The sequence below is a fragment of the Squalius cephalus genome (genome assembly GCF_949319135.1).
Source record: "Squalius cephalus genome assembly, chromosome: 1".
Classification (NCBI taxonomy): domain Eukaryota; kingdom Metazoa; phylum Chordata; class Actinopteri; order Cypriniformes; family Leuciscidae; genus Squalius; species Squalius cephalus.
Genome location: NC_137122.1, coordinates 61,118,912 through 61,191,000, shown reverse-complemented (window position 1 = coordinate 61,191,000; position 72,089 = coordinate 61,118,912). Strand labels below are relative to the sequence as shown.

General features: G+C 39.5%; 2 long non-coding RNA genes across 2 annotated transcripts; one reads left to right on the top strand and one right to left on the bottom strand.

The window, feature by feature from the left end:
- Window positions 1-20,049: 20,049 nt before the first annotated feature.
- Window positions 20,050-24,777, top strand: LOC307174316. The gene is made up of 4 exons (XR_013823983.1): window positions 20,050-20,142; window positions 22,321-22,376; window positions 23,530-23,624; window positions 23,728-24,777. It is a non-coding gene; the product is annotated as an uncharacterized lncRNA (long non-coding RNA).
- A 12,659-nt stretch (window positions 24,778-37,436) lies between these two features.
- LOC307174267 lies at window positions 37,437-42,236 on the bottom strand. The gene is made up of 4 exons (XR_013823979.1): window positions 42,144-42,236; window positions 39,847-39,902; window positions 38,590-38,684; window positions 37,437-38,486 (listed from the first exon to the last, which is right to left on the bottom strand). It is a non-coding gene; the product is annotated as an uncharacterized lncRNA (long non-coding RNA).
- Between the last annotated feature and the right edge of the window lie 29,853 nt (window positions 42,237-72,089).

Here is a 72,089-nt window from a genome sequence, read left to right as displayed (position 1 = left end):
TATATATTAATCATATATTTACTCGTTTATTTAATCTGACTCCATAAATGAAAAGGTTTTAGTGATATCTGTGGATCATTAATCATGAGTGAATGTTTGACTATTCCGTTTAACTCTTCAATGGAAATAATATCAAAGTCAGTTAGAATAATCAAATGTAACAATTTATTATGTCAGGTAAATGTATCATGCCAATTTCATAATCAATTCAAAGATAATCGATACAAAACATCAAATGCTCTGGAATAGAGAGAAGATGCAAACCCAACATTAAGAAATACGTGAGGCTGAGAGATCTATATCTCTCAGCCTCACGGACCGATCTGAAATACAGAAAAGGCCCCGATCTCCCTGCTGTACTCCATTAAATAGCCAGACCTCTTTCACATGTAAACATGTGCTAACAATAGTCAATTTGCATTCGGAGGTACACTGTCAAGTCAAGTCAAGTCATCTTCATTTATATAGCGCTTTTAACAATGTAGATTGTTCCAAAGCAGCTTTACAGAGATAAGCGTATAATTTAAGGTAACAGAGATTGTTTCGGCTTTACAGCAGAGTTAAGTTATTTCCATCTAAAGTTAGTTTTGATTGATTTGCTTCCGTCGCAAAGATCATTTGTTATTAAATTAGGGGCCGCTAAGACGACACCATTCTCTCTACACAGACTTTAAACGCGAACCTGTGAGAAACGCTGATGGCGTTCACATGCGCATTTAGAATGGGTTCTATAGTTATGTGCGTTTGAATATACGCAGGTTTGGAATTCCCTACAAGCCAAGCCTAAACAAAGTACTTGTCTTTCCTTATAAATTTTGATAAAGAATTTTATTTTATTTGTTGCTTTGGGGTAGGAACGCGAAACGGATTTTCCCGACAACGCCTTATCTGTAGAGTGGTAGTGGGATCCTCCATAGGGAGAGACTAGTTGGCACTTCAGCACTGCGTTGTCATCGGGTCCAGGCGAAGGTCCTTCATCAGATCTGGATACGGCCTGGATCCGGCAGGCTGCAGGAAAACCTCGGGATAAACACAGACACTAAAATTAGCGTAGATGCCATTCTTCTCATGATGTAACGAGTACATCAGGATTTTTGGGAAGTGTTCCTGGTTCCGGCTGACCTAATATATGCAGCCTAACATTAAATTATAGAAGTCTATAATGTATTATGTGAAAGCTAGGTCAAAGAGATGTGTCTTTAATCTGGCTTTGAACTGACAGAGTGTGTCTGCTTCCCGGACAATGGTAGGAAGACTGTTCCAGAGTTTTGGTGCTAAATAGGAAAAGGATCGACCGCCAGCAGTCGATTTTGATATTCTAGGTATTATCAACTGGCCGGAATTTTGAGATCGCAATAGACGTGACGGACTATAATGCGTTAAGAGCTCGCTCAAGTACTGCGGAGCTAAACCATTTAGTGCTTTGTAAGTGATCAGCAATATTTTAAAATTGATGCGATGTTTAATAGGGAGCCAGTGCAGTGTTGACAGAACTGGGCTAATATGGTCATACTTCCTGGTTCTGGTAAGAACTCGAGCTGCTGTGTTTTGAACCAGCTGTAGTTTGTTTATTAAGCGTGCAGGGCAACCACCCAGTAGAGCATTACAATAATCTAGCCTTGAGGTCATGAACGCATGAACTAATTGTTCCGCATTTGTCAATGAGAGCATATGGCGTAATTTAGATATATTTTTAAGATGGAAAAATGCAGTTTTACAGATACTAGACACGTGACTTTCAAATGAAAGATTGGTATCAAAGAGCACACCCAGGTTCCTAACCGACGATGAAGACTTAACAGAGCAGCCATCAAGTGTTAGACAGTATTCTAGATTATTACGTGAGGAAGTTTTTTGTCCAATAATTAGAAACTCTGTTTTTTCAGAATTTAGAAGTAGGAAATTACAAGTCATCCAATTTTTTATATCCGCTATGCATTCCGTTAATTTTGTGAATTGATAAGTTTCGTTAGGTTTTGAAGAAATATAGAGCTGAGTATCATCGGCATAACAGTGAAAGCTGTAGCACCTCTTGGGGGGGTGTGACCATTTGCTTGAGAGACCAACCCCTCCTTGTATGCTAGTTATCCATAAACCTTCAAAAACCTTATTACCTTGTGTTTTACTTATTCTGAGATGAGAGAATTGTACCAGTCGCACTGTGACATTTTAAACGATACCAAACATGAATATACTCTGTGATAATCATTCACATTAAACTATACATTTTCTTGGGTGAAATCAGGTAGTCACCTGAGCATGAGAGTGAGGGGGTGAAGGGGAGAGGGAAGGAGATGTAGATTAGATGACTCGGGGGTGAGACTTTCGTCTCGATGGTGCATGAGAGCCAGTTCAAATGCTAATCTCCAGAGAGGTCCTTTTGTTCTCTCAGGGCCTGGTCACCCCCAAAACAGACTGTCTGGAATTTCCTAATTTATCAATTCTTACAGTTTTCCCTCCTTGACTCCGTGGGTCAAATTCAAATGAGCTCCTATGGAGTCACTGATAAACGTCTGTTGTCATTCTTGAGATGTTCACCCGAAAATTGTCTTTTCAATGTTAGCATCTGTAGAAGCTTGCAGAGGGCTGTGTTCACCTGCAGAACACCTGGTCTCACCAGGTGTATGTTGCTTGAGTCCAGCAGGTGGATGAATGCATTCAGGTTCTCTTCCTGTAATCCTGGGACGTGAGCAGAGTCAATCTGGACCTTTGTGACTTGTTCAGTTGATGTGTCACTCCTCCATGGAGAAACTTCTGCTTCTCTGGCACCTTCTCCACGATGATGATCTGACCCTTCTTGACTAATCCTGTCACCTCCAGCGGTACGGTTGTCTGGGCAGACCTCAGTGGATGAAGGGCTTCTCCTTGGTTCACACTGCTTTGTGTGAAAAGCCTGAGACACCTGAAAAGCATCTTAAATGTCCACTTCACGATTGAGCACTTATGAACTTGAAGTCGTATGGAAATGCATGGGAACACATAATGCAACAAAACAAAATCATATCATGTCTAATATAAAATATCATGTTCATGTCAGCGAGTGCGAATGGTACATCTAGTCTCAAGTGTTTCTCAAGGTCATGTAGGATGGTCTTGTTTTAAATATCCAATTCTTCACTACCACTGTGATGTTAAATGGTAGTGGAATTTTAATATTCTTGATCTGAATTATTCAAAGGAAATGCAGCAAGAGGTCGGTGTAACCTAAATAATAAAATCAACGGTATGCATCAATTAATCTTGTAATACCAGCAATAATAATCAATCACATTCAATTCCTAATATCATTAGGAATAATCACTTTGTTTGTTCAGCAATCTTCCAGTGCAAGCCACCAATGCAGATCTAAGAAGTGACTTGGAACATGTTTAGGCATACAAGAATGGAGATTGTTCATTCCTTGCAACAGTGTTGTGTGTGTGTGTGTGTGTGTGTGTGTGTGTGTGTGTGTGTGTGTGTGTGTGTGTGTGTGTGAGAGAGATTGGCTAAGTCACAGTCGATGACAGGGTTAAATTGTAAATTTTGTAATTGATTGAAGTGCTCACAGTGAGATTTCTGTTATTAGTGGTAAGTTGAGAAATCAGGGGCCCTCTGATTTTCCAACCACCTCAATAACAATCAGAAAGTTTGAACATTTTGAAATTTTATAGCAGGTCTGTCTCTGCTTTATAATTTGCATCATTGACTTGTGACTGTAGTCATTCATACGTATATTTCAGTGTTTTCCAATGAGTTGGCAGTGTGTTGTGAATAGCGTATGCTATTCTCTGTGTCTCTGTTAGACCATGATCATGAGATCATCTCCACCCTGTGTGTGTGAAGCTATCTGGATCTGTTAGTGTGAAGATGACACATCTTCGTCTGATGTGCAGTGTTCAGCCTGGATAGACTATCTACCCCAGGTGATGATGCTGTGAGGGTATAGTGATGGAGGTGTGTGTTCAGTGTTCACTTCTAGGAGATGGGTGTAATCTAATCTATAACAATTGTGTTGCAAATTTTGATCCAGTTCTAAACTGGGAGGCCATATTTATTCAGTGATGTACTATTGTGAGTGTGAATGGCCTCTTGAAGTGTCTTTTCACCCATCTCCCGAGGTTATGTTCTAACAATTCCACTGTCCTGGCCTTGATCCAGGTGGGGTCCGGCCCATCCTGGCGTCCGTCCTTCGAGGAATTTGCAGAAGTAAACCTGAGACATAAAACAGAGGAGAGCGAACCACAGACAATTCCAATATTTCACAAACATTAAATTCAGACGTGTGGAATTCTTTTACTTGTTCCATTATCATGTCAGTTGCCATTTTAATTCCAGATGTCACATGAAACCGAGTTTCATTGACCACGTCTGAATTGTTGCTGTTGTCTCAGTGTGTTGTGACACCTGAAGCTGCTTTTTCAGTTCAGCCTTCAGTCTGCTGCATGTGCAATGCTCATTGCTTTCTCTCATTACAGCCAGATCTCTGGGTTGTCTGGTTAGCATTTTGCTGTTTATGGTGTCGTTCACACATTTTAGTTAGTGCAGATATTTTTTGACCTGCAAAAAACTGTGGTACTTCTGTCTGCTGTTTAGCATTTCACACCCTCCTTGTAAATTTACTTCTCTGATTAGATTACATTTTAGTTGTTGCACAATTTGTTTTGCTATGACCTGTGCCACAATTCTAGCCGTGTTTTCTAACGGTGAAAAATAAAGGTATACCCCGCCCCTTTTGGCACTGGGTAGCACACAAATGAAATTCTGTTTCAGAAATTCAGTTTTAATGACGAAAGTCACACTTCTCCAATTATTATCCTACTCTGTGAGTGTAATATAATGTTTATTATAATTCAAGTTATAATATAATTATATTCTTTAACAATACAAGTCAAATTATATTGTTTTCAGTCTCTGAAGAGTCTCTGGAACAACTTAACGCATGGTCAAATCTCTACTTGTTCTCTTGTCAATACATTTGAATATGAAAAGGCTTTTGGCTCAGGACTGATAAGATGTACGTTGGCTGTTTCTCTTATCTCTTTGCTAGGTTTCAAATACCTTTTCTTCTCATTTAGTCTTTTTAAATGGCCATTTTAATGTTTGATTATTCTATTTGCTCTTACTTTATATTTTCTTTTTGTAGATTAGGAAACTATATCGCTTTGCAGTCCTTCTCCTAAGGATGCACGACACAATCTCGCCAGTCTGACTTACCAAAACAGAGGTAATTGGCTAAATATCTGGAATCTGCCGTATTCACACGTACAAAATAACAGACACTTAAATAGCCCCCTTGAATGCCACCTCAGGAACTTAATTCAATCGTTTCAATTAGTAGAGGTCAAGACCACCATTAAAAGACGTTAGCCGATCAACTTACTTTTCTTAAAATGGCTTTGGTTTAGTCAAGCCCGTGGGATATCCACGTACACTTATCTAAAAGAACATTAAATTAGAACAGAGGTTATGGAACGCACCCGAATCCAGGTTGATCAAACAGCATTAGCTGATTCTGGACGGAAATTAACTCGTCCCCCTCATTCAAGTACACTTGAATCTGATATCCAGTATTAGTCGTCACTAATGTCTGGCGCAAACTTGTGGAAATATACGAATCCGGTAATCTATTTGGGAAAAATAATTGCAGAGCAATCCAGAATGAGTTCAAACGTGACAATATTTCGTTCTCTGAGGCCTTAAATATGAAAAGTTTCAGGATTAATGAGATGCGTTCGCTGTTTCTGATTTTCAAATTCATTGTGAATCACATTATAGCCACCAAATTTAGCATAGACACACGTGTTTAATGCAGTTTACACAGGACACATGGCCTAGAATACAACATCTACAACCTTTTACCTAAGTGTTCCAAATACACTCACAGCAAAGCAATAGAATACAACATCTATATCACCTTTGCCTAAGTGTTTCAACTACACTTACAGTAAAGTAATCCTGTGTTTAAAGAATAAACTTTAAATTAGCCTATGTGCATGTTGTAGCACAAACAAATTTGAAAATTAACAGAATTATTCATCGCTCAGAATAGTATCCTCAAATATTTGAACAGCTTGACGGTCAAAATCAGGATGCGCGCGATCATAGCTAGTTATAACGGCGCCTTTTTATACTTGTATTACCCCAGCGTGTTACAATGTTTTAGAGTTTATTCTGCCATCGTTTTTACAGACTCGCCACATTTAACAGCTCCTGTCAGTTGTGTTGGATATATTTTAGAGATTACTCTGCCATCGTTTTTACAGTCTCGCCATATCCCCAACCACCTAACAGTGATAACCAAGCAAAATTTTCTAATTTTCGTGAATTTTTGACTAGATAGCATATCAAATACTTTAGAGGTTTACTTTTCAGAGGAACTGAAATAAGCCAAATTAAATTGAATATCTTAATTTAATTCCATCAATGTTAAAGTTCTAGCATTTAGCATTAGCCTTGAATGCAGCATGGCTTTAGCATTTAGCGTAGCCTTGAGCGTTTTGAAAGCAACATGGACAATAGCATTTAGCATTAGCCTTGAGTGCAGCATGGCTTTAGCATTTAGCATAGCCTTGAGCGTTTTGAAAACAACATGGGCAATAGCATTTAGCATTAGCCTTGATATTTGAGTTTTTTTTAGGCTGTAAATCATATCATCCTGTTTTCCCAAAATGTTCCTTTCATAAACAATGCATTGATCTGCCTTTTTATTTATAAAATCACGTGTTTTCCGATTGTTTACAAACTTAGATTTCTCTTTCTGTTGTTTGCTCGTTCTCATCACGTGTTGCTAGTGTTTAAACAAAGCCAATACAACAATGGGCGGAAAACATGCGGCTGTTTTTAAAACTTTTAGGCTTTACATTTTCAGCTCTTCATCGAGTTACTAATTATTTGGGAGATGTTATTCTCACTTTAGATTTTGTTTCTTGTTGCTTAGGCAAAACAAGGAGATCTTTAAAATCGAATCATTCTTCATCTGGCTGCCGCATCAAACATTTCTTCAACACTTGATGCAGAGTGCAAAGAAAATTGACTTACCACAACCACGGAAGAAAGAGAAGTTGTTCAAACCTCTTGTTGATTTTAAAATCCCAATACTTGCTGGAAAGGACGTTTCTCGTCTCTGTTGTGAGATCACGTCGCCAAGGTCACCATTTTGTAAGGCCCGTGAAATTGGTCCAATGGAGGTTTTCCAATAACACAGGGAAGGTCTCACGTGCTCTGTCCTCACTCATGCGAAGTATTGGTTGGTTAAATGCAATATATATTAATCATATATTTACTTGTTTATTTAATCTGACTCCGTAAATGAAAAGGTTTTAATGATATCTGTGGATCATTAATCATGAGTGAATGTTTGACTATTCCGTTTAACTCTTCAATGGAAATAATATCAAAGTCAGTTAGAATAATCAAATGTAACAATTTATTATGTCAGGTAAATGTATCATGCCAATTTCATAATCAATTCAAAGATAATCGATACAAAACATCAAATGCTCTGGAATAGAGAGAAGATGCAAACCCAACATTAAGAAATACGTGAGGCTGAGAGATCTATATCTCTCAGCCTCACGGACCGATCTGAAATACAGAAAAGGCCCCGATCTCCCTGCTGTACTCCATTAAATAGCCAGACCTCTTTCACATGTAAACATGTGCTAACAATAGTCAATTTGCATTCGGAGGTACACTGTAGCACCTCTTGGGGGGGGTGTGACCATTTGCTTGAGAGACCAACCCCTCCTTGTATGCTAGTTATCCATAAACCTTCAAAAACCTTATTACCTTGTGTTTTACTTATTCTGAGATGAGAGAATTGTACCAGTCGCACTGTGACATTTTAAACGATACCAAACATGAATATACTCTGTGATAATCATTCACATTAAACTATACATTTTCTTGGGTGAAATCAGGTAGTCACCTGAGCATGAGAGAGAGGGGGTGAAGGGGAGAGGGAAGGAGATGTAGATTAGATGACTCGGGGGTGAGACTTTCGTCTCGATGGTGCATGAGAGCCAGTTCAAATGCTAATCTCCAGAGAGGTCCTTTTGTTCTCTCAGGGCCTGGTCACCCCCAAAACAGACTGTCTGGAATTTCCTAATTTATCAATTCTTACAAGAGAATGGGATGACCCTGGACTGCCCACAGACCTCAGAAATGCATGGCTCACGTGGGAAGATGAGCTTCCACAACTTTCCAGTGTCACAGTGTCCAGATGCTACACTACATAGGTAGATCCCTTGACCAGCTCAAGAAGTGTGCACACGTTCTGTGATGCCTCAGAGCGAGCGTACGGCGCTGTAGCCTATCTCCGCACTGAAGATAAAAAGGGACAAATAGAGGTGTCATTCTTGGCAGCTAGATCACGAGTAGCTCCAAAGAAGCAGCAAACAATTCCCCGACTTGAGCTATGCGCTGCACTTACTGGAGCACAACTGGCAGCAGTTCTGAAAAGAGAGCTCACACTAGACATCAGCAGTTTCAAATACTGGACTGATTCTACAACCGTTCTCAACTGGCTTCAATCAGACTCGTGCCACTTCATAGTGTTTGTAGGAACTAGAGTTGCGGAGATTCAAGAGCTAACTGAGTCACAATCATGGTCCTATGTGCACTCTCAAGACAACTCTGCTGACGATATTACTCGTGGCATGTCACTGGCTCAGCTAGCCAAACCTACCCGCTGGAAGAATGGCCCAGAATTTCTGCAGAAACCTCCATCATCATGGCCTAAAATGCCCAACCTAGAGCTAGCCGACACCTCAAAAGAACTGCGCAAACCAATATGCTTCCATCTTCTAATAATTCAAGATGACCAGCATTCAGTTAATACATTTGAATACAACAGTTTTCAAGAGCTTGTAGACGCATCAGCCAGAACCCTTCACGGGGCGGCCAGTCCCACAGACACCGTCACGGCTGAAACATACAAGAAAGCTGAGCTCAGACTCATCCAACGGTCTCAAATGGAGAGTTTTCCTGATGAATATGCTCAGCTTCAAGCAGGGAAACTCATCTCCTCAAACAGTCGTCTAAAGACTTTAGCTCCTGAATTTGATTCTGACATGCAGTTGATTAGAGTGGGTGGACGACTCCGAAGATGTCACCTGCTGAGCCCTGACATTCTTCACCCAATTGTCCTAGACCCAGTCCATCCAGTAACTAAGCTACTAATTCAGCAGTATGATGCACAGCTCCATCACCCTGGTACTGAAAGGGTCTTTGCTGAAATCAGAAGACGCTTCTGGATCTTGAGAGGTCGTCAAGCTGTTCGTTCAATTCAGCATCATTGTACTGAATGTCAAAGATGGCGTGGCAAGCCCAATATCCCTAAAATGGCTGACTTACCCCTTTCTAGTTTAAGACTCTTCCAGCCAGCCTTTTACTCCACAGGCATGGACTGTTTCGGTCCATTTACCATCAAAATCGGGCGTCGAAATGAAAAACGCTGGGGTATCATTTATAAATGTTTGACCACAAGGGCAGTGTACATTGATCTTCTCTCTCAAGCCGACACAGACTCTTTTCTCATGTCTCTACGTCGATTCATCGCCCGTAGGGGAAAACCTCATGAGTTGCGCTCTGATCAGGGTACAAATTTCAAAGGTGGAGATCATGAGCTTAAAGAAGCCTTCAACAATATTCACCCTCAATTGCAAAAGGAACTTGCCAAGCAACAGATCAACTTTCAGTACAATCCACCAAACTCCCCACATTTTGGAGGATCATGGGAAAGAGAAATCAGATCTGTTAAAGCTGCACTGTACACCACCATTGGTGCTCAAACTGTCACAGAGGAAGTGCTGAGGACTGTCTTAATTGAAATTGAGGGAATTTTAAATTCAAAGCCATTGGGATATGTATCTTCGGATGTAGCTGATCCAGACCCAATAACCCCTAACTCATTCTTAATGGGCCGGCTAGACTCTGCCTTGCCTCAGGTCATTTACCCTGCATCTGAACTGCTCAGCCGCAGACGCTGGAGACACAGCCAGATACTGGCAGACCAGTTCTGGAGCTGTTATCTGCGTAACTACCTGCCCGGACTCCAGTCTCGCCAGAAGTGGCAACAAGAGAAAGACAACCTGATCGTAGGGAAAGTATGATTGCTGATCCACAATTCCCCAGAGCACTCTGGCCTATCGGGACTGTGAAAGCTGTCATTGCTGGAGCCGATAATAAAGTAAGAGCCGCAGAAATTCAGGTCAAAGACAGAACCTACATCAGACCTGTTGTCAGACTGATTAAGCTCCCTCCACTCCCTGAATGACTGGGAGTACTGGCCCGAGATGCAAATCTGCAAACACATTTGGGGGCGGCTGTACTAAATGAGGGCCAGTCATTAATCTGTTTTAAAGTCATATGTTTACAGTCATTAATATATTTATATAGTTCTATGCATATGTGATATTTAATTCCTTGTTGCTTTGTAGTCAGGCAGTAAGTTACTCGCCTATTGTTAGGACCCGACGGTGCTAAGGACCCTGATGCTGACGCAGTTTAGTTTGAGGTACGAGCGCTATTATTACTATATGCGCAAGACGGACCTAACGCGATGGGAACGCCAGTTCATCCGCGATCGATAAAGAGTAATCATGTGCGTGCATCAAAGAGTAAGTTAATCTTTCATTATACTGTGTTATTTACACTGTGAATGTGCGTAAATATGTCGTTAAAGACGTGATTAACACATACGCAGTAGCACACGTGTCTGTAAGATAATCCTATTATACAATCGCTGTATAGACATATTTCCAGTGTTAATGTCATACGAAATACAGATTGTATTCATTTGCATATTGATGTTTTATCAGTGTGTATATTTATACTGTTTTATTCTTGTTTCTCTTTTTTAGAACCACACTTAATTAAATACTGTTCAAGTTTGAAATGAGTGGTCTATGAGTGGTGTGTGCATCTGGCTCCTCCTAAACGGACATCACTTATTTGTTCTGATCGGACAATCTTTGGTGGTTGCCACCGGTTATTAATTAGCCCTAAGAGCTTAACAATTCTTTACACACCCTGATAGTCTTCTTGATACTCAGCAACATGGTGGTCTGCCACTGGTCGAGACGGGAGATCGAATCAAACTTCTTCACCTGGAGGAGGTCAGCATCAAGTAATGGTCAGCATCAAGAAATTAATTAATAACAGCTGACTGGGAACAGAAATTTTATACAATGGCATTGGTGACTGAAAATGTTTGCTGCATGAATGCCACTAGGTGTCAGTGTAAGACAACTGCAATATCAACCGGCTTAAAGGGATAGTTGACCCAAAAATGAAAATTTTGTCATCATTTACTCACCCTTGAGTTATCCCAAATCTGTATGAATTTCTTTCTTCTGCTGAACACAAAAGAAGAGCTTTTAAAGAATGTCAGTAACCAAACAGTTGGGGCGCATCAACTGTTTGGTTACTGACATTCTTTAAAAGCTCTTCTTTTGACTTCCTAATAAAATAAAAAATTATATAATGAAGAGTTCAGATGCAAAAACCTCTAAGTGCCATCTGAAATTTTCTTCTAGAATGATCATTTTTATGAAGCTTGTATATTTAGGCTCAGTAATTTCACTTAAATGGCAATGAAAATTACCTATTAATTGCCATTTAAGTGAAATTACTGAACCTAAATATACAAGCTTCATAAAAATGATTTCAGATGGCAGGTTTTTGCATCTGAACTATATATATATATATATATATATATATATATATATATATATATATATATATATATATATATATATATATATACATATATACATACATACATACATACATACTATGGAAGTCCTAGAAAATTATGACAGAATTTTCATTTATGGGTGAACCCCATTACTACTGACTTGAGCTAAATAATAATACTATTGCTGAATTGAACTTGTTTCATAATTGATGAACTCTGTAACATCGACAGTTATTGAACTGAATGACACTGCACTAAATTGAGCTGAATGACACTGATGCCGTCTGTAGAGCTGCTTTACAACTGAAATTGTTTCATAAATGATTCATTTTACAACATTAAAGTCCAAAACAATTTTGTTTGAGTTCAGTGTACTTAATTATGTAAGTTAACTTAACTATATACTCAACTTGTAAAATTGTAACCTCTAGTTACCTCTAGTACTAAGAGGTACTAAGTTTTATCAACTCAAAAACCATGAGCTAATTTACTTGCTAAATTTAAGGCAACTGATTTCATCAAGTTTTCTAAGTAAACTCAACTAACTATATTTTACAGCGAATCTGGCTAGTGTCATCTTCATTATATCTAGTAACGAAGAAAACTACTGATGGCTCAGCTTAACCCGGAGGTCCGAGCCATCATCACTATGGGACCGCTGAGACTTGGACAATGGAGATGACGTGTCTTCCTTGTTCAGGCTCATCCAAGTAATCTGAAGCAGCCAGTGAGACATATAGATCCTCCAGAGAAAAGCTAACTGATTGTTCATAGCGAGGTAACAGAGAGGTAGGCATACATGTCTCCCTACCATCATCAACTTCTTTAGTGAAGATCATGGTAATCCACTAGTAATTACTCAAGTATTACCAAAATCCATCGGAAGGAGTTACTATCCAAAACCTTATAAAAACCTCCAAAGTTTACAATGACTTCAGACATTACTAGAGAGTTATCATGTTTTTCACTTTAGAAAACTGATCCAAATAATTAGTCATTTCTTCTGAAGGATTTTGTAATACTTGAGTCATTACTAGTGGGCTATGGCAAGCCGTTTTAGCTTAAATTGTACCAAGCGTTACTCGTCGTAATTGCATTTTTACTAGTAAGAATTCAATTAGAGAGCTCTACAATTCAATTCTTACTAGTAGCAATTACAATTGGAGAGCTCTCTAATTCAGTTGTTACTAGTAAGAATTACAATTACATAGCTCTCTAATTCAATTATTACTAGTAAGAATAACAATTACAGAGCTCTCTAATTCAGTTCTTACTAGTAACAATTCCAATTAGAGAGCTCTACAAATGAATTTTTGCTAGTCATATGTCTTCATTGACTTCCATTCATTTTTAATTACGGAGCTCTACAATTCAGTTGTTACTAGTAAGAATGCAATTGCAGAGCTCTCTAATTCAATTCTTACTAGTAACAATTTAAATAGAGAGCTCTCTAATCCTATTATTACTAGTAACAATTCCAATTGTAGAGCTCTCTAATTCAGTTGTTACTAGTAAGAATGCAAATGCAGAGCTCTTTAATTCAATTACAGAGCTCTGCAATTATACATATCTTTAATTCGTATTTTTACTAGTAAAAATTCAATTAGAGAGCTCTGTAATTGCATTCTTACTAGTAAGAATTTAATTAGAGAGCTCTCTAATTGTAATTATTACTAGTAACAATTTAATTGTAGAGCTCTGTAATTAAAAATGAATGGAAGTCAATGGAGATATATGACCAGTAAAAATTCATTTGTAGAGCTCTCTAATTGGAATTGTTACTAGTAAGAATTGAATTAGAGAGCTCTGTAATTGGTATTCTTACTAGTAATAATTGAATTAGAGAGCTATGTAATTGTAATTCTTACTAGTAATAATTGAATTAGAGAGCTCTCTAATTGTAATTGCTACTAGTAAGAATTGAATTGTAGAGCTCTCTAATTGAATTCTTACTAGTAAAAATGCAATTACGACGAGTAACGCTGGGTACAATTTAAGCTAAAACGGCTTGCCATAAGTGGGCTACCATGACCTTCACTTTAGAATTTATTCACAATAATTATGAACCTGTATAGTTCTTTGTAGCTCTCCAGGAGGTATGAAAAAATAGTAGTTATTGATTAGCTAATAGTGATCTACCACATCCGACTGAGCACTATTTAGTTTATCAGAGTTTCTTGTTAATATTTATTTTCATTCTTAGGTTTCACATTTGACTATCCTTTTGTAAGACTGCGATTGTGTAACTTCTTTCCATTATGTGCACATCATGGTCACCTAGACGAACCAGAACTAGGCCTTGGACAAACTTATATTTGCACGTAAATGGGAACTCAAGACATGCACATCTGACCTCTCTTACTTGTTATCAGGTTTTTTTTAAATATGCCATTTATAGTAGGGATTGACTGTGGCGAGGGGGGCGTGGTTTCGCGAGGTCTGTAGCGTGCCTATTACACGCCATAAAGTGCGTATCATATGCATGCGAAAACTGCCTATCATAAGCACTACAAATACAATTCGCAATTGTATTCGCACTTTCATGAGATCGGGCTGAGCAAACACATTTACGTTGCCAACAACTGAGAGACGACATTCTGACTATGCTAGATATCCTCCATTTAGCATATTATGTTTTGAGGTTAATTTTTAATTAGTCAGATGTTAGATAATTATAGCCTATACTTTTTAAACATTGTTTATCCTTATTATTATTTAATGGGCCTAACAGTAAATTAGAAACAAAACACAGGTCTGCAAGTGTACACTTAGAAGAGTAAAAATGACAGAAGGTTACGTTAATTCAACTTTATTAAAACTGCATATGGCAATCCATTTTCTTTTCCAAAAGTCATACATTTGTGGAAAAAATAAAAAAAAATAAACGAATATACAAATTTATTTTAATAATAATACAATAAAACATAAAAAGCAAAGGCAGATCAGAACATTTAATGAACAAAACCGGGTTCTGTACATGGCAGACAGGGGAGCGTAGTTGAAAGCCAGGCGATAAAGGTCGGTAAACGGAATCAGTCAGGATACATCCACAAATCCAGAGGAGGAAAGAAGACAAATCAAAGGAAAAACTAAACAGGTGTGCGAGCGTTTACCAAACTTTTTTTTTTTTTTTCTGTGAGTTTCCAAAAAAGGAAAAAACATTAACGCGCAACAAGTCTATGCGCTTAAGTCGCTGTCTGTTTGGTTTCCATGGTGATGCGTCATTGCTTGTTACGTGACACACCGTAGCCACAACAGCGCTGAATGAATGATGATCTGCTTTTATGTCATTTTTCCTTTTTTACATTTGTTAGCTATGGCATGAAATATCTGATATTCCGATTGTCAAATATATGCAACGCAATATATATATATATATATATATATATATATATATATATATATATATATATATACATATACATATACATATATAACGCAAAGTATTGCAAGAAAAAGGCAAAATGAATGCGATCTTGAGACAATTTTTTTAAATACTCGACGGGCCGCATTAAACAGCCTAACGGGCCGTATGTGGCCCGGGCCGTAGTTTGCCCACCCCTGGCATAGACAGACAGACATGGACATTTAAACAGTGAACAGACACACATGGAAGACGACACACAGCATAGACAGACAGACAGACAGAAGACGTTTCTCAATGTCAAGGAAGGATCCTCGGAAGCCAGAATTTCGAGGATGCTACGTCATCGACATCCGTCGAAGGACTGTTCCAATGTCGAGGATCCTCGGAATTTCAACCAAGGACTGAGTCCTCCGTTCGAAAAATATCCCATATACAGGAAAGGATGCATATGTGTAGCCTTCGCGCTCTTCACGCTCTCAAATCACCCACAATCCTATGCGCGCAGCTTTGCTATCTTGTTCAAAAAATTCAAAACGGAGTCGGATCGTTAACGGCGCAATATGCTTTCAAATATAAGTATTTACGTTACCAAACATTTGTTTCAAAAAAATAATTACATCCATTATGTTATGAGTAAAATTGACCCGCACTGTTTATAAACACACTTGACAGTCAAAGAATCAATATGATTAAAAAGGAGTTTATTGATTTAAAAACGATTATATTGCCTGAGTGAACGGAACTGCGTCCATAGCAACGCTCTGTTTTTCATTTTCACTGACGTAATGACGCACTGACGTGCACTTGCTAGCCTGTTCCAGAGCTGTTGAAAAACCATAGACAGTAGAATGCTAAAGAGGAGCCTCGTCTAGCCTTTGAAGGAAGTGACTTGGAAGGACCAGTCCTGCCAAGGAAGTATCCTTGACATTGAGAAACACCTATGGACATAAACAGTGTGAACAGACACATAGACATGGAAGACGACAGCAGGGGAGCGCATGTCGACATAATTTTGGAACAAATGGAACCCCATAGGCTGTACACTCATCAGTCACCATCATTAACACCTGTATATGTCCAGTTGTGTTTCAGTTCAGTGTCTGGTATCGTCTATGTTAAGTGTGTGTGTGTGTGTGTGTGTGTGTGTGTGTGTGTGTGTGTGTGTGTGTTGCTCTCCGTTCGCCACTCTGTTGGAACTATTGTAAATAAACCTTTGTACTTAATCGTATCCGTGTTCCTCATTAGAGTGCGGATCGGGCCGAATTTTTCTGTCCGAGCCCGGCCCGCGTCCGACAGAGCAGTAACCGAACCCGACCCGAGCCCGACAGGCATAAAGATATTTATGTCCGAGCCCGACCCGAGACCGACAGTTAAAATCCCATTTTTTTTCTCATACTAATGACACATGTACGTTTGTTTGTGTGGAAAGCCCGCTTTTATTAAGCAACTGTAGGAAGGCATTCGGAAATGTCAACAGGATGAGTGCATCAGCGTGCACGGAGAAACAAGCGCACTTAGGCGCGCATGCACGTGTTTGGTTGTCACGGCTACATAAACAAATTTGAAATTTGCGCACACAGGAAGACAGATGTTATGGTAAAATTTTACATGCATTTTAATCACAAAAACAAACGTTTGCATCAAATGAAAGCATCAGGCACATTGGCTAACGTTACCTACATAATAAGCTGTTTTAAATTTAAAATGTTCAATGCCTTATCGCGCTGATGTGACCGAGCCCGACCCGAACCCGAACATAATTTTTAAATATCTGTCCGAACCCGGCCCGGCCCGTCGGGTACCGACGGGTCCCGTCGGGCTCGGGTCGGGTATCCATCCTCTATTCCTCATCTGTCTGCCAGCAACCACCCGTGACAGATAAATTACTTAATTGGGGAAACTGAGAGAGAAAGCATGCTGATGACCTGGGTCTGTGGTGGAGTAGCCTCCTCCTCTCCGATTTTAGGGGAAAATCGTGTCTATTGGAGACGCCCAATAGATTTCTTAGGCGTGTCGCAGACACCAGACACAGTGCAATCACCATGGGAAAATCTCACAGTAAAACTGGGAGTTGTGAAAAATATGATACACTGGTGTTTTGCTAGATGAGAAGTTTATCTATGGCATTTTTTTACTCTAATTTTCCTTGCTTTTATTTTGTGATTATTTTAATTCCTTTCTGTGTAAAGCACTTTAATTGCGATAGTGTAGAAATGTGCTATATAAATAAACTTGTCTTGCCTTGTCTTTTTGATATAGGCTATGTCTGTGTATATAGCAGTTGAGGCGCGCAACCATATGCTTATCAGCGCTTATCATGTTCAACTCAGATCGCGTGCACAGATAGCATTCTGTCAGTTTGTTTCGAAATAGTTGGCTAACGATACTTTTCGGAAACACCCCAGATGTACAGAATTTCATGAGATTGGCCAATTTCAGGTGGATTTCTGTAGAATAGCCTACACCTACCTGAATACATCATGTGAACACGCGTGGGGAGAGAGACAGCCTGGAATGTGAACTAGCAACTGGCTGTAAAACTGGCTTAAAACCGTAAAAATAAAGTAAAGAAAATAAAGAAAATACAATTTTCGTTAAATGTTTTACAGAAAAAAACACTGTTATATTTGCAGATATTTCCTGAATTATTACGATCAAACACATTCACTGAAAAAAAAAAAAAAAAAAAAAACTGTCAGCAATGGCTGCCATACATAAAACCATAAAATGAATGTAAAATATCCTAATTTAAATAAAGAGCAAAAGACTTTTACAGAAATCTTCATAATTTTTTTTAAAGAGAAATGCAGTTATTTCAAATATATTTCCTGAATTTTAACTAACAAACACATTCACTGTAAAAAGTGAATCTCGTTAAAGTGAAGTCGTTAATTAGGCCTATAAGTTTCTAATTGTGCATGCCAATCTTTTGCCAAAAATTGTGCTGTGATACTCTGAAAGATTTTATAAAGTTGTTATACAGAAAATGTTTTGATATGATCATACTCACACAGACATCAAGAATCAGCGTATGAATCGCAACAATGGTTTAAAAAAAAAAAAAAAAAAAATCAGATCAACTCTGAACTCTGAATTCGTCACAAATAGGATACTTCATGATGTCACCATCAATAAACAGATTATCCACAATATTTCTGATCAGGGGCGCCTGCAGGATTTTATCTTAGGGTACGCACACAATAGCAGCCTCCAATATAGATCGGACCAAACTTTTATATATAGGTTAATTGATTATATGTGACCCTGGATCACAAAACCAGTCTTATGTTGCACGGGTATATTTGTGGCAATAGCCAACAAAACATTGTATGGGTCAAAATGATAGATTTTTCTTTTATGCCGAAAATCATTAGGATATTAAGTAAAGATCATGTTTCATGAAGATATTTAGTAAATTTCCCACCTTAAATATTTAAAACATTTATTTTTGTGAATGGATGCAGCACTATCGCCAATAGAAATGGACAACTTTAAAGGCGATTTTCTCAATGTTTAAATTTTTCTGCACCCTCAGATTCCAGATTTTTAAATAGTTGTATCTCGGACAAATATTGTCCTATCCTAACAAACCATACATCAATGGAAAGAGTATGTATTCAGCTTTCAGATGATGTATAAATCTAAATTTTAAAAAAGTTACCCATAAGACTGGTTTTGTGGTCCAGGGTCACATATATGTTTGTGCACATGATATCATACATATATTCAATCGTACATTGTTTTATCATTCAATCAATCAATCATAGTCATTATTTCAAATATATTATCCCTTACACACACAAAAAAAATGTCTAGTCCAGGGGTTGGGAACCTTTTTTGACCAAAGAGACATTTTTTTTAATATATACACTACCGGTCAAAAGATTTAGATCGGTAAGATTTTTAATGTTTTTAAAAGAAGTCTCTTCTGCTCACAAAGGCTGCATTTATTTGATTAAAAATACAAACAAAAACAGTCATATTGTGAAATATTATTACAATTTAAAACAGCTGTTTTCTATGTGAATATACAGTTAAGTGTAATTTATTCCTGTGATCAAAGCTGAATTTTCTGCATCATTACTCCAGTCTTCAGTGTCACATGATCCTTCAGAAATCATTCTAATATGATGATTTGATGCTCAAGAAACATTTATGATTATTATCAATGTTGAAAACAGTTTTTTACATTTTTATTTCATGACGCTATGATGAATAGAAATTTCAAAAGAACAGCATTTATCTGAAATGGAAAGCTTTTGTAACATTAAACACTACCCTTCAAAAGTTTGGGGTCAGTAAGAATTTTAATTTTATTTTTGGGGAAAATAAATAAATTAAATCAATACTTTCATTCATCATGGATGAGTTAAACTCATCAAAAGTTACAGTAAAGACATTTATAATGTTAGAAAAAATTATATTTTAAATAAATGCTGTTCTTTTGAACTTTCTATTCATCAAAGAATTTAGAAAAAAAATTGTACACAACTGTTTTCAACATTGATATTAATAATGAATGTTTTTTGAGCATAAAATATTAGAATGATTTATGAAGGATCATGTGACACTGAAGACTGGAGTAATAATGTTGAAAATTCAGCTTTCATCTGATGAATAAATTACATTTTAAAATATATTAAAATAGAAAACAGTCATTTTAAATTGTCATAATATTTCACAATATTACTGTTTTTTTTTATTGCTTTTAATCAAATAAATGCAGCCTTGGTGAGCAGAATTTGGTTAATGCGTTTTTCCAAAAGAGCCACAGTAAAATAATAATAATAATAATAATATTTAACAAGCAATTATGCAACAAACAATAAAGTTGCAATATTGAATTAATTTGTTGGGCTTTCACTGTGAGGTTGAGTCATCAACTGAGGCATCAGTTGAACCTCTGTGTGTGTGTGTGTGTGTGTGTGTGTGTGTGTGTGTGTGTGTGTGTGTGTGTGTGTGTGTGTATACATATTTCTGGTGAATTTCTGTAGAATTTTTTTCCACATAAGTAATGGGAGTATAAATATCACTAGAGAAACGCAGTGGGCTTCAGAAGACAACATCTCTTTACATACCAAAGACACAGAAACTCCAGGTGAGTCAAGACTTTATGAACATGTAAATAGTAACCAAAAAATTATGAGCGGTTTAGACCTCAACTACAACATTTCAGTGCAGATTCAAACATCATTATAATAATCAAATGCAAATTGAAAAAATAGAAAATAGAAGAGAAAATAGAATTTTATATAGATTCATTTAAAATTAAATAAAAACAAAGAAATATCAATGGATTGACTGAAGGAAATATGTCTTTATTGGATTTAGTAACACTGTTTTAGAAAACTGTTCTGCGTCATTAATGAATAACACACATGCTACACATAACAACAAAATAGTACCTAATGCACTATTAACACTCTATTAACTACTATTAACTAACAAGAAATTATGATTAACGAATTAGTAAATAATAGTGCTCAGTTGAATGTGGTAATTCACTATTAGCTAATCAATAAGTAGCCTACTATTTTTTGACACTGTCCCTCCCAGAGGACTACTAAGAACTACTACAGGTTCATAATTAATGTGAATAATGCATAATTAAATGTATACTAATGTATAATTAATTCTAAATGGAAGGTCATGGTAACCCACTGGTAATTATTCAAGTATTACCAAATCCTTCAGAAGGCATTACTAATTATTTGGAACATTATTCTCAATTGAAAAACATGATAACTCTCTAGTATTGACTGATGTCATTGAGCTTTTGGGGTTTTTGTAAAGTTTTGGATAGTATTGACTCAAGTGTTCCTACATCCTTCCAAAGGAATTACTAATTATTTGAAAAACAGTATAAGTGAATATCCTGGTAACCCACTAATGACTCAAATCCATTGCAAGAAATTACTATCTAAAACCTTACAAAAACCTCCAAAGCTTACAATGACTTTGGTCTTTAGAGATATCATGCTTTTTACTTTAGAATACTGTTCTGGAAAATGTGTAATTCCTTGCAACATGATCTCAAGAGAATATGAGTGTATTTTTACGTAAAGTGTAGTTCTACCACACGTAGGCTACATTTACTTACGTATTCATACACTCTAAAACGTGTAAAATTGACGTATTGACAGCACAAAAACGTAAAATATTGACGTATTGACAGCACTAAAACGTATAATATTGACGTATTGACAGCACTAAAACGTAAATAATTTATGTATGAACTACTAGGAATATAATAACTAGGATAATTAGGATCCCTATATCTAGGAATGAACTTTACCGACATACAAATTTGTACATATTCCTATTTATGAATATAAAAATCGTGGCATTAATGTTTTGAGTCTATTGTATTCAATTTTCATATTAATGACATATTCAGTCGCATTTATTAAATTTACTCACCTACTCAGTAAGAAATAATAAAATTTCGCTCCGTTCGTGACTTCTGCTGCAAACTCGTCTCGGATGATAATGTTAAACAAGTGAATGAATAACATTTCTTTAATTGTTTAAAATTCGAAGCCGGATTAACATTAACTTTCATGGATTAATAACTTCAATTCTTCTCTGTACCTCATACAAAATACAAAAATGTTTTGTGTCTTTGAAAGTTACTATTAATTCCTGCGTTTTAACAACGAGACCAGGCTGTTCCTTCTGAAGGATTTGGTAATACTTTATTCATTACTAGTGGGTTACCATTGCCTTGACTTTAGAATTAAACATACATTATTCACATAAATTATGAACCTGTAAATAGACGTTCTTGGTTGCTCTCTGGTAGGTATGAAAAAATGGTTATTGGTTAGCTAATACTTCCACATTACTACCACATTCGACTGAGCACTATTACTTACTAATTTGTTTATCAGAGTTTCTTGTTGTTAATATTAGTTAATAGCGTATTAATATTGCGTTACTCATTTGTTCCCATGTAGTTATTCATTAATGAAGGAACAGTATTCCAGAGTGTTACCTTGGATATTTTTAAAAACAAGATCACATATAAATATTCTTAAGGGTGTTTTTTTTTTTTTTTTTTTTTTTTTGAGAACTAATAAAATGAACACAGTTAAATGGTATCTAAAAGAAAAAAATGAATGAAAGTAAATTAATAAAATGTCAACGTTTTATTTGTACCTGCTAACCTGATACCTGAATTAAATTTAAATGAAAAACTTGCCATAATAATTTTAGAATAATAAAGATGACAATTTATCAATTTAATCTTTTTTCCCCCATTTATTTTATTTATTAGAGCCATGGAATCCAAGTCAATCAAAGTTGCAGCCCTAGGAGGATCTCGGTGTCCTGGTATGTGCCGCAAGGATTCCCTCATTGCTGTATACTTTTGTATTTAATGGTTTTTAGTCCCCTTTTCACCCAATTGCAAATTTACAGTATTTGAGTGGTAGGATTAGAGGTGCATGATGTGGTAGCAATAGCCTTGTGGGCAGTGCTCTGACATACAGTATAGCACAGCTGTGCCTCCTGCAACATGAGGTCAAGGTTTTTTTTTTTTTTTCTCGCTTGACAAAATGGCACTTAAACCAGTGAACTAATCTTAATTTGGGTCTACAATAAATAAACTGTGAACTTTTTTTGTAAACTCTGAAACTAAAAAAACTCCATGATCACTATTACCCTTAAAATATTGCTTCTGATGGTTTGAAATACCTTGGGGTCTTTTATCAATGTAAAAAAAAAAAGGTATACAAATCCTTACAATACTTTATTTGCAAGCTTTTTTCAATCGCTTGTGGATAAATCCAAGTTGTGTAAGTTGGCCTCTCTGCCTTTATCACTTGTGTCACATTAGCTCGGTTGGTTATTCTGCCTAAATGTCTTTACCTCTTTCAACACATACCGACTTTCATTATTAAATATTTCTTTATTGGCTGTGACAGTCTTTTGCGCTCTTTTCTATGAGGGAATATAGAAACTTCCCAACTACCATCCATATTAATGCGATATTAATAGACTTCTCTTTTGGAACAGGGATAACAATTGTCCACCGTGTGTGCGTACAGAAACTTTGTCAAAAAGTACTTTTTATTCTATTGTTTGTTCTCAACATTTGTAAGTGTAGAGTTTAGCAAAAATGATGGGAGAGTGTCCAGTGGGAGACAGTGACTGGATCTAAAACTTTCGGATGACAAACAGCTTAGGCTATATCTCAGTTTCTGTGAGTTACTGGACCCCTAAATGAAAACATACAACACAGAGAGACATGCATGTGTGCAGTGTGGCTGACCTGTTGTTTGACTGACAGACAACTAGTTGTCCAGTGCGGTTCTGTTCAAACAATTACTAAAAATGCAGTTGTGAGTCAGTTCAGTTATTAAATTCCTTTCTCATCATATTTAAACCCCTTTAAAGCAGGACTGACCACCATATTCAAGTTGTAGCAATTTGTAGCAAAAATGTGTTTTTTTTTTCTCTCTCTCTCTATTAATTCCTTTCTCAGAACAAGATGTGATTGTGGGTGGGATCGGAGGTGATGAATTCTACTTTACATGCATTTCCAGCCTCATTTCAGAGATCAGCATAACTTACGGCAAGGTGTGTAAAGATTGTTTTTATTCTAATTTATCTTCTTTGATTCCTATTTGAATCAAATTGTTTTTATTTAGCTAGTTGATTCACATACATTTGTGCTTTCCAGGGGACACTGAACACAATCCAGGTGATTTTTAACACTGGCCAAATGGCGAAACTTGGTAATGAAGCAGGAAGGAATCAACAAAAATTTGAATTTTGCGGAAGTGATAAAATTGTTGATTTAACACTGTGGCCAAATATTGATCATACCAGATGTGCGGGTCTAGAATTTGTGGTTCTCAAAATCAGTGGTGAAAAAAAGACGTTATCTGTTATGTGTGATGGCATTGGTGCGCCTGTAAATGTTGATGTGAAGTCTGGAAGGTGTTGCGGCATTTTGGGAAGATGCGGATCTCAAATTGATGCTCTGGGTTTCCACTTCATTTAGCCTCCAGCTATACACATCTGTTGCTGACAGTATCAAATATCTGGTCATCTAAAATAATGACATCTGAACAGCAATCATATACTCATATACATCAGGGGTATTATTGGTTATGATTGAAGTATCAAATTTGAATCAGTCAGTTTAATATTTTCAAGTGTCAATCAGACAATTACAATATTCTTTTTTTAGGTAAATTAACCATAATAAACAAATAAATGATAAGTTAAAAGTATCAAATTTATGAGTCAGTAAATAAATAGTGATGGTAGATTAATCTTATTCTATCATTTATGTCCATCTATATATGTCTGTTCTGTATCATCTGTACCTTGTGGTTGTGGGAGTTCAAAATATCTTGATGTAGCCTACTTGTTTAATTACAACAAAGAGTTTAACTTGATTTGGTCTGAAAAGCCTTTCATGCTGTTTATTGTGTATGCTTTTTTATTTTAGCTGCAAGATGTTGCTCACAAATGTTCATTTTTATGGTCAGATGGGGAAATTAGTTTTTGCAGGGTCTGGAATGGTGAGGGAGAACGGTGCTGGGTTCACAGTTTTAATTTTGTTAATGAACAGTATGACAAAAAAATGTTCGTCAACAAGCTTTTTCCCATGACTGAAGCCTTGTTCCCACCACCAGCGACATGATCCCATTCGTTTTATATGATTGATTTAACTGTACCCACATACAGGGATATAATAAAATGATGCATGGAAAAGAAACTGACGGCAGTCTTAGTGAGTTTGATTCATACATTGATTGTTTGTGTGTTGTTAATTATGATGCAGTGAGCAGTTTAGCACTGCTGCAGTTCAAATTACAGTTTTCCCTGCATTATGTTTATGACTATTAGGGACAAGAAAATGTATTACTGTATTTGTCGAATTCGGATGGCATTTTAGTCATTTTTTGGCAATAGTTTAATTAATTGATTGATTGTTAATCTGGTTAATGATTTAATGCACTGAGCACTGCTGTAGTTTATAATACAACACTCTCCAACAGCAGAATGCTACTTTAAAGAATGATCATTAATTATTTTAAGTCAAATTAAAATGAGACCTTAGTTTTACTGGCAATAAATATATTTTGTGATTGGGTCAAAGACCCAAAAGGGGGTTTCAAAAGGGGGAAAGACGAAAAGGGGGTTTCAAGGATCATCAAAATTACATTTTAATACAGATTTTTTAAATATTCCCCCTTACATTAGAATGTGTCCTGTTTAATTTTATATTTTGCTGAGCAAAAAATAATGATTATCATACATTTTAAACATGATTTACAGAAGACACCAACTAAAATATCATTCAGTGTAAAGACATATTTTAATCAGACCACATTTTAATCAGAAGACATATTTTAATCAGACCCCATTTAAGGATCACAGTGCAGCCCCCAAATACAAATTAAGGATCATTTTTAAATCTTTGCCACTATCCTTCAAACGGGTTTTACCCATTTGTCAGCAATACGTTTTAGTTAGGAAGTGAAAATCATTTCAAATTTAATAAAATGAAAACAAATTAATAATACAATTTTAATAATATATATATTTTTTATAATATATTTTTAACGTTTAACAATTCTTCAATAATTATTTTAAATGTGACTTGTTTTTCCATGCATTGGAACTCTAATATTAATAGGAATTCTAATTCGTATTTTCAGCATAGAGTCTACGATCAGCTTTAAACGGTCTAAATCCTGACTGGAATTCCTTGCTGATACCATTTCTTTCTGAAAAGAAACATACAGTAGTTGTGAGGATGCTGCCTTTTCTAGTATCTTTGACAGAAAAGGTAGATTCGAGATCAGCCTGTAATTGACTAATTCAAGTTGCGATGTTTTAACAAGCGGTTTGATAATAGCCAGCTTAAAAGTTTTTGGTATCCTCCTAATGACAAAGATGAATTAATGATTTTAAGAAGAGGATATTACCTCTGGAAGGGTCTCTTTCAATAGCTTAGTCAGTATGGGGTCTACTCTAACATATATGATGTCCATTTAGATTTAACGAGTTTAGAAAATTCTTCCTCTCCTATAGTGTAGAGTGTCGAGTAATACACATGTAACTCGCGTGAGTGTAGACACTAGACTGACTTTATTTACGTTACCCGCTTCATCCAAACAGGGGTTGCCATAGTGACGTTAACATCAACACTGATATTTAAAGTGATAGTGCCACAACTCTACATCCCCTTTCTTCCAGATGGGATGTAAATAAACTTAACAGCCCACACAACAAAACTGGAACAAAACACGTACTGAAATTATCTTATTATCAGGCCACCCACCACGGAACAAAAGGTGACACAGAACATAAAAAGTATGGTAGAGTATGGGCAAACAAAGTTAGTTCAGTTAACGAAGGGACACCTGGTTATCATTTCCATATCTTGATTTTAGTTTAGTTTTTTAGCCAAGTACTGACATAGTCCTGATAACGCTGATTAGGTTGGCTAACTCTGCCTGCTCGAGTCACCACCAACTGTCTCTCAGATGAGTCAGCAGTATTGACCACTGGTGTGATACTAGGAGGTGTAGGTGGTGGGTTGGCATTTTGGGCAGTCTCTCTATCAGGTACTGGTGAGGTGGACCTCAGTGGCATGTCCTCCTCAGAGCTTGCCGTTGGGTTTTCATCAACCCGGAGGAGATGTCGCCTGTTCCTGATATATTTCTTTCCCTGTGATGCTATTACATAGCTATTAGGCTGCTGAGCTGGGCCTTCCACTCTTGCCACTTGATCAAAACCACGTTCATTGTGCACTCTGACTGTTTGACCTGGTCTTAGTGCAGAGAGGCGGTGAGCACTGCGGTCATGATACACTTTCCCCCTCATTCTGTGTTTGGAGATGGCAGCAGTCACATTGACTTGGATAGCAGGCCTGAGCATGTCTGTGGTTGCTGGCAGGAAGGTCCTGGTTTGCCTGGACATGAGTCGCTGAGCAGCGGAAGGGAGCCCATCACGGGGAATGTTGCGAGTGTGGAGAATGGCTGCTTGGATGTCTGTGCCATCACAGTGGCACTTCTCCAGCAGGTGCTTAGCAGATCTCACTGCACGCTCAGCCAGACCGTTAGATTGTGGGTAATAAGGACTGCTGCGGATGTGTTTAAAGTCCCATGCTTGTGAAAAGTCTGCAAAGTCCCTTCCAGTGAACTGGGTCCCATTATCAGTCATGAGGGAGTGGGGCACACCATGTGTTGCAAAGTGTCGCTTAAGCTTCGCAATGACCGTGTTGCTGGTCATGTTGGGGAGGTAATCCAGCTCGAACCACCCTGAGTAGGAGTCCACCAGGACTAGATGCATTTTGGCACGCCACTCAAATATATCAGCTGCAGTAAATGACCATGGCAGTTCAGGGATGTCATGGAGGTGCATTGGTTCCTTTGTGTGGTGTGCTGTCAAAGCGTTGCATGCAGCACACCGAGACACCTCTCTTTCGATATCTGTGTACATTGAGGTCCAGTACATAGTCTCTCGAGCTCTGCGTTTGGTGGCTTCAATCCCGGGATGGCCCTGGTGTAGCTGGCCGACATAAAACGTTTGCAGTGCTGCAGGTATTACTAACCTTTGCCCACGCAGGAGCAGTCCATCCTCTAACGTCAACTCTTCCTTCATGGAGAAGAACGGTCGCAACTGTTGCGGCAGCTCCTTGGAGGTGCTGGGCCAGCCATGCACGATGACTTCAGATAGCTGTTGGCAGGTGACGTCACTCTTTACTGCATTTCGTAATTCATCTGTACGACGTGAGGAGAGCACCTGGACAGTCATCACTTCTAGTAAGTCATCAGTAAGTGGGGGCTCAGACTCAGGTAAGTGTGCACGTGACAACGCGTCTGCCACAAACAGTTCCTTGCCACGCTTATACATCACATCCAAGTCGTAACGTTGCAATTTTAACATCATACCCTGCAGGCGTGGTGATGCGGTGTGCAGTGGTTTCCTCAGGATAGTTATAAGGGGCTGATGATCCGTTTCAGCAGTAACGGGGCGGCCATAGATGAAATCATGAAATTTTTTAGCTGCAAACACCAGTGCTAACATTTCTTTTTCAATCTGAGCATACCTGGACTCAGTTGGTGTGAGGGCACGTGATGCGAATGCCACCGGCCTCCCGTCTTGGAGGCACACCGCCCCAAGACCGTGTTGGGAGGCGTCTGCTGATATAACCACTGGCTTTGATGTGTCAAAAAATTGCAGCACAGGGGGATTAGTCAGTGCCTGCTTCAGTTTGCTGAAAGCCGCATCATGGGCGTCATGCCAGTGCCACTCCACGTCGTGGTGTATCAGCTGTCTCAGAGGGCCAGTCATGTCACTGTACTGGGAAATGAATTTGGATAGATAGTTTGTCATGCCCAGAAACTGCTGTAAAGCCTGTTTGTCCTGTGGCTTCTCCATCTCGCAGACGGCTTTGATCTTTTCCGGGTCTGGCTTAACACCATCAGCGGTTAACAGGTGTCCTACATAGTGTACACAGTTGACTCTGAATTTGCACTTGTCAGGATTGAGCTTTAGGTTGATGGCACGGATCCTGTTCAAAACCTGTGTTAGGCGTTCATCATGTTCTAGTAATGTACGTCCCCAGATGAGGATGTCATCGACCACGATCTCGCAAGGTTGTCCAGCAAATAACTGTTCCATCACATTTTGGAAGACCTCACTGCCTGTGCATATGCCGTATGGCATTCTCAGGAACCTATATCGGCCATGAGGTGACATGAATGTTGTGAGCTTGGAGGATGCGCGGTCAAGGGGTATTTGCCAAAACCCACACTTGGCATCTAAGGTGCTAAATATTTTTGCACCGGGCATGTCCGCAATGATTTGGTCAATTGATTTGAGCGGATGATGGGGTCTGAGGAGGGCCCGGTTTAGATGCACTGGGTCGATGCAAAGTCGCACTGTTCCATCTTTTTTTTCCGCTGCAACCATGGCAGACACCCATTCTGTTGCGTCGTTTTCTGGTATAATTACACCAAGGGCCGCCATTCGGTCCAGCTCCGCCTTGACCTTATCTTTCATGGCAATGGGGATCCTGCGGGGAGCACATATTGTGGGGGCAACAGTGTCATCTAGTCTCATATGATATATCACAGGTAATTTACCTATGACATTAGTGTCAAAAAGGTCTTTGTACTCCAGTATTTCTGGAGCTTCTTGTTGCAGCATGTGGACGTCAGGTCCGAGGTGTATGAGACCAATAGCAATACTGTCTTGTAGTCCCAGTATGGGTTTTACACCCCTATTGACCACATGAAACTTGAACTGTCCCTGTGTACAATGCAGTGTTACAGTGCCATCAGTTTTGATTGACTCACCTCCATAAGCCACTAGATTGACCTTTTCATTTGGATCCACATGCACTGTGTGGTCAACTGCATGTAGCAGTTTTCTGGGCAGCACATTACATTTGGCACCAGTGTCCACTTTTACCTTCAGTTGTCCATTTCCGTTCTTCATTGCGAGCGTGGCGAAGATTTCCCCCTTCTGTGCGGGTGTGAGTATTGTGTCACAGTAGAAAGTATCAACCATTTGATTGTCTGGTTCAGTGGTCAATTCATTTACTCTACCCATTTCTCTTCTTCTGTATGGAGTGGGGGCTTTGGGGCGAACTGTGGCCTGCGCTGGTGCAGAGCGACAACACCTAGCAAAGTGATTAAGTTTTCCACAGTTATTGCATGTCTTGTTGAGTGCAAAGCATTTGCTGCGGTCAGGTGAGTGTTGGCCATTACAATTGCCACAGCGAGCCTTCTGAATTGAGCACACTTCAGCTTCCTTATGAAGTTCCTTAGAGCTTTTCTCCGACTGTTCATGGAGCATGCTAATGCTAACTGCCAGTTCAAGGGTGAGATTCTTTTCACGTAATAGTTGTTTGCGGAGGGTGTCGCTCTGTATCCCACAGACGATACGATCCCTGATCAATTCATCACGGAGCGCGCCAAAATCGCATTTCTTCGCCAGTATTTTCAGAGTGGAGACATACGCCTGAATAGACTCACCGGTTCCCTGACTAGCGGTGTTAAAAACATGCCTGTCCATAATGACGTTTTTCGCTGCCAAACATAATTCAGCAAACTTTACCAGTAGAGTCTCTGGTTCTTCGTGACTTTCCCCCTCTCCATAAACAAAGGATTCCGACTTTTCAACAGCCTCCGGGCCGGCTAGGTTCAGTAGCGTGTAGGCTTGAACTTTCTTAGATTTATCCGACAGTCCTGCGTTGCAGTAGATTATCCATTCTTTCTCAAATTTCCGCCAGTTGTCGGCAATGTTGTCGTCAAAAACTAGTGGATCGATACGACGGAGTCCTTGAGCCATTATCAGACACTTCTGACACCATGTAGAGTGTCGAGTAATACACATGTAACTCGCGTGAGTGTAGACACTAGACTGACTTTATTTACGTTACCCGCTTCATCCAAACAGGGGTTGCCATAGTGACGTTAACATCAACACTGATATTTAATAAGAGGTTTATTGGGCAACACGGGAGCCTTCAGGGATGAAGGAAAGGAAAGGGTCAAGACGCCCGACTCTTTTAGTGCAATGGGAGTGTGTGTTGCGGCGGCGAACACACACACACACACACACACACACACACACACACACACACACACACACACACAAAAACACAGTAGCAGAGAAAAGGATATAACGCCGGATAGCGCAGCAGGAACGGCGACTGAAGGTGGCGCGGCCAGCGGCTTCAGGTGCAGAGGCTCGTCCCGCTGAAGAGCTTTCTCAGACGGCGCGGCTTCTTCCTCTCGGGATCCAGCGATGCGTGAGCTTCGCTGAAGAGATGAAAAATAAGATTTTATCAGCCTTTGAGCCATATTTATAGGCCCAAGCCACGCCCGTTTTGGCGGGACGTGACGTAATGGGCGCAAAGCGCCCTCATTGGATCTGACGTCACGAAGGGCCTCTCTCAATAGGCTGCTGCAGTTGCCGCAGAGCAGCCAATGGGCGCGCGAGCCGTCTCGCCTATGTCTGCATGCTGCCGCAACGTGTTTTACAATATTACAAAATTAAGGATAATTTCTGGCTTCAATATCTTGTGGAAAAGAGTTTTTCCCCTAGCGTATGCTATTGCGCAGTACGAGAGACCTCTCGTAAGAGAACAACAATAAATATACAGACAGTTTTGACACAGAGCGCTGAGGCACAAAAGCTAACGCGAGTTTTTATCTCTTCTGTCACCCGCCCGTCACGGGCTCATACTTTCCATTGGACTAGTTGACATACGTGCTTCAGACGTAATCACGCGGAGGCGTTCCCAAAGCGTCATCGACGCATCGCGAGTTCTCTCGAAAGGGAACTAGAGTTTGTTCGCATTACATGGAGAGAGAGCACGATTGCATACAGAAAGGCCTTAAAAACTGCTAGATCTGCTTATTTTTCAAACCTCTTAGAAGAAAACAATCAAAACCCTAGGTATTTATTTGAAACAGTGGCTAAATTAACGAGAAATAAAGCTTAACCCCAGACGTTTCCAAGCAGCACAGCAGTAATGACTTTATGAACTTCTTTACTTATAAAGATTGATAATAAATTATATGCAGTATCTGCATCAGACAGTGCATTGTCTAGTCTCCTTGAGGACAAATTCGATTCATTCATTGCTATATGTAGAGTTGTGGCACTATCACTTTAAATATCAGTGTTGATGTTAACGTCACTATGGCAACCCCTGTTTGGATGAAGCCGGTAACGTAAATAAAGTCAGTCTAGTGTCTACACTCACGCGAGTTACATGTGTATTACTCGACACTCTACATGGTGTCAGAAGTGTCTGATAATGGCTCAAGGACTCCGTCGTATCGATCCACTAGTTTTTGACGACAACATTGCCGACAACTGGCGGAAATTTGAGAAAGAATGGATAATCTACTGCAACGCAGGACTGTCGGATAAATCTAAGAAAGTTCAAGCCTACACGCTACTGAACCTAGCCGGCCCGGAGGCTGTTGAAAAGTCGGAATCCTTTGTTTATGGAGAGGGGGAAAGTCACGAAGAACCAGAGACTCTACTGGTAAAGTTTGCTGAATTATGTTTGGCAGCGAAAAACGTCATTATGGACAGGCATGTTTTTAACACCGCTAGTCAGGGACCCGGTGAGTCTATTCAGGCGTATGTCTCCACTCTGAAAATACTGGCGGAGAAATGCGATTTTGGCGCGCTCCGTGATGAATTGATCAGGGATCGTATCGTCTGTGGGATACAGAGCGACACCCTCCGCAAACAACTATTACGTGAAAAGAATCTCACCCTTGAACTGGCAGTTAGCATTAGCATGCTCCATGAACAGTCGGAGAAAAGCTCTAAGGAACTTCATAAGGAAGCTGAAGTGTGCTCAATTCAGAAGGCTTGCTGTGGCAATTGTAATGGCCAACACTCACCTGACCGCAGCAAATGCTTTGCACTCAACAAGACATGCAATAACTGTGGAAAACTTAATCACTTTGCTAGGTGTTGTCGCTCTGCACCAGCGCAGGCCACAGTTCGCCCCAAAGCCCCCACTCCATACAGAAGAAGAGAAATGGGTAGAGTAAATGAATTGACCACTGAACCAGACAATCAAATGGTTGATACTTTCTACTGTGACACAATACTCACACCCGCACAGAAGGGGGAAATCTTCGCCACGCTCGCAATGAAGAACGGAAATGGACAACTGAAGGTAAAAGTGGACACTGGTGCCAAATGTAATGTGCTGCCCAGAAAACTGCTACATGCAGTTGACCACACAGTGCATGTGGATCCAAATGAAAAGGTCAATCTAGTGGCTTATGGAGGTGAGTCAATCAAAACTGATGGCACTGTAACACTGCATTGTACACAGGGACAGTTCAAGTTTCATGTGGTCAATAGGGGTGTAAAACCCATACTGGGACTACAAGACAGTATTGCTATTGGTCTCATACACCTCGGACCTGACGTCCACATGCTGCAACAAGAAGCTCCAGAAATACTGGAGTACAAAGACCTTTTTGACACTAATGTCATAGGTAAATTACCTGTGATATATCATATGAGACTAGATGACACTGTTGCCCCCACAATATGTGCTCCCCGCAGGATCCCCATTGCCATGAAAGATAAGGTCAAGGCGGAGCTGGACCGAATGACGGCCCTTGGTGTAATTATACCAGAAAACGACGCAACAGAATGGGTGTCTGCCATGGTTGCAGCGGAAAAAAAAGATGGAACAGTGCGACTTTGCATCGACCCAGTGCATCTAAACCGGGCCCTCCTCAGACCCCGTCATCCGCTCAAATCAATTGACCAAATCATTGCGGACATGCCCGGTGCAAAAATATTTAGCACCTTAGATGCCAAGTGTGGGTTTTGGCAAATACCCCTTGACCGCGCATCCTCCAAGCTCACAACATTCATGTCACCTCATGGCCGATATAGGTTCCTGAGAATGCCATACGGCATATGCACAGGCAGTGAGGTCTTCCAAAATGTGATGGAACAGTTATTTGCTGGACAACCTTGCGAGATCGTGGTCGATGACATCCTCATCTGGGGACGTACATTACTAGAACATGATGAACGCCTAACACAGGTTTTGAACAGGATCCGTGCCATCAACCTAAAGCTCAATCCTGACAAGTGCAAATTCAGAGTCAACTGTGTACACTATGTAGGACACCTGTTAACCGCTGATGGTGTTAAGCCAGACCCGGAAAAGATCAAAGCCGTCTGCGAGATGGAGAAGCCACAGGACAAACAGGCTTTACAGCAGTTTCTGGGCATGACAAACTATCTATCCAAATTCATTTCCCAGTACAGTGACATGACTGGCCCTCTGAGACAGCTGATACACCACGACGTGGAGTGGCACTGGCATGACGCCCATGATGCGGCTTTCAGCAAACTGAAGCAGGCACTGACTAATCCCCCTGTGCTGCAATTTTTTGACACATCAAAGCCAGTGGTTATATCAGCAGACGCCTCCCAACACGGTCTTGGGGCGGTGTGCCTCCAAGACGGGAGGCCGGTGGCATTCGCATCACGTGCCCTCACACCAACTGAGTCCAGGTATGCTCAGATTGAAAAAGAAATGTTAGCACTGGTGTTTGCAGCTAAAAAATTTCATGATTTCATCTATGGCCGCCCCGTTACTGCTGAAACGGATCATCAGCCCCTTATAACTATCCTGAGGAAACCACTGCACACCGCATCACCACGCCTGCAGGGTATGATGTTAAAATTGCAACGTTACGACTTGGATGTGATGTATAAGCGTGGCAAGGAACTGTTTGTGGCAGACGCGTTGTCACGTGCACACTTACCTGAGTCTGAGCCCCCACTTACTGATGACTTACTAGAAGTGATGACTGTCCAGGTGCTCTCCTCACGTCGTACAGATGAATTACGAAATGCAGTAAAGAGTGACGTCACCTGCCAACAGCTATCTGAAGTCATCGTGCATGGCTGGCCCAGCACCTCCAAGGAGCTGCCGCAACAGTTGCGACCGTTCTTCTCCATGAAGGAAGAGTTGACGTTAGAGGATGGACTGCTCCTGCGTGGGCAAAGGTTAGTAATACCTGCAGCACTGCAAACGTTTTATGTCGGCCAGCTACACCAGGGCCATCCCGGGATTGAAGCCACCAAACGCAGAGCTCGAGAGACTATGTACTGGACCTCAATGTACACAGATATCGAAAGAGAGGTGTCTCGGTGTGCTGCATGCAACGCTTTGACAGCACACCACACAAAGGAACCAATGCACCTCCATGACATCCCTGAACTGCCATGGTCATTTACTGCAGCTGATATATTTGAGTGGCATGCCAAAATGCATCTAGTCCTGGTGGACTCCTACTCAGGGTGGTTCGAGCTGGATTACCTCCCCAACATGACCAGCAACACGGTCATTGCGAAGCTTAAGCGACACTTTGCAACACATGGTGTGCCCCACTCCCTCATGACTGATAATGGGACCCAGTTCACTGGAAGGGACTTTGCAGACTTTTCACAAGCATGGGACTTTAAACACATCCGCAGCAGTCCTTATTACCCACAATCTAACGGTCTGGCTGAGCGTGCAGTGAGATCTGCTAAGCACCTGCTGGAGAAGTGCCACCGTGATGGCACAGACATCCAAGCAGCCATTCTCCACACTCGCAACATTCCCCGTGATGGGCTCCCTTCCGCTGCTCAGCGACTCATGTCCAGGCAAACCAGGACCTTCCTGCCAGCAACCACAGACATGCTCAGGCCTGCTATCCAAGTCAATGTGACTGCTGCCATCTCCAAACACAGAATGAGGGGGAAAGTGTATCATGACCGCAGTGCTCACCGCCTCTCTGCACTAAGACCAGGTCAAACAGTCAGAGTGCACAATGAACGTGGTTTTGATCAAGTGGCAAGAGTGGAAGGCCCAGCTCAGCAGCCTAATAGCTATGTAATAGCATCACAGGGAAAGAAATATATCAGGAACAGGCGACATCTCCTCCGGGTTGATGAAAACCCAACGGCAAGCTCTGAGGAGGACATGCCACTGAGGTCCACCTCACCAGTACCTGATAGAGAGACTGCCCAAAATGCCAACCCACCACCTACACCTCCTAGTATCACACCAGTGGTCAATACTGCTGACTCATCTGAGAGACAGTTGGTGGTGACTCGAGCAGGCAGAGTTAGCCAACCTAATCAGCGTTATCAGGACTATGTCAGTACTTGGCTAAAAAACTAAACTAAAATCAAGATATGGAAATGATAACCAGGTGTCCCTTCGTTAACTGAACTAACTTTGTTTGCCCATACTCTACCATACTTTTTATGTTCTGTGTCACCTTTTGTTCCGTGGTGGATGGCCTGATAATAAGATAATTTCAGTACGTGTTTTGTTCCAGTTTTGTTGTGTGGGCTGTTAAGTTTATTTACATCCCATCTGGAAGAAAGGGGATGTAGAGTTGTGGCACTATCACTTTAAATATCAGTGTTGATGTTAACGTCACTATGGCAACCCCTGTTTGGATGAAGCGGGTAACGTAAATAAAGTCAGTCTAGTGTCTACACTCACGCGAGTTACATGTGTATTACTCGACACTCTACACTATAGGAGAGGAAGAATTTTCTAAACTCGTTAAATCTAAATGGACATCATATATGTTAGAGTAGACCCCATACTGACTAAGCTATTGAAAGAGACCCTTCCAGAGGTAATATCCTCTTCTTAAAATCATTAATTCATCTTTGTCATTAGGAGGATACCAAAAACTTTTAAGCTGGCTATTATCAAACCGCTTGTTAAAACATCGCAACTTGAATTAGTCAATTACAGGCTGATCTCGAATCTACCTTTTCTGTCAAAGATACTAGAAAAGGCAGCATCCTCACAACTACTGTATGTTTCTTTTCAGAAAGAAATGGTATCAGCAAGGAATTCCAGTCAGGATTTAGACCGTTTAAAGCTGATCGTAGACTCTATGCTGAAAATACGAATTAGAATTCCTATTAATATTAGAGTTCCAATGCATGGAAAAACAAGTCACATTTAAAATAATTATTGAAGAATTGTTAAACGTTAAAAATATATTATAAAAAATATATATATTATTAAAATTGTATTATTAATTTGTTTTCATTTTATTAAATTTGAAATGATTTTCACTTCCTAACTAAAACGTATTGCTGACAAATGGGTAAAACCCGTTTGAAGGATAGTGGCAAAGATTTAAAAATGATCCTTAATTTGTATTTGGGGGCTGCACTGTGATCCTTAAATGGGGTCTGATTAAAATATGTCTTCTGATTAAAATGTGGTCTGATTAAAATATGTCTTTACACTGAATGATATTTTAGTTGGTGTCTTCTGTAAATCATGTTTAAAATGTATGATAATCATTATTTTTTGCTCAGCAAAATATAAAATTAAACAGGACACATTCTAATGTAAGGGGGAATATTTAAAAAATCTGTATTAAAATGTAATTTTGATGATCCTTGAAACCCCCTTTTCGTCTTTCCCCCTTTTGAAACCCCCTTTTGGGTCTTTGACCCAATCACAAAATATATTTATTGCCAGTAAAACTAAGGTCTCATTTTAATTTGACTTAAAATAATTAATGATCATTCTTTAAAGTAGCATTCTGCTGTTGGAGAGTATTGTATTATAAACTACAGCAGTGCTCAGTGCATTAAATCATTAACCAGATTAACAATCAATCAATTAATTAAACTATTGCCAAAAAATGACTAAAATGCCATCCGAATTCGACAAATACAGTAATACATTTTCTTGTCCCTAATAGTCATAAACATAATGCAGGGAAAACTGTAATTTGAACTGCAGCAGTGCTAAACTGCTCACTGCATCATAATTAACAACACACAAACAATCAATGTATGAATCAAACTCACTAAGACTGCCGTCAGTTTCTTTTCCATGCATCATTTTATTATATCCCTGTATGTGGGTACAGTTAAATCAATCATATAAAACGAATGGGATCATGTCGCTGGTGGTGGGAACAAGGCTTCAGTCATGGGAAAAAGCTTGTTGACGAACATTTTTTTGTCATACTGTTCATTAACAAAATTAAAACTGTGAACCCAGCACCGTTCTCCCTCACCATTCCAGACCCTGCAAAAACTAATTTCCCCATCTGACCATAAAAATGAACATTTGTGAGCAACATCTTGCAGCTAAAATAAAAAAGCATACACAATAAACAGCATGAAAGGCTTTTCAGACCAAATCAAGTTAAACTCTTTGTTGTAATTAAACAAGTAGGCTACATCAAGATATTTTGAACTCCCACAACCACAAGGTACAGATGATACAGAACAGACATATATAGATGGACATAAATGATAGAATAAGATTAATCTACCATCACTATTTATTTACTGACTCATAAATTTGATACTTTTAACTTATCATTTATTTGTTTATTATGGTTAATTTACCTAAAAAAAGAATATTGTAATTGTCTGATTGACACTTGAAAATATTAAACTGACTGATTCAAATTTGATACTTCAATCATAACCAATAATACCCCTGATGTATATGAGTATATGATTGCTGTTCAGATGTCATTATTTTAGATGACCAGATATTTGATACTGTCAGCAACAGATGTGTATAGCTGGAGGCTAAATGAAGTGGAAACCCAGAGCATCAATTTGAGATCCGCATCTTCCCAAAATGCCGCAACACCTTCCAGACTTCACATCAACATTTACAGGCGCACCAATGCCATCACACATAACAGATAACGTCTTTTTTTCACCACTGATTTTGAGAACCACAAATTCTAGACCCGCACATCTGGTATGATCAATATTTGGCCACAGTGTTAAATCAACAATTTTATCACTTCCGCAAAATTCAAATTTTTGTTGATTCCTTCCTGCTTCATTACCAAGTTTCGCCATTTGGCCAGTGTTAAAAATCACCTGGATTGTGTTCAGTGTCCCCTGGAAAGCACAAATGTATGTGAATCAACTAGCTAAATAAAAACAATTTGATTCAAATAGGAATCAAAGAAGATAAATTAGAATAAAAACAATCTTTACACACCTTGCCGTAAGTTATGCTGATCTCTGAAATGAGGCTGGAAATGCATGTAAAGTAGAATTCATCACCTCCGATCCCACCCACAATCACATCTTGTTCTGAGAAAGGAATTAATAGAGAGAGAGAGAAAAAAAAAACACATTTTTGCTACAAATTGCTACAACTTGAATATGGTGGTCAGTCCTGCTTTAAAGGGGTTTAAATATGATGAGAAAGGAATTTAATAACTGAACTGACTCACAACTGCATTTTTAGTAATTGTTTGAACAGAACCGCACTGGACAACTAGTTGTCTGTCAGTCAAACAACAGGTCAGCCACACTGCACACATGCATGTCTCTCTGTGTTGTATGTTTTCATTTAGGGGTCCAGTAACTCACAGAAACTGAGATATAGCCTAAGCTGTTTGTCATCCGAAAGTTTTAGATCCAGTCACTGTCTCCCACTGGACACTCTCCCATCATTTTTGCTAAACTCTACACTTACAAATGTTGAGAACAAACAATAGAATAAAAAGTACTTTTTGACAAAGTTTCTGTACGCACACACGGTGGACAATTGTTATCCCTGTTCCAAAAGAGAAGTCTATTAATATCGCATTAATATGGATGGTAGTTGGGAAGTTTCTATATTCCCTCATAGAAAAGAGCGCAAAAGACTGTCACAGCCAGTAAAGAAATATTTAATAATCAAAGTCGGTATGTGTTGAAAGAGGTAAAGACATTTAGGCAGAATAACCAACCGAGCTAATGTGACACAAGTGATAAAGGCAGAGAGGCCAACTTACACAACTTGGATTTATCCACAAGCGATTGAAAAAAGCTTGCAAATAAAGTATTGTAAGGATTTGTATACCTTTTTTTTTTTACATTGATAAAAGACCCCAAGGTATTTCAAACCATCAGAAGCAATATTTTAAGGGTAATAGTGATCATGGAGTTTTTTTAGTTTCAGAGTTTACAAAAAAAGTTCAGTTTATTTATTGTAGACCCAAATTAAGATTAGTTCACTGGTTTAAGTGCCATTTTGTCAAGCGAAAAAAAAACAAAAAAACAAAAAAAAAACCTTGACCTCATGTTGCAGGAGGCACAGCTGTGCTATACTGTATGTCAGAGCACTGCCCACAAGGCTATTGCTACCACATCATGCACCTCTAATCCTACCACTCAAATACTGTAAATTTGCAATTGGGTGAAAAGGGGACTAAAAACCATTAAATACAAAAGTATACAGCAATGAGGGAATCCTTGCGGCACATACCAGGACACCGAGATCCTCCTAGGGCTGCAACTTTGATTGACTTGGATTCCATGGCTCTAATAAATAAAATAAATGGGGGAAAAAAGATTAAATTGATAAATTGTCATCTTTATTATTCTAAAATTATTATGGCAAGTTTTTCATTTAAATTTAATTCAGGTATCAGGTTAGCAGGTACAAATAAAACGTTGACATTTTATTAATTTACTTTCATTCATTTTTTTCTTTTAGATACCATTTAACTGTGTTCATTTTATTAGTTCTCAAAAAAAAAAAAAAAAAAAAAAAACACCCTTAAGAATATTTATATGTGATCTTGTTTTTAAAAATATCCAAGGTAACACTCTGGAATACTGTTCCTTCATTAATGAATAACTACATGGGAACAAATGAGTAACGCAATATTAATACGCTATTAACTAATATTAACAACAAGAAACTCTGATAAACAAATTAGTAAGTAATAGTGCTCAGTCGAATGTGGTAGTAATGTGGAAGTATTAGCTAACCAATAACCATTTTTTCATACCTACCAGAGAGCAACCAAGAACGTCTATTTACAGGTTCATAATTTATGTGAATAATGTATGTTTAATTCTAAAGTCAAGGCAATGGTAACCCACTAGTAATGAATAAAGTATTACCAAATCCTTCAGAAGGAACAGCCTGGTCTCGTTGTTAAAACGCAGGAATTAATAGTAACTTTCAAAGACACAAAACATTTTTGTATTTTGTATGAGGTACAGAGAAGAATTGAAGTTATTAATCCATGAAAGTTAATGTTAATCCGGCTTCGAATTTTAAACAATTAAAGAAATGTTATTCATTCACTTGTTTAACATTATCATCCGAGACGAGTTTGCAGCAGAAGTCACGAACGGAGCGAAATTTTATTATTTCTTACTGAGTAGGTGAGTAAATTTAATAAATGCGACTGAATATGTCATTAATATGAAAATTGAATACAATAGACTCAAAACATTAATGCCACGATTTTTATATTCATAAATAGGAATATGTACAAATTTGTATGTCGGTAAAGTTCATTCCTAGATATAGGGATCCTAATTATCCTAGTTATTATATTCCTAGTAGTTCATACATAAATTATTTACGTTTTAGTGCTGTCAATACGTCAATATTATACGTTTTAGTGCTGTCAATACGTCAATATTTTACGTTTTTGTGCTGTCAATACGTCAATATTATACGTTTTTGTGCTGTCAATACGTAAATATTTTACGTTTTTGTGCTGTCAATACGTCAATTTTACACGTTTTAGAGTGTATGAATACGTAAGTAAATGTAGCCTACGTGTGGTAGAACTACACTTTACGTAAAAATACACTCATATTCTCTTGAGATCATGTTGCAAGGAATTACACATTTTCCAGAACAGTATTCTAAAGTAAAAAGCATGATATCTCTAAAGACCAAAGTCATTGTAAGCTTTGGAGGTTTTTGTAAGGTTTTAGATAGTAATTTCTTGCAATGGATTTGAGTCATTAGTGGGTTACCAGGATATTCACTTATACTGTTTTTCAAATAATTAGTAATTCCTTTGGAAGGATGTAGGAACACTTGAGTCAATACTATCCAAAACTTTACAAAAACCCCAAAAGCTCAATGACATCAGTCAATACTAGAGAGTTATCATGTTTTTCAATTGAGAATAATGTTCCAAATAATTAGTAATGCCTTCTGAAGGATTTGGTAATACTTGAATAATTACCAGTGGGTTACCATGACCTTCCATTTAGAATTAATTATACATTAGTATACATTTAATTATGCATTATTCACATTAATTATGAACCTGTAGTAGTTCTTAGTAGTCCTCTGGGAGGGACAGTGTCAAAAAATAGTAGGCTACTTATTGATTAGCTAATAGTGAATTACCACATTCAACTGAGCACTATTATTTACTAATTCGTTAATCATAATTTCTTGTTAGTTAATAGTAGTTAATAGAGTGTTAATAGTGCATTAGGTACTATTTTGTTGTTATGTGTAGCACGTGTGTTATTCATTAATGACGCAGAACAGTTTTTTAAAACAGTGTTACTAAATCCAATAAAGACATATTTCCTTCAGTCAATCCATTGATATTTCTTTGTTTTTATTTAATTTTAAATGAATCTATATAAAATTCTATTTTCTCTTCTATTTTCTATTTTTTCAATTTGCATTTGATTATTATAATGATGTTTGAATCTGCACTGAAATGTTGTAGTTGAGGTCTAAACCGCTCATAATTTTTTGGTTACTATTTACATGTTCATAAAGTCTTGACTCACCTGGAGTTTCTGTGTCTTTGGTATGTAAAGAGATGTTGTCTTCTGAAGCCCACTGCGTTTCTCTAGTGATATTTATACTCCCATTACTTATGTGGAAAAAAATTCTACAGAAATTCACCAGAAATATGTATACACACACACACACACACACACACACACACACACACACACACACAGAGGTTCAACTGATGCCTCAGTTGATGACTCAACCTCACAGTGAAAGCCCAACAAATTAATTCAATATTGCAACTTTATTGTTTGTTGCATAATTGCTTGTTAAATATTATTATTATTATTATTATTATTTTACTGTGGCTCTTTTGGAAAAACGCATTAACCAAATTCTGCTCACCAAGGCTGCATTTATTTGATTAAAAGCAATAAAAAAAAACAGTATTATTGTGAAATATTATGACAATTTAAAATGACTGTTTTCTATTTTAATATATTTTAAAATGTAATTTATTCATCAGATGAAAGCTGAATTTTCAACATTATTACTCCAGTCTTCAGTGTCACATGATCCTTCATAAATCATTCTAATATTTTATGCTCAAAAAACATTCATTATTAATATCAATGTTGAAAACAGTTGTGTACAATTTTTTTTCTAAATTCTTTGATGAATAGAAAGTTCAAAAGAACAGCATTTATTTAAAATATAATATTTTCTAACATTATAAATGTCTTTACTGTAACTTTTGATGAGTTTAACTCATCCTTGATGAATGAAAGTATTGATTTATTTTATTTATTTTCCCCAAAAATAAAATTAAAATTCTTACTGACCACAAACTTTTGAAGGGTAGTGTTTAATGTTACAAAAGCTTTCCATTTCAGATAAATGCTGTTCTTTTGAAATTTCTATTCATCATAGCGTCATGAAATAAAAATGTAAAAAACTGTTTTCAACATTGATATTAATAATGAATGTTTCTTGAGCATCAAATCATCATATTAGAATGATTTCTGAAGGATCATGTGACACTGAAGACTGGAGTAATGATGCAGAAAATTCAGCTTTGATCACAGGAATAAATTACACTTAACTGTATATTCACATAGAAAACAGCTGTTTTAAATTGTAATAATATTTCACAATATGACTGTTTTTGTTTGTATTTTTAATCAAATAAATGCAGCCTTTGTGAGCAGAAGAGACTTCTTTTAAAAACATTAAAAATCTTACCGATCTAAATCTTTTGACCGGTAGTGTATATATTAAAAAAATGTCTCTTTGGTCAAAAAAGGTTCCCAACCCCTGGACTAGACATTTTTTTTGTGTGTGTAAGGCATAATATATTTGAAATAATGACTATGATTGATTGATTGAATGATAAAACAATGTACGATTAAATATATGTATGATATCATGTGCACAAACATATATAATCAATTAACCTATATATAAAAGTTTGGTCCGATCGATATTGGAGGCTGCTATTGTGTGCGTACCCTAAAATAAAATCCTGCAGGCGCCCCTGATCAGAAATATTGTGGATAATCTGTTTATTGATGGTGACATCATGAAGTATCCTATTTGTGACGAATTCAGAGTTCAGAGTTGATCTGATTTTTTTTTTTTTTTTTTTTTTTTTAACCATTGTTGCGATTCATACGCTGATTCTTGATGTCTGTGTGAGTATGATCATATCAAAACATTTTCTGTATAACAACTTTATAAAATCTTTCAGAGTATCACAGCACAATTTTTGGCAAAAGATTGGCATGCACAATTAGAAACTTATAGGCCTAATTAACGACTTCACTTTAACGAGATTCACTTTTTACAGTGAATGTGTTTGTTAGTTAAAATTCAGGAAATATATTTGAAATAACTGCATTTCTCTTTAAAAAAAAATTATGAAGATTTCTGTAAAAGTCTTTTGCTCTTTATTTAAATTAGGATATTTTACATTCATTTTATGGTTTTATGTATGGCAGCCATTGCTGACAGTTTTTTTTTTTTTTTTTTTTTTTCAGTGAATGTGTTTGATCGTAATAATTCAGGAAATATCTGCAAATATAACAGTGTTTTTTTCTGTAAAACATTTAACGAAAATTGTATTTTCTTTATTTTCTTTACTTTATTTTTACGGTTTTAAGCCAGTTTTACAGCCAGTTGCTAGTTCACATTCCAGGCTGTCTCTCTCCCCACGCGTGTTCACATGATGTATTCAGGTAGGTGTAGGCTATTCTACAGAAATCCACCTGAAATTGTCCAATCTCATGAAATTCTGTACATCTGGGGTGTTTCCGAAAAGTATCGTTAGCCAACTATTTCGAAACAAACTGACAGAATGCTATCTGTGCACGCGATCTGAGTTGAACATGATAAGCGCTGATAAGCATATGGTTGCGCGCCTCAACTGCTATATACACAGACATAGCCTATATCAAAAAGACAAGGCAAGACAAGTTTATTTATATAGCACATTTCTACACTATCGCAATTAAAGTGCTTTACACAGAAAGGAATTAAAATAATCACAAAATAAAAGCAAGGAAAATTAGAGTAAAAAAATGCCATAGATAAACTTCTCATCTAGCAAAACACCAGTGTATCATATTTTTCACAACTCCCAGTTTTACTGTGAGATTTTCCCATGGTGATTGCACTGTGTCTGGTGTCTGCGACACGCCTAAGAAATCTATTGGGCGTCTCCAATAGACACGATTTTCCCCTAAAATCGGAGAGGAGGAGGCTACTCCACCACAGACCCAGGTCATCAGCATGCTTTCTCTCTCAGTTTCCCCAATTAAGTAATTTATCTGTCACGGGTGGTTGCTGGCAGACAGATGAGGAATAGAGGATGGATACCCGACCCGAGCCCGACGGGACCCGTCGGTACCCGACGGGCCGGGCCGGGTTCGGACAGATATTTAAAAATTATGTTCGGGTTCGGGTCGGGCTCGGTCACATCAGCGCGATAAGGCATTGAACATTTTAAATTTAAAACAGCTTATTATGTAGGTAACGTTAGCCAATGTGCCTGATGCTTTCATTTGATGCAAACGTTTGTTTTTGTGATTAAAATGCATGTAAAATTTTACCATAACATCTGTCTTCCTGTGTGCGCAAATTTCAAATTTGTTTATGTAGCCGTGACAACCAAACACGTGCATGCGCGCCTAAGTGCGCTTGTTTCTCCGTGCACGCTGATGCACTCATCCTGTTGACATTTCCGAATGCCTTCCTACAGTTGCTTAATAAAAGCGGGCTTTCCACACAAACAAACGTACATGTGTCATTAGTATGAGAAAAAAAATGGGATTTTAACTGTCGGTCTCGGGTCGGGCTCGGACATAAATATCTTTATGCCTGTCGGGCTCGGGTCGGGTTCGGTTACTGCTCTGTCGGACGCGGGCCGGGCTCGGACAGAAAAATTCGGCCCGATCCGCACTCTAATGAGGAACACGGATACGATTAAGTACAAAGGTTTATTTACAATAGTTCCAACAGAGTGGCGAACGGAGAGCAACACACACACACACACACACACACACACACACACACACACACACACACTTAACATAGACGATACCAGACACTGAACTGAAACACAACTGGACATATACAGGTGTTAATGATGGTGACTGATGAGTGTACAGCCTATGGGGTTCCATTTGTTCCAAAATTATGTCGACATGCGCTCCCCTGCTGTCGTCTTCCATGTCTATGTGTCTGTTCACACTGTTTATGTCCATAGGTGTTTCTCAATGTCAAGGATACTTCCTTGGCAGGACTGGTCCTTCCAAGTCACTTCCTTCAAAGGCTAGACGAGGCTCCTCTTTAGCATTCTACTGTCTATGGTTTTTCAACAGCTCTGGAACAGGCTAGCAAGTGCACGTCAGTGCGTCATTACGTCAGTGAAAATGAAAAACAGAGCGTTGCTATGGACGCAGTTCCGTTCACTCAGGCAATATAATCGTTTTTAAATCAATAAACTCCTTTTTAATCATATTGATTCTTTGACTGTCAAGTGTGTTTATAAACAGTGCGGGTCAATTTTACTCATAACATAATGGATGTAATTATTTTTTTGAAACAAATGTTTGGTAACGTAAATACTTATATTTGAAAGCATATTGCGCCGTTAACGATCCGACTCCGTTTTGAATTTTTTGAACAAGATAGCAAAGCTGCGCGCATAGGATTGTGGGTGATTTGAGAGCGTGAAGAGCGCGAAGGCTACACATATGCATCCTTTCCTGTATATGGGATATTTTTCGAACGGAGGACTCAGTCCTTGGTTGAAATTCCGAGGATCCTCGACATTGGAACAGTCCTTCGACGGATGTCGATGACGTAGCATCCTCGAAATTCTGGCTTCCGAGGATCCTTCCTTGACATTGAGAAACGTCTTCTGTCTGTCTGTCTGTCTATGCTGTGTGTCGTCTTCCATGTGTGTCTGTTCACTGTTTAAATGTCCATGTCTGTCTGTCTATGCCAGGGGTGGGCAAACTACGGCCCGGGCCACATACGGCCCGTTAGGCTGTTTAATGCGGCCCGTCGAGTATTTAAAAAAATTGTCTCAAGATCGCATTCATTTTGCCTTTTTCTTGCAATACTTTGCGTTATATATGTATATGTATATGTATATATATATATATATATATATATATATATATATATATATATATATATATATATATTGCGTTGCATATATTTGACAATCGGAATATCAGATATTTCATGCCATAGCTAACAAATGTAAAAAAGGAAAAATGACATAAAAGCAGATCATCATTCATTCAGCGCTGTTGTGGCTACGGTGTGTCACGTAACAAGCAATGACGCATCACCATGGAAACCAAACAGACAGCGACTTAAGCGCATAGACTTGTTGCGCGTTAATGTTTTTTCCTTTTTTGGAAACTCACAGAAAAAAAAAAAAAAAAGTTTGGTAAACGCTCGCACACCTGTTTAGTTTTTCCTTTGATTTGTCTTCTTTCCTCCTCTGGATTTGTGGATGTATCCTGACTGATTCCGTTTACCGACCTTTATCGCCTGGCTTTCAACTACGCTCCCCTGTCTGCCATGTACAGAACCCGGTTTTGTTCATTAAATGTTCTGATCTGCCTTTGCTTTTTATGTTTTATTGTATTATTATTAAAATAAATTTGTATATTCGTTTATTTTTTTTTATTTTTTCCACAAATGTATGACTTTTGGAAAAGAAAATGGATTGCCATATGCAGTTTTAATAAAGTTGAATTAACGTAACCTTCTGTCATTTTTACTCTTCTAAGTGTACACTTGCAGACCTGTGTTTTGTTTCTAATTTACTGTTAGGCCCATTAAATAATAATAAGGATAAACAATGTTTAAAAAGTATAGGCTATAATTATCTAACATCTGACTAATTAAAAATTAACCTCAAAACATAATATGCTAAATGGAGGATATCTAGCATAGTCAGAATGTCGTCTCTCAGTTGTTGGCAACGTAAATGTGTTTGCTCAGCCCGATCTCATGAAAGTGCGAATACAATTGCGAATTGTATTTGTAGTGCTTATGATAGGCAGTTTTCGCATGCATATGATACGCACTTTATGGCGTGTAATAGGCACGCTACAGACCTCGCGAAACCACGCCCCCCTCGCCACAGTCAATCCCTACTATAAATGGCATATTTAAAAAAAACCTGATAACAAGTAAGAGAGGTCAGATGTGCATGTCTTGAGTTCCCATTTACGTGCAAATATAAGTTTGTCCAAGGCCTAGTTCTGGTTCGTCTAGGTGACCATGATGTGCACATAATGGAAAGAAGTTACACAATCGCAGTCTTACAAAAGGATAGTCAAATGTGAAACCTAAGAATGAAAATAAATATTAACAAGAAACTCTGATAAACTAAATAGTGCTCAGTCGGATGTGGTAGATCACTATTAGCTAATCAATAACTACTATTTTTTCATACCTCCTGGAGAGCTACAAAGAACTATACAGGTTCATAATTATTGTGAATAAATTCTAAAGTGAAGGTCATGGTAGCCCACTTATGGCAAGCCGTTTTAGCTTAAATTGTACCCAGCGTTACTCGTCGTAATTGCATTTTTACTAGTAAGAATTCAATTAGAGAGCTCTACAATTCAATTCTTACTAGTAGCAATTACAATTAGAGAGCTCTCTAATTCAATTATTACTAGTAAGAATTACAATTACATAGCTCTCTAATTCAATTATTACTAGTAAGAATACCAATTACAGAGCTCTCTAATTCAATTCTTACTAGTAACAATTCCAATTAGAGAGCTCTACAAATGAATTTTTACTGGTCATATATCTCCATTGACTTCCATTCATTTTTAATTACAGAGCTCTACAATTAAATTGTTACTAGTAATAATTACAATTAGAGAGCTCTCTAATTAAATTCTTACTAGTAAGAATGCAATTACAGAGCTCTCTAATTGAATTTTTACTAGTAAAAATACGAATTAAAGATATGTATAATTGCAGAGCTCTGTAATTGAATTAAAGAGCTCTGCATTTGCATTCTTACTAGTAACAACTGAATTAGAGAGCTCTACAATTGGAATTGTTACTAGTAATAATAGGATTAGAGAGCTCTCTATTTAAATTGTTACTAGTAAGAATTGAATTAGAGAGCTCTGCAATTGCATTCTTACTAGTAACAACTGAATTGTAGAGCTCCGTAATTAAAAATGAATGGAAGTCAATGAAGACATATGACTAGCAAAAATTCATTTGTAGAGCTCTCTAATTGGAATTGTTACTAGTAAGAACTGAATTAGAGAGCTCTGTAATTGTTATTCTTACTAGTAATAATTGAATTAGAGAGCTATGTAATTGTAATTCTTACTAGTAACAACTGAATTAGAGAGCTCTCCAATTGTAATTGCTACTAGTAAGAATTGAATTGTAGAGCTCTCTAATTGAATTCTTACTAGTAAAAATGCAATTACGACGAGTAACGCTTGGTACAATTTAAGCTAAAACGGCTTGCCATAGCCCACTAGTAATGACTCAAGTATTACAAAATCCTTCAGAAGAAATGACTAATTATTTGGATCAGTTTTCTAAAGTGAAAAACATGATAACTCTCTAGTAATGTCTGAAGTCATTGTAAACTTTGGAGGTTTTTATAAGGTTTTGGATAGTAACTCCTTCCGATGGATTTTGGTAATACTTGAGTAATTACTAGTGGATTACCATGATCTTCACTAAAGAAGTTGATGATGGTAGGGAGACATGTATGCCTACCTCTCTGTTACCTCGCTATGAACAATCAGTTAGCTTTTCTCTGGAGGATCTATATGTCTCACTGGCTGCTTCAGATTACTTGGATGAGCCTGAACAAGGAAGACACGTCATCTCCATTGTCCAAGTCTCAGCGGTCCCATAGTGATGATGGCTCGGACCTCCGGGTTAAGCTGAGCCATCAGTAGTTTTCTTCGTTACTAGATATAATGAAGATGACACTAGCCAGATTCGCTGTAAAATATAGTTAGTTGAGTTTACTTAGAAAACTTGATGAAATCAGTTGCCTTAAATTTAGCAAGTAAATTAGCTCATGGTTTTTGAGTTGATAAAACTTAGTACCTCTTAGTACTAGAGGTAACTAGAGGTTACAATTTTACAAGTTGAGTATATAGTTAAGTTAACTTACATAATTAAGTACACTGAACTCAAACAAAATTGTTTTGGACTTTAATGTTGTAAAATGAATCATTTATGAAACAATTTCAGTTGTAAAGCAGCTCTACAGACGGCATCAGTGTCATTCAGCTCAATTTAGTGCAGTGTCATTCAGTTCAATAACTGTCGATGTTACAGAGTTCATCAATTATGAAACAAGTTCAATTCAGCAATAGTATTATTATTTAGCTCAAGTCAGTAGTAATGGGGTTCACCCATAAATGAAAATTCTGTCATAATTTTCTAGGACTTCCATAGTATGTATGTATGTATGTATGTATATATGTATATATATATATATATATATATATATATATATATATATATATATATATATATATATATATAGTTCAGATGCAAAAACCTGCCATCTGAAATCATTTTTATGAAGCTTGTATATTTAGGTTCAGTAATTTCACTTAAATGGCAATTAATAGGTAATTTTCATTGCCATTTAAGTGAAATTACTGAGCCTAAATATACAAGCTTCATAAAAATGATCATTCTAGAAGAAAATTTCAGATGGCACTTAGAGGTTTTTGCATCTGAACTCTTCATTATATAATTTTTTATTTTATTAGGAAGTCAAAAGAAGAGCTTTTAAAGAATGTCAGTAACCAAACAGTTGATGCGCCCCAACTGTTTGGTTACTGACATTCTTTAAAAGCTCTTCTTTTGTGTTCAGCAGAAGAAAGAAATTCATACAGATTTGGGATAACTCAAGGGTGAGTAAATGATGACAAAATTTTCATTTTTGGGTCAACTATCCCTTTAAGCCGGTTGATATTGCAGTTGTCTTACACTGACACCTAGTGGCATTCATGCAGCAAACATTTTCAGTCACCAATGCCATTGTATAAAATTTCTGTTCCCAGTCAGCTGTTATTAATTAATTTCTTGATGCTGACCATTACTTGATGCTGACCTCCTCCAGGTGAAGAAGTTTGATTCGATCTCCCGTCTCGACCAGTGGCAGACCACCATGTTGCTGAGTATCAAGAAGACTATCAGGGTGTGTAAAGAATTGTTAAGCTCTTAGGGCTAATTAATAACCGGTGGCAACCACCAAAGATTGTCCGATCAGAACAAATAAGTGATGTCCGTTTAGGAGGAGCCAGATGCACACACCACTCATAGACCACTCATTTCAAACTTGAACAGTATTTAATTAAGTGTGGTTCTAAAAAAGAGAAACAAGAATAAAACAGTATAAATATACACACTGATAAAACATCAATATGCAAATGAATACAATCTGTATTTCGTATGACATTAACACTGGAAATATGTCTATACAGCGATTGTATAATAGGATTATCTTACAGACACGTGTGCTACTGCGTATGTGTTAATCACGTCTTTAACGACATATTTACGCACATTCACAGTGTAAATAACACAGTATAATGAAAGATTAACTTACTCTTTGATGCACGCACATGATTACTCTTTATCGATCGCGGATGAACTGGCGTTCCCATCGCGTTAGGTCCGTCTTGCGCATATAGTAATAATAGCGCTCGTACCTCAAACTAAACTGCGTCAGCATCAGGGTCCTTAGCACCGTCGGGTCCTAACAATAGGCGAGTAACTTACTGCCTGACTACAAAGCAACAAGGAATTAAATATCACATATGCATAGAACTATATAAATATATTAATGACTGTAAACATATGACTTTAAAACAGATTAATGACTGGCCCTCATTTAGTACAGCCGCCCCCAAATGTGTTTGCAGATTTGCATCTCGGGCCAGTACTCCCAGTCATTCAGGGAGTGGAGGGAGCTTAATCAGTCTGACAACAGGTCTGATGTAGGTTCTGTCTTTGACCTGAATTTCTGCGGCTCTTACTTTATTATCGGCTCCAGCAATGACAGCTTTCACAGTCCCGATAGGCCAGAGTGCTCTGGGGAATTGTGGATCAGCAATCATACTTTCCCTACGATCAGGTTGTCTTTCTCTTGTTGCCACTTCTGGCGAGACTGGAGTCCGGGCAGGTAGTTACGCAGATAACAGCTCCAGAACTGGTCTGCCAGTATCTGGCTGTGTCTCCAGCGTCTGCGGCTGAGCAGTTCAGATGCAGGGTAAATGACCTGAGGCAAGGCAGAGTCTAGCCGGCCCATTAAGAATGAGTTAGGGGTTATTGGGTCTGGATCAGCTACATCCGAAGATACATATCCCAATGGCTTTGAATTTAAAATTCCCTCAATTTCAATTAAGACAGTCCTCAGCACTTCCTCTGTGACAGTTTGAGCACCAATGGTGGTGTACAGTGCAGCTTTAACAGATCTGATTTCTCTTTCCCATGATCCTCCAAAATGTGGGGAGTTTGGTGGATTGTACTGAAAGTTGATCTGTTGCTTGGCAAGTTCCTTTTGCAATTGAGGGTGAATATTGTTGAAGGCTTCTTTAAGCTCATGATCTCCACCTTTGAAATTTGTACCCTGATCAGAGCGCAACTCATGAGGTTTTCCCCTACGGGCGATGAATCGACGTAGAGACATGAGAAAAGAGTCTGTGTCGGCTTGAGAGAGAAGATCAATGTACACTGCCCTTGTGGTCAAACATTTATAAATGATACCCCAGCGTTTTTCATTTCGACGCCCGATTTTGATGGTAAATGGACCGAAACAGTCCATGCCTGTGGAGTAAAAGGCTGGCTGGAAGAGTCTTAAACTAGAAAGGGGTAAGTCAGCCATTTTAGGGATATTGGGCTTGCCACGCCATCTTTGACATTCAGTACAATGATGCTGAATTGAACGAACAGCTTGACGACCTCTCAAGATCCAGAAGCGTCTTCTGATTTCAGCAAAGACCCTTTCAGTACCAGGGTGATGGAGCTGTGCATCATACTGCTGAATTAGTAGCTTAGTTACTGGATGGACTGGGTCTAGGACAATTGGGTGAAGAATGTCAGGGCTCAGCAGGTGACATCTTCGGAGTCGTCCACCCACTCTAATCAACTGCATGTCAGAATCAAATTCAGGAGCTAAAGTCTTTAGACGACTGTTTGAGGAGATGAGTTTCCCTGCTTGAAGCTGAGCATATTCATCAGGAAAACTCTCCATTTGAGACCGTTGGATGAGTCTGAGCTCAGCTTTCTTGTATGTTTCAGCCGTGACGGTGTCTGTGGGACTGGCCGCCCCGTGAAGGGTTCTGGCTGATGCGTCTACAAGCTCTTGAAAACTGTTGTATTCAAATGTATTAACTGAATGCTGGTCATCTTGAATTATTAGAAGATGGAAGCATATTGGTTTGCGCAGTTCTTTTGAGGTGTCGGCTAGCTCTAGGTTGGGCATTTTAGGCCATGATGATGGAGGTTTCTGCAGAAATTCTGGGCCATTCTTCCAGCGGGTAGGTTTGGCTAGCTGAGCCAGTGACATGCCACGAGTAATATCGTCAGCAGAGTTGTCTTGAGAGTGCACATAGGACCATGATTGTGACTCAGTTAGCTCTTGAATCTCCGCAACTCTAGTTCCTACAAACACTATGAAGTGGCACGAGTCTGATTGAAGCCAGTTGAGAACGGTTGTAGAATCAGTCCAGTATTTGAAACTGCTGATGTCTAGTGTGAGCTCTCTTTTCAGAACTGCTGCCAGTTGTGCTCCAGTAAGTGCAGCGCATAGCTCAAGTCGGGGAATTGTTTGCTGCTTCTTTGGAGCTACTCGTGATCTAGCTGCCAAGAATGACACCTCTATTTGTCCCTTTTTATCTTCAGTGCGGAGATAGGCTACAGCGCCGTACGCTCGCTCTGAGGCATCACAGAACGTGTGCACACTTCTTGAGCTGGTCAAGGGATCTACCTATGTAGTGTAGCATCTGGACACTGTGACACTGGAAAGTTGTGGAAGCTCATCTTCCCACGTGAGCCATGCATTTCTGAGGTCTGTGGGCAGTCCAGGGTCATCCCATTCTCTTGTAAGAATTGATAAATTAGGAAATTCCAGACAGTCTGTTTTGGGGGTGACCAGGCCCTGAGAGAACAAAAGGACCTCTCTGGAGATTAGCATTTGAACTGGCTCTCATGCACCATCGAGACGAAAGTCTCACCCCCGAGTCATCTAATCTACATCTCCTTCCCTCTCCCCTTCACCCCCTCTCTCTCATGCTCAGGTGACTACCTGATTTCACCCAAGAAAATGTATAGTTTAATGTGAATGATTATCACAGAGTATATTCATGTTTGGTATCGTTTAAAATGTCACAGTGCGACTGGTACAATTCTCTCATCTCAGAATAAGTAAAACACAAGGTAATAAGGTTTTTGAAGGTTTATGGATAACTAGCATACAAGGAGGGGTTGGTCTCTCAAGCAAATGGTCACACCCCCCCCAAGAGGTGCTACAGTGTACCTCCGAATGCAAATTGACTATTGTTAGCACATGTTTACATGTGAAAGAGGTCTGGCTATTTAATGGAGTACAGCAGGGAGATCGGGGCCTTTTCTGTATTTCAGATCGGTCCGTGAGGCTGAGAGATATAGATCTCTCAGCCTCACGTATTTCTTAATGTTGGGTTTGCATCTTCTCTCTATTCCAGAGCATTTGATGTTTTGTATCGATTATCTTTGAATTGATTATGAAATTGGCATGATACATTTACCTGACATAATAAATTGTTACATTTGATTATTCTAACTGACTTTGATATTATTTCCATTGAAGAGTTAAACGGAATAGTCAAACATTCACTCATGATTAATGATCCACAGATATCATTAAAACCTTTTCATTTACGGAGTCAGATTAAATAAACAAGTAAATATATGATTAATATATATTGCATTTAACCAACCAATACTTCGCATGAGTGAGGACAGAGCACGTGAGACCTTCCCTGTGTTATTGGAAAACCTCCATTGGACCAATTTCACGGGCCTTACAAAATGGTGACCTTGGCGACGTGATCTCACAACAGAGACGAGAAACGTCCTTTCCAGCAAGTATTGGGATTTTAAAATCAACAAGAGGTTTGAACAACTTCTCTTTCTTCCGTGGTTGTGGTAAGTCAATTTTCTTTGCACTCTGCATCAAGTGTTGAAGAAATGTTTGATGCGGCAGCCAGATGAAGAATGATTCGATTTTAAAGATCTCCTTGTTTTGCCTAAGCAACAAGAAACAAAATCTAAAGTGAGAATAACATCTCCCAAATAATTAGTAACTCGATGAAGAGCTGAAAATGTAAAGCCTAAAAGTTTTAAAAACAGCCGCATGTTTTCCGCCCATTGTTGTATTGGCTTTGTTTAAACACTAGCAACACGTGATGAGAACGAGCAAACAACAGAAAGAGAAATCTAAGTTTGTAAACAATCGGAAAACACGTGATTTTATAAATAAAAAGGCAGATCAATGCATTGTTTATGAAAGGAACATTTTGGGAAAACAGGATGATATGATTTACAGCCTAAAAAAAACTCAAATATCAAGGCTAATGCTAAATGCTATTGCCCATGTTGTTTTCAAAACGCTCAAGGCTATGCTAAATGCTAAAGCCATGCTGCACTCAAGGCTAATGCTAAATGCTATTGTCCATGTTGCTTTCAAAACGCTCAAGGCTACGCTAAATGCTAAAGCCATGCTGCATTCAAGGCTAATGCTAAATGCTAGAACTTTAACATTGATGGAATTAAATTAAGATATTCAATTTAATTTGGCTTATTTCAGTTCCTCTGAAAAGTAAACCTCTAAAGTATTTGATATGCTATCTAGTCAAAAATTCACGAAAATTAGAAAATTTTGCTTGGTTATCACTGTTAGGTGGTTGGGGATATGGCGAGACTGTAAAAACGATGGCAGAGTAATCTCTAAAATATATCCAACACAACTGACAGGAGCTGTTAAATGTGGCGAGTCTGTAAAAACGATGGCAGAATAAACTCTAAAACATTGTAACACGCTGGGGTAATACAAGTATAAAAAGGCGCCGTTATAACTAGCTATGATCGCGCGCATCCTGATTTTGACCGTCAAGCTGTTCAAATATTTGAGGATACTATTCTGAGCGATGAATAATTCTGTTAATTTTCAAATTTGTTTGTGCTACAACATGCACATAGGCTAATTTAAAGTTTATTCTTTAAACACAGGATTACTTTACTGTAAGTGTAGTTGAAACACTTAGGCAAAGGTGATATAGATGTTGTATTCTATTGCTTTGCTGTGAGTGTATTTGGAACACTTAGGTAAAAGGTTGTAGATGTTGTATTCTAGGCCATGTGTCCTGTGTAAACTGCATTAAACACGTGTGTCTATGCTAAATTTGGTGGCTATAATGTGATTCACAATGAATTTGAAAATCAGAAACAGCGAACGCATCTCATTAATCCTGAAACTTTTCATATTTAAGGCCTCAGAGAACGAAATATTGTCACGTTTGAACTCATTCTGGATTGCTCTGCAATTATTTTTCCCAAATAGATTACCGGATTCGTATATTTCCACAAGTTTGCGCCAGACATTAGTGACGACTAATACTGGATATCAGATTCAAGTGTACTTGAATGAGGGGGACGAGTTAATTTCCGTCCAGAATCAGCTAATGCTGTTTGATCAACCTGGATTCGGGTGCGTTCCATAACCTCTGTTCTAATTTAATGTTCTTTTAGATAAGTGTACGTGGATATCCCACGGGCTTGACTAAACCAAAGCCATTTTAAGAAAAGTAAGTTGATCGGCTAACGTCTTTTAATGGTGGTCTTGACCTCTACTAATTGAAACGATTGAATTAAGTTCCTGAGGTGGCATTCAAGGGGGCTATTTAAGTGTCTGTTATTTTGTACGTGTGAATACGGCAGATTCCAGATATTTAGCCAATTACCTCTGTTTTGGTAAGTCAGACTGGCGAGATTGTGTCGTGCATCCTTAGGAGAAGGACTGCAAAGCGATATAGTTTCCTAATCTACAAAAAGAAAATATAAAGTAAGAGCAAATAGAATAATCAAACATTAAAATGGCCATTTAAAAAGACTAAATGAGAAGAAAAGGTATTTGAAACCTAGCAAAGAGATAAGAGAAACAGCCAACGTACATCTTATCAGTCCTGAGCCAAAAGCCTTTTCATATTCAAATGTATTGACAAGAGAACAAGTAGAGATTTGACCATGCGTTAAGTTGTTCCAGAGACTCTTCAGAGACTGAAAACAATATAATTTGACTTGTATTGTTAAAGAATATAATTATATTATAACTTGAATTATAATAAACATTATATTACACTCACAGAGTAGGATAATAATTGGAGAAGTGTGACTTTCGTCATTAAAACTGAATTTCTGAAACAGAATTTCATTTGTGTGCTACCCAGTGCCAAAAGGGGCGGGGTATACCTTTATTTTTCACCGTTAGAAAACACGGCTAGAATTGTGGCACAGGTCATAGCAAAACAAATTGTGCAACAACTAAAATGTAATCTAATCAGAGAAGTAAATTTACAAGGAGGGTGTGAAATGCTAAACAGCAGACAGAAGTACCACAGTTTTTTGCAGGTCAAAAAATATCTGCACTAACTAAAATGTGTGAACGACACCATAAACAGCAAAATGCTAACCAGACAACCCAGAGATCTGGCTGTAATGAGAGAAAGCAATGAGCATTGCACATGCAGCAGACTGAAGGCTGAACTGAAAAAGCAGCTTCAGGTGTCACAACACACTGAGACAACAGCAACAATTCAGACGTGGTCAATGAAACTCGGTTTCATGTGACATCTGGAATTAAAATGGCAACTGACATGATAATGGAACAAGTAAAAGAATTCCACACGTCTGAATTTAATGTTTGTGAAATATTGGAATTGTCTGTGGTTCGCTCTCCTCTGTTTTATGTCTCAGGTTTACTTCTGCAAATTCCTCGAAGGACGGACGCCAGGATGGGCCGGACCCCACCTGGATCAAGGCCAGGACAGTGGAATTGTTAGAACATAACCTCGGGAGATGGGTGAAAAGACACTTCAAGAGGCCATTCACACTCACAATAGTACATCACTGAATAAATATGGCCTCCCAGTTTAGAACTGGATCAAAATTTGCAACACAATTGTTATAGATTAGATTACACCCATCTCCTAGAAGTGAACACTGAACACACACCTCCATCACTATACCCTCACAGCATCATCACCTGGGGTAGATAGTCTATCCAGGCTGAACACTGCACATCAGACGAAGATGTGTCATCTTCACACTAACAGATCCAGATAGCTTCACACACACAGGGTGGAGATGATCTCATGATCATGGTCTAACAGAGACACAGAGAATAGCATACGCTATTCACAACACACTGCCAACTCATTGGAAAACACTGAAATATACGTATGAATGACTACAGTCACAAGTCAATGATGCAAATTATAAAGCAGAGACAGACCTGCTATAAAATTTCAAAATGTTCAAACTTTCTGATTGTTATTGAGGTGGTTGGAAAATCAGAGGGCCCCTGATTTCTCAACTTACCACTAATAACAGAAATCTCACTGTGAGCACTTCAATCAATTACAAAATTTACAATTTAACCCTGTCATCGACTGTGACTTAGCCAATCTCTCTCACACACACACACACACACACACACACACACACACACACACACACACACACACACAACACTGTTGCAAGGAATGAACAATCTCCATTCTTGTATGCCTAAACATGTTCCAAGTCACTTCTTAGATCTGCATTGGTGGCTTGCACTGGAAGATTGCTGAACAAACAAAGTGATTATTCCTAATGATATTAGGAATTGAATGTGATTGATTATTATTGCTGGTATTACAAGATTAATTGATGCATACCGTTGATTTTATTATTTAGGTTACACCGACCTCTTGCTGCATTTCCTTTGAATAATTCAGATCAAGAATATTAAAATTCCACTACCATTTAACATCACAGTGGTAGTGAAGAATTGGATATTTAAAACAAGACCATCCTACATGACCTTGAGAAACACTTGAGACTAGATGTACCATTCGCACTCGCTGACATGAACATGATATTTTATATTAGACATGATATGATTTTGTTTTGTTGCATTATGTGTTCCCATGCATTTCCATACGACTTCAAGTTCATAAGTGCTCAATCGTGAAGTGGACATTTAAGATGCTTTTCAGGTGTCTCAGGCTTTTCACACAAAGCAGTGTGAACCAAGGAGAAGCCCTTCATCCACTGAGGTCTGCCCAGACAACCGTACCGCTGGAGGTGACAGGATTAGTCAAGAAGGGTCAGATCATCATCGTGGAGAAGGTGCCAGAGAAGCAGAAGTTTCTCCATGGAGGAGTGACACATCAACTGAACAAGTCACAAAGGTCCAGATTGACTCTGCTCACGTCCCAGGATTACAGGAAGAGAACCTGAATGCATTCATCCACCTGCTGGACTCAAGCAACATACACCTGGTGAGACCAGGTGTTCTGCAGGTGAACACAGCCCTCTGCAAGCTTCTACAGATGCTAACATTGAAAAGACAATTTTCGGGTGAACATCTCAAGAATGACAACAGACGTTTATCAGTGACTCCATAGGAGCTCATTTGAATTTGACCCACGGAGTCAAGGAGGGAAAACTGTAAGAATTGATAAATTAGGAAATTCCAGACAGTCTGTTTTGGGGGTGACCAGGCCCTGAGAGAACAAAAGGACCTCTCTGGAGATTAGCATTTGAACTGGCTCTCATGCACCATCGAGACGAAAGTCTCACCCCCGAGTCATCTAATCTACATCTCCTTCCCTCTCCCCTTCACCCCCTCACTCTCATGCTCAGGTGACTACCTGATTTCACCCAAGAAAATGTATAGTTTAATGTGAATGATTATCACAGAGTATATTCATGTTTGGTATCGTTTAAAATGTCACAGTGCGACTGGTACAATTCTCTCATCTCAGAATAAGTAAAACACAAGGTAATAAGGTTTTTGAAGGTTTATGGATAACTAGCATACAAGGAGGGGTTGGTCTCTCAAGCAAATGGTCACACCCCCCCAAGAGGTGCTACAGCTTTCACTGTTATGCCGATGATACTCAGCTCTATATTTCTTCAAAACCTAACGAAACTTATCAATTCACAAAATTAACGGAATGCATAGCGGATATAAAAAATTGGATGACTTGTAATTTCCTACTTCTAAATTCTGAAAAAACAGAGTTTCTAATTATTGGACAAAAAACTTCCTCACGTAATAATCTAGAATACTGTCTAACACTTGATGGCTGCTCTGTTAAGTCTTCATCGTCGGTTAGGAACCTGGGTGTGCTCTTTGATACCAATCTTTCATTTGAAAGTCACGTGTCTAGTATCTGTAAAACTGCATTTTTCCATCTTAAAAATATATCTAAATTACGCCATATGCTCTCATTGACAAATGCGGAACAATTAGTTCATGCGTTCATGACCTCAAGGCTAGATTATTGTAATGCTCTACTGGGTGGTTGCCCTGCACGCTTAATAAACAAACTACAGCTGGTTCAAAACGCAGCAGCTCGAGTTCTTACCAGAACCAGGAAGTATGACCATATTAGCCCAGTTCTGTCAACACTGCACTGGCTCCCTATTAAACATCGCATCAATTTTAAAATATTGCTGATCACTTACAAAGCACTAAATGGTTTAGCTCCGCAGTACTTGAGCGAGCTCTTAACGCATTATAGTCCGTCACGTCTATTGCGATCTCAAAATTCCGGCCAGTTGATAATACCTAGAATATCAAAATCGACTGCTGGCGGTCGATCCTTTTCCTATTTAGCACCAAAACTCTGGAACAGTCTTCCTACCATTGTCCGGGAAGCAGACACACTCTGTCAGTTCAAAGCCAGATTAAAGACACATCTCTTTGACCTAGCTTTCACATAATACATTATAGACTTCTATAATTTAATGTTAGGCTGCATATATTAGGTCAGCCGGAACCAGGAACACTTCCCAAAAATCCTGATGTACTCGTTACATCATGAGAAGAATGGCATCTACGCTAATTTTAGTGTCTGTGTTTATCCCGAGGTTTTCCTGCAGCCTGCCGGATCCAGGCCGTATCCAGATCTGATGAAGGACCTTCGCCTGGACCCGATGACAACGCAGTGCTGAAGTGCCAACTAGTCTCTCCCTATGGAGGATCCCACTACCACTCTACAGATAAGGCGTTGTCGGGAAAATCCGTTTCGCGTTCCTACCCCAAAGCAACAAATAAAATAAAATTCTTTATCAAAATTTATAAGGAAAGACAAGTACTTTGTTTAGGCTTGGCTTGTAGGGAATTCCAAACCTGCGTATATTCAAACGCACATAACTATAGAACCCATTCTAAATGCGCATGTGAACGCCATCAGCGTTTCTCACAGGTTCGCGTTTAAAGTCTGTGTAGAGAGAATGGTGTCGTCTTAGCGGCCCCTAATTTAATAACAAATGATCTTTGCGACGGAAGCAAATCAATCAAAACTAACTTTAGATGGAAATAACTTAACTCTGCTGTAAAGCCGAAACAATCTCTGTTACCTTAAATTATACGCTTATCTCTGTAAAGCTGCTTTGGAACAATCTACATTGTTAAAAGCGCTATATAAATGAAGATGACTTGACTTGACTTGACAGTGTACCTCCGAATGCAAATTGACTATTGTTAGCACATGTTTACATGTGAAAGAGGTCTGGCTATTTAATGGAGTACAGCAGGGAGATCGGGGCCTTTTCTGTATTTCAGATCGGTCCGTGAGGCTGAGAGATATAGATCTCTCAGCCTCACGTATTTCTTAATGTTGGGTTTGCATCTTCTCTCTATTCCAGAGCATTTGATGTTTTGTATCGATTATCTTTGAATTGATTATGAAATTGGCATGATACATTTACCTGACATAATAAATTGTTACATTTGATTATTCTAACTGACTTTGATATTATTTCCATTGAAGAGTTAAACGGAATAGTCAAACATTCACTCATGATTAATGATCCACAGATATCACTAAAACCTTTTCATTTATGGAGTCAGATTAAATAAACGAGTAAATATATGATTAATATATATTGCATTTAACCAACCAATACTTCGCATGAGTGAGGACAGAGCACGTGAGACCTTCCCTGTGTTATTGGAAAACCTCCATTGGACCAATTTCACGGGCCTTACACTCTCTTCTTGTCCCAGAGCCTCTGGACTATTATCTTAGCTCTAGTGGTAAATGGGGTGATGAATCCTAATGGATCGTATTGACTGGAAAGGATGTTATATATGTGTCGCACAGTGGGCTCAGTTTTTACAACATGGCCATGTTTAAAACCAAGTGTGTCGGATCTGCACTGCCACCTAAGTCCCAGTGTGCGCTCCTGAGGGTCTGCTCTGTCTGAACTAAACCAAAGCTCATGGTTTTCTGACCTGATTTGCTGCGGCAGGTGTTGCAGGAGTTGGGGAGTGTTACTAGCCCATTGGCGCAGATCAAATCCACCCTCCGCCAGAAGATGTTGCATGTCATCCACTAATTGCCTGGCAGTCTCAAGAGAGGGGACACTTTGCAACCAATTGTCAACATAGAAACAACGCTCTATTGATGCTCGTACCTCACTGTCTGGATGGCTGTGATCGGTGACATGTTTCCTAAGAGCAAAAGTTGCACAGCACGGACTGCACGTGGTGCCAAAGGGTAACACTGACCATTGGTAGACATCAGGTGGGTTAGTTGCGTTCAGGTCTCGCCACAGGAATCGCAAGAATGCTTGGTCTTCTGACAGGAGGCGCACCTGATGAAACATCCCCTTTATATCGCTACTAATGGCTACTGCATACTCTCGAAAACGGAGAAGTACTCCCAGCAAGGTCGCACCCAGAGCTGGCCCAGGAAGGAGATATTCATTCAGGCTCAGCCCTTGGAATTTGAAGGAACAATTGAATACAATTCTGTTCTTTCCGTTGTGGTGGACCATGTGGTGTGGAATGTACCACCCTTGAGACTGTACAGCTACGGATTGGGGAATTTTCTTCACATAGCCTGCTTCTAGCAGCTTGTTTATCTCAGACTTGTACACTTGGGATTTCTCAGAGCTCTTTGCCAGCTGATTTTCAGTCCTTCGCAAATGAGGCAGTACTGCTTCCTTTGGAGCATTTAGAGGTGGAGGACTGGTTTTCCACAGGAGGGGGGTAGCGTATCTTTGCACACCTTCAACTTCAACCCTCATTGTTTTATCTTCCAGCATGCGCACAGCTTCTGCATCTTGCTTTGACCTTGTCACAAGCCGTTCATTTTGGTAGGGTAAGATGTCCATCTGCCACAACCTCTCAACTTGACTGAATAGATCATTAGGTGCAAGGCTTACAGATGTGAACAAGCATTGTTGTGTGTGAGGGATGTGTTCGAGGAACTTTGATGGACCTTGGAGTGTCCACCCCAAATGAGTTTTCACAGCTGCTGGTCCTCCAGGGGGTCCCAACCGAACTGGCTCAACAGGGGTGATCAGTTGTGGGTAATCTGACCCAATGAGCAGTAATGGCCTTGCGTGGTCGATTGACTGCAGAAGTAGGCCTCTGAGATGACGATATCTCTTTTGGAGCGTTTCAATTGGGTAAGAATGAGGTGCTAGTCCAAGCTCCTCAGCTGTGAAGGCTCTTTTGATTGCAAAGTTGCGATCTGGTTGTGTGACAGGACTCACTGAGAATGATACTGTGGAGCCACGGATGATGCGGATATCTTGACGCACTGTGCGAAGAGACAGGTCTTCAGGCTTACCGTGAAGGTGGAGTTGCTGAGCTGCCTCATGGAGAAGTATAGTGCGCTCTGAACCATCGTCTAGCAATGCATACGTATCCAGTGAAAAGTCTCCATTGCGTATGATGACTCTGCACAATTTCAGTAACACTCTACTGCCAGTTGGTCGATCGACATACAGAGTTTCTATAGTGGTGCTGGTAGACTGTGTGATCTCTGCAGTTTCTTTGGTCGCATTAGCACTCATTTCGTTATTGACCTCATGCAGAATTTCGAGATGTCTTCTTTGACACTTCTTGCATTTGGCTTTAAGAGTACACTGACCTGTTTGGTGATCACGTCCACATTTCCAGCATCTCTGATTAGATCTGATCCAGGTCACGATCTGCTCTTTGGTCAGCAGCTTTAAGTTTGAACACTGATTGAGATAGTGCTGTGTTGTATTACAAAAGGGGCAGTATTTCTTTGGTTTCTCTAGTGGTCTCACCTCAGAAACTACATTTCTGTGAACTGATTCATCCTTGGGAACTGGCCTTTGCTCGCTTCCATGGAAGATGGCAGTAGATTTGTGAAATACTTTGGGTACTCTTTGCTGGTTTTTGCGGAAACTCTGTCTCTCTCTGCCAGAGTCAACAATGAATTGGGTACCGTCCCCTTGCACCCTCACCTCATACTCCAGCCATTCTGCAAATTCAAACAAGGTAGGGATAGGTGTCTTGAGTGGATTGACATACCTCTTAAAGTTTGCTCGGAGATCGTGAGGCAATTTAGCGAGGAGTCGGGTGACGTGAGACCCACAAGTCAGTTCTGTACGTCCAGGACTTCCTAACTGATCCAGCATTCCGACCAGGGCCCGTACCTTTAGTGCGAAAAGCCTGAATGCTCTGGTGTCACCACTTCTTATGCTGGGTCCATCCATCAGGACAGCAATGCGCTGCAGTGCAAGTTGATGGGATTGCCCATAGAGTTCTGTTAGAGCCTGCATGGTATGACTGTAAGGGTACCTGCTGTTACAGTAGGAGTCAGCAATGAGCAATGCTTCTTCAAGCTTCAAGTGGTCCATCAATATCTGGAACTTAAAGCGCTCTGTAGCGTCGGCAGGCAGGAGATTATCAAGAGCTACCTTTAACCTGGCGAACTCATGTGGATCCTCTTTAGTGAAGTTAGGAATGGTAGGGGTTGGACCTCGATATGTGTTCTCTTGACTGGGTGGCGATGAGGGACGATAAGGTCTCTGTTGCCTGGAGGAAGGGCTGTAATAGTGTGTGGATGGCTGCCTTGGGTGCTGGTAGCGTTCATCAGCACGCTCAGCCCTCTGTGCTGTTGATGCACGTTCTGGAGATGGCGAAGACTGTCTAGATGGCTTGGAACTCGCCTTCATCCTCTGCAGCTCGAGGATAATCTCATCTATTCTGTCCCATTGACGTTCTGCGTGCAACTTATCCTCACTGCGTTTCACTGACTTATCGCTTTCATAACGTTGATCTCTTTGATCTCTTGTTGACGTTACTCTGTAGCGTGACGGTGAGGTAGAGGCTTGATCCTCCATATTACACGTCGAGTGTCTGGGCAAAAGAAATAGTTGAGATGGAGACACTGGTCTTGGAGAGTGAGCTGCAGAGTGTTCTCTGAGGTCATGTCTGAGTTGACGGTTCTCCTCTTCCAGATCCTTTAGCCGCATCTGCAGTACTTCAGAAGAGAAGTGTGGATTTTCCTCATTGGCAGGAAAGTGATCAATGTCAGCAACAAGGGTGTTGGGAGGTGGTAATGAACCTCCTGTAGCCCCTATTAGCTGTTCTCCCTCGTTGGAGTGGTCTGAGGGTGTGTGCGCTGATCGGTGCTCTTGCACATAATTCACCTCATAGTCTGCGAGGTACCTTGGCATTTGAGTTCGGCGACGGGAGCGAACTGTTGCATCACTATCCTCCTCACTATGTATGGACATTATGTTAATTCAGAAGTTGCCAGATCCGGCTCGAAGGACCATGTAAAGAATTGTTAAGCTCTTAGGGCTAATTAATAACCGGTGGCAACCACCAAAGATTGTCCGATCAGAACAAATAAGTGATGTCCGTTTAGGAGGAGCCAGATGCACACACCACTCATAGACCACTCATTTCAAACTTGAACAGTATTTAATTAAGTGTGGTTCTAAAAAAGAGAAACAAGAATAAAACAGTATAAATATACACACTGATAAAACATCAATATGCAAATGAATACAATCTGTATTTCGTATGACATTAACACTGGAAATATGTCTATACAGCGATTGTATAATAGGATTATCTTACAGACACGTGTGCTACTGCGTATGTGTTAATCACGTCTTTAACGACATATTTACGCACATTCACAGTGTAAATAACACAGTATAATGAAAGATTAACTTACTCTTTGATGCACGCACACATGATTACTCTTTATCGATCGCGGATGAACTGGCGTTCCCATCGCGTTAGGTCCGTCTTGCGCATATAGTAATAATAGCGCTCGTACCTCAAACTAAACTGCGTCAGCATCAGGGTCCTTAGCACCGTCGGGTCCTAACAATAGGCGAGTAACTTACTGCCTGACTACAAAGCAACAGGGAATTAAATGAGGTTTTATTTAACAAAGTTCGGGAGGAGCAGGTTCAGATAATTAACCAAATCATGCACAGCTGTTGATTAATCAGTAATCAACTCAATGACAGAGTATAAATTCACAGCAGACCTGTCTCTGTTCATTGAAAGTTTGTCAGCATTTGGCTGCGCCCTATCTTCCCAAGATGTCCGAATCAAGCTCTCCCATCCGATGAAGGAATTTTCTGTCCTTTTGGAATATTTGCCAGAATCCTCGGGTGTTATATTGCGGGCGCCAAGCCAAATAAAGGGGTCTTTGCCACCACGGGCGAAATACCAGCGATCTTCTTCCGCATTTCTTTTTATTTCTTTTTTCTAAACCAGATCATTCAAGTAACGTTTTTTCCTGCCATGGAGAATGGTCATAGGGCCTGCAAGCACCACCCTCGCGTTTCGGGCAATGCCGCCCTCTTCATGCGAAAGAACGGGCTTCTCCAGCAGCTCTAGGCCGAAGCCGCAGGCAATTGAAAAGCAGCGCCGCAGATTCAGTATGGGTCAGCCAGCCTACGCTCTCAACCCCGTTGGCTGAACACCGCAAATGCTCCGCTCTGTGGTTAAATTTCGCATTGCATTCAGTTGTCCAGTTATAACGAGGGGGACACGTTTTAAATGGTGACGGTCCAAATTATATTCTATCATTAACGCGCTGCTTTCTTGTGGCTAAAACTCACAAGTAGGCCTACAGTAGCTCGCGGCCTCGTGCATTACGTGCTGAACGCATGCGCTCAGAATCTTTAACCTAATTTGTATCATTAACTATGTCCTGCAATTTCTCTGCAAAAATCGCGTAGAAAACTTAGTTATAGCATAAATGTTTTATACATGGTTACAAGCAATGTGCTTTACACCAATAGTTCAGTGATAAATGAAACAAACACAAAGTGCCTAAACTAAATTCAGGCAAAGAGTTGTCTTTTTTACGTAAGCTGTCTCCTTAGAAACCAGCAACAGATAAACGAACAATCGTTATCAAAAATCAGAGTGTACTTTGACGTTGTTAATCATCGGTTCTCTGTAACTCTGGCTATTTTCTCCATTGCCGCAGCAGTGATGTTTTCTTCTGCTACCACAGGTTTATCTTACTCCGGCTTTTTCTCCATTGCCGCAACAGTGTCTCCTCTGCTCCCGCAGGAGCTCTGTTCCCTTAGCTAATCTTGTTTACTGCCACTGCACTGTCTCCTCTGCTCCCACAGGATTTACGTTTCTCTCGCTAATTTTCTCCCCTGCCACAGCAGTGATGTCTTCTCTGCTCCTGCAGGAACTGTTTCTCCGGCTAATTCTCCTCTGCTCCCGCAGGTTTTCTGTTACTCCGGCTAATTTTCAACTGCCACAGTAGTGATGTCTCCTCTGCCCCCACAGGTTTCTGTTACTCCGGCTAATTATCCACTGCCACAGCAGTGATGTCTCCTCTGCTCCCACAGGTTTTCTGTTACTCCAGCTAATTCTCCACTGCCACAGCAGTGATGTTTCCTCTGCTCCCGCAGGTTTTCTGTTACTCCGGCTAATTCTCCACTGCCACAGCAGTGATGTCTCCTCCGCTACCGCAGGTTTTCTGTTACTCCGGCTAATTATCCACTGCCACAGCAGTGATGTCTCCTCTGCTCCCACAGGTTTCTGTTACTCCGGCTAATTATCCACTGCCACAGTAGTGATGTCTCCTCTGCCCCCACAGGTTTCTGTTACTCCGGCTAATTTTCAACTGCCACAGTAGTGATGTTTCCTCTGCCCCCACAGGTTTCTGTTACTCCGGCTAATTATCCACTGCCACAGCAGTGATGTCTCCTCTGCTCCCACAGGTTTTCTGTTACTCCAGCTAATTCTCCACTGCCACAGCAGTGATGTCTCCTCTGCTCCCGCAGGTTTTCTGTTACTCCGGCTAATTCTCCACTGCCACAGCAGTGATGTCTCCTCTGCTCCCACAGGTTTCTGTTACTCCGGCTAATTATCCACTGCCACAGCAGTGATGTCTCCTCCGCTACCGCAGGTTTTCTGTTACTCCGGCTAATTCTCCACTGCCACAGCAGTGATGTCTCCTCTGCTCCCGCAGGTTTTCTGTTACTCCGGCTAATTATCCACTGCCACAGCAGTGATGTCTCCTCTGCTCCCGCAGGTTTTCTGTTACTCCGGCTAATTCTCCACTACCACAGCAGTGATGTTTCCTCTGCTCCCACAGGTTTTCTGTAACTCCGGCTAATTATCCACTGCCACAGCAGTGATGTTTCCTCTGCTCCCACAGGTTTTCTGTAACTCCGGCTAATTATCCACTGCCACAGCAGTGATGTTTCCTCTGCTCCTGCTGGAGCCCTCTTTCTTTAGCTAATCTAATTTAATGCCACTGCAGTGATGTTTCCTCTGCTCCCACAGGTTTTCTTTTACTTCGGCTATTTTCTCGACTGACACAGTAGTTATGTCTCCTCTGCTCCCGCAGGTTTTCTGTTACTCTGGCTATTTTCTCGACTGCCACAGCAGTTATGTCTCCTCTGCTCCCACAGGTTCTGTTACTTCGGCTATTTTCTCCACTGCCACCTCACTGATGTCTCCTCTGCTCCCGCAGGAGCCATGTTTCTTTAGCTAATGTTTCTTTAGCTAATCTTGTTTAATGCCACTGCAGTGATGTCTCCTCTGCTCCCGCAGGAACTCTATTTCCCGAACTAATTTTCTATGCTGCTGTAACAAGGCTGTCTCCTGCTCTCACAAGAGCTCTGTTTCTCCGGCTTATTCTCTACTGCCACAGCAATGAGGTTCCTTTGCTCCCTCAGGATTACTGTTACTCTAACTACTTTCTCCCCTGCTGCAGTAGGGATGTCTCCTATGCTCCCGCAAGCTCTGTTTCTCTGGCTAATTCTCTACTGCTGCAGCAGTGAGGTTTCCTTTGCTCCCACAGGACTTGTTACTCCAGTTCATTTTCTCTACTGCTAGCAGGGATGTGTCTGCTCCAGCAGGAGAACTGGTCTCCCAGCGGACACTGCATGCATCCATTTTACTCTCTTCTATGTCCAGCGAGCATTGGTCTCCCAGCGGACACTGCATGCATACATTTTTCTCTCTTCTCTGTCCAGCGAGCATTGGTCTCACAGCGGACACTGCATGTATCTATGTTTTCTCTGCTCTGCAAGCATCGGTCTCAAAGCGGAGGCAGTCCTTCCGTCCAATCTCATAGACTGCCCAAATAATTCCAAACACGAATTCTTCTCGCCGCTCGGCCACCTAAACCATGCTATACACATAATTCCGCAAGGCCGCCCTTTCATCACTCACCTCCTCGCCCTAAGTTTATGGATAACTTACTCTAATCAGTGGAATGGCTTAACTTTTTCTACGATTACATCTCTCTCCCCCTCGATTAAGCCGTTGACAGCTCCTTCCAATAGTCGTCACGGCTTTCCCAGAGGGGAAAGTGGTCAACTAACAGAATCCTGGTCCATCGCGACAAACTAAACTATGCACTGCATCAACAAAGGTCATTCTTACTCACCCGCGTTAATTGCCACTCCTCAGATGCCTCATCTGGAACTCTGCTCGATCAGTTTGTAATACAGTAAATGCCAAACGCGTTCCAGGAGCACAAAATCAAATCGCTGACTCTTTGATCCCTTATCATCACTGCATTGGTTATACCTATAAAGGGCCGTATTAATTACAAGGTATTGCTACTGAATTATAAAGCCCTAAACGGCTTAGCTCCAGTCTATTTAACCGTTCTTCTATCGCCCTATAATCCATCGCGCTCTTTAAGATCACTAAATTCGAGGCTTTTGGTCATACCTAGGATATCCAGATCCACCAAAGGAGGGAGAGCATTTTCACATTTCGCTCAAACTCGCTGGAATAGCCTTCCTGATACTGTTCGTTGCTCAGACTCGCTCTCCCAGTTTAAAACTAGATTAAAGACTCATCTCTTCAGCCAGGCATTCATATAACATTTTAAATCTTACTGTTCAACTACAATCTGGCCTCTAGTTCATTAATGCCAGAGGAGAACTGGCCCCCGACTGAGCCTGGGTTCTCACAAGGTTTTTTTTTTTTTCTCCATTGGGTCACCTGATGGAGTTTTAGGACACCGTTAGGTTACTTGATGGAGTTTTTTGGTTCCTTGCCACTGTTGCCTTTGGCTTGCTCAGTTGGGGATATTTAATCTAATTTTATCAATCATTTCCATCTCCTGTTGCGCTCAATCCATTGTCACTCTGTACCAGTACCAAGTTCCAACCCACTTCCAGTATCATTTGGTTCGCTGCGTTCAAGCTTGATACAATAAACATCTACAAATATAGCGTATTTGACAAACAATGGCAGGCTCCCCCGTTCGCACACGTAATGGCTCCTCGTTCAAGGGCCGGGCTCTGTCCCCCTTCCGAAGCGCTGATCGAGCCCTTCCGTTCGAATCGCAGTGAGAGTCTGCCCGTCTTAGTCGTCGTGGGACGTCCGCGCTCGTGTCGCTGTGTGGGCTCCCCATTCGTCGGGCCGCGAGGGTTCTGTTCCCGTGTCCCAGCCCCCTTCGAAGCGCTGGTCGAGCCCCCCGACAGAGTCCAGCGGGCGCCCTCCCTTCCGCTGGCGAGGCCTACCCATCCGATGCCGGGAGCATCCAAGTTCCCGTCGGACGCTGCGAGGGCCCTCCCAGTTGAATGGCTAAACTCTTTCTCAAACCACGCTCGTAAAAATCTTGCGTCATCGAGTTGACTGTTCAACTGCCGAATGGGCTTATCCGTCCGATGTCGTGAGCATCCAAGTTCCCGTCGGATGTCACGAGAGCCCTCCCGGTCGAACAGTCAAGCTCGTTTTTTTTTTACCTTCTCATGCCCTGCACTTTTTGGGGGGATTCATTTCACATCATTTTACGATTGCTGTCCTGTGCTCACCTGGCTTTTATGGGGGGAGTACTTTGGGTTCGGGCCTAACTCCGAGCTCGGAGCCCTCCCCCCGGACAGCACGCCAAATACGCATTCAATTTATTGTATTAATTATATGTAGATGTGAACTCGTGAAATGAGGTTTTATTTAACAAAGTTCGGGAGGAGCAGGTTCAGATAATTAACCAAATCATGCACAGCCAGGGACGATTCTAGGATTTTCATTTTAGGGGGGCTCAGCCCCCAATGAGGGTTTGATGTAAAAAACAAAAAAAAAGTTAGTTTATGGTCTAATGCTCATTATTAAGTAGTTTCATTCATTCATCCAGTAACATGCATATGGCAGGGTTTTATAATCACTGTGGTACTGAATGTAAGGTATCTAGGGGGGTTCGGGGGCATGCTCCCCCGAGAACATTTTGATTTCTCTGATCTACATATGTGCATTTTAAGATGTTTTGAAGGCCAAAAAAATTGGATAACAATAGCTTTAAAACCATGTGCGGGCAGCTGTTTATTTCTCTCACCTCATCAGCATCACACTCTTTTTCTCTTCGTTTTTATCTTGCTCTGTCTTTTCCCCTCCTAAAGCTGAGCTTTGACTGATAGCTTTTTATTTTTGTCTGTCAGTGAAGAAAGTAAACATAGGGTCAACTGATAGGTTGATTTATGAATCATTTTCTCAGACAAAGCTACCAGGAAAGCTAGGTAACTAAGTCCATCTACAATAAAATATAAATTATTTTATTTTTTAAGCTTTTTAGCCTTTATAATCAACAATACGGTTGGTTATTCATCAAGTCACCCCATGAAAATCTATTTAATTTCAAATAATTTAACTAACCAGCTAAACGTGTATGTAACTGTCTATTGGCAATATGATTAATCTGTTCTATATTTATTTCTATTTATTAAAAATAACAACATGAATTATCAATTTGCCACTTCTATAAATCAAGTACTTAAAAGAAAATCACAAATCCCTTTACTCTACTCTTACTCTAATATATGTATGTACACTCCTACTGATTCATTATTACTTAATACAAAACTATATTTATTAATACAAAACAAAATAACTCCACATGATGTTTCTCTCTCTGGGCCATCTAGTGCTT